The sequence below is a fragment of the Amia ocellicauda genome, chromosome 10, assembly GCF_036373705.1.
Source record: "Amia ocellicauda isolate fAmiCal2 chromosome 10, fAmiCal2.hap1, whole genome shotgun sequence".
Classification (NCBI taxonomy): Eukaryota; Metazoa; Chordata; class Actinopteri; order Amiiformes; family Amiidae; genus Amia; species Amia ocellicauda.
This window is the reverse complement of record NC_089859.1, coordinates 41,032,340-41,098,514: the sequence shown is the minus strand read 5'-3', so window position 1 is coordinate 41,098,514 and position 66,175 is coordinate 41,032,340. Positions and strand designations below refer to the sequence as shown.

The window sequence follows — 66,175 nt, the reverse complement described above, 5'->3', positions numbered from 1 at the left end:
GTCCAAGGATGTCAGGGACAAGATTGTAGACCTACACAAGGCTGGAATGGGCTACAAGACCATCACCAAGCAGCTTGGTGAGAAGGTGACAACAGTTGGTGCGATTATTCGCAAATGGAAGAAACACAAAATAACTTTCAGTCTCCCTCAGTCTGGGGCTCCATGCAAGATCTCACCTCGTGGAGTTTCAATGATCATGAGAACGGTGAGGAATCAGCCCAGAACTACATGGGAGGATCTTGTTAATGATCTCAAGGTAGCTGGGACCATAGTCACCAAGAAAACAATTGGTAACACACTACGCCATGAAGGACTGAAATCCTGCAGCGCCCGCAAGGTCCCCCTGCTCAAGAAAGCACATGTACAGGCCCGTCTGAAGTTTGCCAATGAACATCTGAATGATTCAGAGGAGAACTGGGTGAAAGTGGTCTCAGATGAGACCAAAATCAAGCTCTTTGCCATCAACTCAACTCGCCGTGTTTGGAGGAGGAGGAATGACCCCAAGAACACCATTCCCACCATCAAACAAGGAGGTGGAAACATTATGCTTTGGGGCTGTTTTTCTGCTAAGGGGACAGGACAACTGCACCGCATCAAAGGGACGATGGACGGGGCCATGTACCGTCAAATCATGGGTGAGAACCTCCTTCCCTAAGCCAGGGCATTGAAAATGGGTCAAATACTTATTTCCCTCATTAACATGCAAATCAATTTATAACTTTTTTGAAATGCATTTTTCTGGATTTTGTGGCTGTTATTCTGTCTCTCACTGTTAAAATACACCTACCATTAAAATTATAGACTGATCATTTCTTTGTCAGTGGGCAAACGTACAAAATCAGCAGGGGATCAAATACTTTTTTCCCCCACTGTACATACATATATATGGAAAAGAAACATTACAAGTATAAATCACAATAAGATGTAATAAAGTACAGATAAACAAAATGTAATAAAATGTGATCTTTTTGAAAATGCAGGGACGTCACTGGAAAAGATGATGTCTGGATGGCAGCATGTGTTGCTCCAAAATGTGTACATCTCTTCTGCAAAAATGGTGCCCTCACAGATGTGCGAGTTACATGACAGACAGACAGACAGACACTCACACCCACACACACACACTTTCACAGACAGACATACACACACACACACACATACATACATACATACATATGGAAAAGAAACAATACATTTATAAATCACAATAAGATGTAATAAAGTACAGAAAAACTAAATGTAAGAAAATGTGATCTTTAATACACACAAATATGTATGGCTGGTCGGATGCGTCTTGGACTCGGGTTCCTCTTCATTACGTATAACGCTTTTGCCTTTTGCTAAAGCTTTCCGTGGAGGGGATCGTGGGTGAGTTTGTACCATTTTTGGGAGGATCTGCCTTGTTGGGGCGGAGCTGTGATCCAGGTGAACAGCAGATCGGGCATAGGTGGGCATGTGGACAGAGGAGTAGGAAGGCCGGTCAAGCAAATAAGCTTGCTAAGGTACGCAGCAGCAGCAAGCAGCCCCCCCATCCAGCCAGCCAGCCAGTCTGGCTGGCAGTGACTGAGTGGTTGACAGACGGCAAGCAACGGAATGTACGTGCTCTGTGATGTCATAGCAGTCAGCTGAGAGAGGCTCGTGATGTCATCGCTGAGCTGGCTGGCTGGCTGGCTCTGTGTGTGTGTGTGTGTGTGTGTGTGTGTGTCTATGTCTGTCTGTTTTTCTGTTTGTCAGTCTGTCTGTCTGTCTCTCTCTCTCTCTCTCTCCCTCTCAATTCTATTCATTTGTATTGTCAAAGCAATTGGACATACATACATACATACATATATATATATATATATATATATATATATATATGTATGTAGCGTAAGGTACACTTTTAAATTTCAATTAAAGAAGTGAATTCATAGTATCACCTTATCACGAATCCTGGAGTCTTGTAGAACTCAATTTCTGTAATCATTGGACGCAGACACCAATTCCAAAGATATAAATTGTCAAATTTATTTAAAAACAAAGACTAAATGTAGCACTACACTAATTATACAAAAGGGAAAAACTAATTAAAATTCAACTCTAGATCAACAAATCAAAGACAAATCACTTCCGTGACCAAATCAAAGACCATGGGATCACATAGGATGACACACAAATCGTTAAACAAAAAAGGTTATAAACACATTGACTACAATACCGGTTAGTAATTCTAGGAATCACTAAGAAACAGTTGAAAGTGCTAAATTGCAGTTTCAGAAGATGAAAAAAAACTGTAACTGATGGGATATGTAGTACTTTATACTCGAATGGTCTATGCGATTACACCCTGTTGGTGTTATTAAGAACGCCAAGTACCAGAATGCAGAGCGGGACTGTTTTTTGTGCCGTGACTTGTTGGGGGAAAAAGGCGCAGAAAAAACGGACGAGAAGGTGAAGGTAGTATGGCGGTGATGCACGCGTTGGTGAAGTGGGAAAGCGGGGTCGACAAAGACTCTTACAGCGTGATTCCCACTGCTTGCTTTCGCAATTTTGATTTATTCAGCATTGCTGATGATGACGAAGAGACGACTCGAAACTTCAGAGCAGAGTGGAGAGACACGAACAAACCTCCAAAAGGTGGATGGCCTGTCCATGAAGCGCAGATCATTATGACTGGTAACAATGTTTATTTAAAAAAAAAAAACATTAAAGTCTTTACATGCTATTTGATATATACAATCACAGTATATTTGAAATGAATGTTTAAGTTATTAATGTGTTGTACTTCTAACATACTCTTATAACATGGTAGATGGTGGTGAGGGCGCTAAAACTCGTCATACTTGACTGGCATTTGTAAGAACGATTTATTGTGTGTTGTGCTTTACAATAAAATCCCCCAAATCACAAAATAAATTAAACCAGATATAATTTAACTTCAGTTTTGATTCAGTGTTGGCTGTTCATCTTAATTTGTATGGTCAAAGCACAGTATTTTTATGACAAATAAATATAATCCCCAAATATCTGTGGACATAATGCAGGGTTTTATTTATTTTATTTTTATTTTAGGAAAAGAAGGCGAACTAAGAAGAAAACTTAATGACCTAACAAAAATGCCCTGTCCTAAAATGAAGAGAGTACCTAAACCAAACAAAAAACTTCAAATTTCAGATGATAGTGACCTTGATGAACCACAGTTACCGGTGAGATAATTACTGCAAATATTAAATAAATGTATTGCAGGATTGTTTTTTTTTAAATCATTTTCATATATATATATATATATATATATATATATATATATATATATATATATATATATTCATTTTAAACTCTTTTTCTCTCTGAATACAGCACAAAATAAGAAAGAAAACCGATGGAGCTTCAAGAATTAGATCCCGTCATATTCTACAGACATTTAAAGAGTCCAGTGAAGTTGAGCTACAGCAAAACGTTAAGCAGCTCGAAAAGGAAAACACAAGACTTAAAAATGAAAACCAATGTCTTCGAAACCGTATGGTTGATGGTAAGTTTTTTTATTTATAGCAAATAATTCCTTACCTTGATAAATGTTATTCTTCAGTAATTTAGATTCCAGAGTAATGTATTATAGTTGATCATACTGAAGTAATCTAGAACCACAATACAGACTCTTAATGTGCACTGTCTAATAGTTTAATAATACTGATTATTAAATAAAGTTTTTCAACATAACTTCATAATCCTACATTAATGACTATATGCATTACATTAGACCTGGAAATTCTTGTATTTTATCTTTTTTATTTTTTTCGTAGCTAATGTTAATGACCCACAAAAAGGTCAGTTTGCCAATAACATAGAGCAAGTCTCTCAAGTATAATTGCAGGCATTGATGGTTTTGTTTTCACTTTGCATTAAATATATTACTAGAAATGATTATCATTTAATACTAAGGTTTTTTTCTCCAGAGATTCCAGACCTTTTGGACAATCTGAAAAAAATTGTAACAAAAGCCACATTTATCAGCAATGAAGACAAAAGTGTGTCACCATCAAGTGGTTCTGACAGCCCCACAGCAAATTGTTCTGAATCTGACAAAGAATCACCAAAACAGGTATAACACTCTTGGTCTACAATATTACAAAGACAAGGTAAAAATATATATATTGAAAACAAATATTGGTTGTAAACAATCTAATGATGCTACATTATCAGTTATATTCATAGTTATAGTTGATAATAAGAATGTAATTGAATTATGGGTGTCACAGATTCACTGACTTTATTATGTCTGTAAATTAATAAACTTAGAATTGAGACATACTGTGGTCTTTAATAACACATTTCTGTAACAAAATCACAGCCTTACTGATAATGTATTCCACTTAACATAATATAAGAATAGTTTGGGGATAAACTTGTTTTTTATTTACCATTGTCTTTTAGGTGGAAAAGTTCCCAGGCACTGGAGTTTACATTGACAAACTGTCCTGGATCCTTGCAGAGAGGTGCAGCACGAATACGTCATATGCAAGAACCCTGACGGTTGCTGTCTTTGACTTTCCAACATTACTAAAGAGCAATCTTCGTGGTGGTGGCAGCAAGAGAGATCCAACTTCGGAGACATTAAGATCCTCATTGATGTTATTGAGGATCATATACAGCTGCCTTCGGAAGGACACGACGTGTTTCAGTTGCGGGGCTTTGCAGCCCAGCGGGACCCTCTTAATGCCGGACATCAGCTGCCCGAGCCGGTGCGGATGAACGGAGGGACGTTAGACAGCGTTACCTTCCGGGCAGGAGCAGCGAGCGGCAACACCGGGGTGAAAGTGTCGTCTAACACTGTGCCATTAGCCACTAGCTGATTGAGCAGATCAGTGGTTTTTAAGAAGATAACAATGGCAGCAGACTTGATATTTTCACACCCTGCTACCTCCCCAACCGCTAACACACACTGCTCTAGGGGGCAGAACTGCACCGGAGCGATCTTGACTCCATGGCGTCGGGTCAGTTTTTCAAAAGACGCATTCAGGGGGTCCGACCCCCCGACCCGGGAAGAACTACCGGTACTCCCCCCTCCCCTCCCCTGTTCCCCCACAATAAGAAAAGCACTGAAAACAGAAGACAAAATAAACAAACTGAAAAAAGTAAAGCAACAAAAAAACGCAGCCAAAGGACAGAGCTCTCAGCAGCACTCCCGCTCACTGCAGACCCCTCCCACACACTCCCAGCTGAGAGAGAGAGAGAGAGAGAGAGAGAGAGAGAGAGAGAGAGAGTTAGTGTCTGTCTGTCTCTCTCTCTCTCTGTAGATGCATCATAGGGAACATATGTAACAATCTCTCTTTTTGTTTACCAAAAATGAGAATGAACGTATTTCAAGTGGGTGTTGCCTTGGTTGGAAACGTTTTAAGATTATTTATGAAGTGTAAAGTGGATTTGTCTCAGTTCTCCGTAGTTTTCAATGTATGTGCCATTCAGTAGCGTTCATGTTACAGATGTGCCCTATGCAGTGGTAGGGTCAATAAAATGTCAGTAAAACTTTATTTTAGCAATTATGGAGGGGAAGAACTGCAAATAGCGGGTCCCCACTAATTATCTAACTTACCAACAACGTTTAAAATTAGGTCTTGCGAAGCTGCCAAATAATGCTGTATAATCGTATGTGTCTTCATACACCGGCTGCTATAGTCTGATAGCTTTGATTATATATACATATTTTCTCGTGAACCACAAATGCTATTTGCTTGATTTTTACAGAGTATGTTATAAATACCATTGTTATGAAGCCTGACAAATTGTATGCTGTAATTATGAATATTTTCAAATCATTTGTTTGTTTTTCCTAACATGTTACAAATGTTCCCTATGTGAAAGATGCATTATATCTTAATGACGTCTAAACAATTAAAGATATACAGATTATTATTTTTGGTAAAGTTATAATACATTGCTATTAACTATGTGTGTCAGTAAAAGTTTAAATTTCCTAAAGGATTTTTATTGATCTTGCAAAATAAGTGTTTAGGGAACATTTGTAACATAGAGGTGGGTTAGCCACCGGCTAAGGGCAGCGGCTCCGGCTCCAGCACCGTCACCATGTCGCTGGAAAAGCGCTAAGTGAGCTCACAGTGAGCTCAGTGTAATGTCTGCTCTGGTGAGCTCACAGTGTGACCTAGTCGTGAGTTCACGTCTTCACTGGGTAGTCCTTGACAACTTAATTGACTCAAATCTTGGGCTTAATTGGTCAAAATGACCATTGGTTGAAGGTACTCAGGGACTGATGTGTAGAGAGACTTATTAAACCTGCAGGATTGTGGTTTTCCCAGATCAGAATTAACCAGATCACCACAAAGGAACATGGTAGGTGCTATTGCAACACAGATTACACAAATACATTGAAATCCAAGTTTGCAGTGGTCCTTGGGCCATTGTGTGGTGATCCAGATCACTTCAGCAGGAATTTTGCAGTGGTCTGGACTACAACTCTCTCTCTCTCTCTCAATTCAGTGCATTTGAATTGTCAAAGCAATTGGACATGCATACATACACTCACCTAAAGGATTATTAGGAACACCTGTTCAATTTCTCATTAATGCAATTATCTAACCAACCAATCACATGGCAGTTGCTTCAATGCATTTAGGGGTTTGGTCCTGGTCAAGACAATCTCCTGAACTCCAAACTGAATGTCTGAATGGGAATGAAAGGTGATTTAAGCAATTTTGAGCGTGGCATGGTTGTTGGTGCCAGACGGGCCGGTCTGAGTATTTCACAATCTGCTCAATTACTGGGATTTTCACGCACAACCATTTCTAGGGTTTACAAAGAATGGTGTGAAAAGGGAAAAACATCCAGTATGCGGCAGTCCTGTGGGCGAAAATGCCTTGTTGATGCTAGAGCTCAGAGGAGAATGGGCCGACTCGATTCAAGCTGATAGAAGAGCAACTTTGACTGAAATAACCACTCGCTACAACCGAGGTATGCAGCAAGGCATTTGTGATGCCACAACACGTACAACCTTGAGGCGGATGGGCTACAACAGCAGAAGACCCCACTGGGTACCACTCATCTCCACTACAAATAGGAAAAAGAGGCTACAATTTGCACAAGCTCACCAAAATTGGACAGTTGAAGACTGGAAAAATGTTGCCTGGTCTGATGAGTCTCGATTTCAGAGTCAGAATTTGGCGTAAACAGAATGAGAACATGGATCCATCATGCCTTGTTACCACTGTGCAGGCTGGTGGTGGTGGTGTAATGGTGTGGGGGATGTTTTCTTGGCACACTTTAGGCCCCTTAGTGCCAATTGGGCATCGTTTAAATGCCACGGCCCGTTGTTTCTGACCATGTCCATCCCTTTATGACCACCATGTACCCATCCTCTGATGGCTACTTCCAGCAGGATAATGCACCATGTCACAAAGGTCGAATCATTTCAAATTGGTTTCTTGAACATGACAATGAGTTCACTGTACTAAACTGGCCCCCACAGTCACCAGATCTCAACCCAATAGAGCATCTTTGGGATGTGGTGTGTAACGTTATGTTGGGTGTATTTGGATAAGAGTATTTGGGCTCTGAGCTGAAGCACGGATCTAAAGACCTCTCCCCCCCAAAGTTATCAGATTTCCTTAGCTCATCAGCTTGGAACTGGTTTGCATCAAAGTGACAGTTTTGGGGAGGATGGCACCGAGAAGAGGCCAAATAGTTTGTTATTCTGCTATGAGATGTCTGGAGAAAGGGGCCTGTGGGTGATAAAAACTCTTTGAAGTGGATGAGAGCCGAAATCCCGACATAGAGCTACGAACCCAGGCCAACCGGCATTTCCAAAAGATGGCATGGATTGACATCAGTCATAAATCCAAAGTCACAAAAGATTAAGTCTGTTTTAGTTACTTGTGATAAATTGTTGATATCCTAAGCGTTGGCATTAGAGTCATTAGGTGATTAATCGAGTACTGTTCTGTTGGGTTGTTACTGAATAGCCAAAACAATGATTACCCAAATGTCCCCATGTGAAGCATTGATTGTTAAGGTACCAGGAACAGAGATTCCTGAATTCCTTGGACGCCTAGGCAGTTTGGACTTTGAAGTAGAGTCGCGTCGAACTCAGTTGGTAAACGACACTACGACGCAACTCGAAAAAGAGTCGATAGAGGTGATGAAAGTTATGGCTAGCTTAGCACTTGCGAGCTCAAGGGTAGTGAACTGGATCATAAGCAAGTTTGAAAAACTGAAAAAGCTAGGAGAAAAGTATGCTAAAGCGAAAGAAGAAAGAGCCAAACGGCATGGAATGGTTTTAGAATTTGAAGGAAAGCTAGATACTTGTGGAAAACAAGTCATTGTGTTGAATGCTGAAAAAGAGGACTTAATTGAACAGAGAGAGCAATTAGGAAATGATTTAAGACAATGTCAAGTTGAATTGGAAACAACTCTGATCCAAGTAAAAGGTCTGCAAAATGACAGATGTAAAGCGGTTGAAAATTAAAGAATAGTTTTGAAAGACCGGGATGTTTTGGAAATGCGTCTTTGCAAAACAGTCAGGGAGAAAGATTTGGGCACTGTACAAATGGAGATACTCGAAGGCGAGGTCATACATTTAAAAAGGGACAGTGAAGAAATGAGGAGAGTAAATCAGGTGCTTAGGGGAGAACTCAAATCAACTGAAGTTGAAAATGAGCGTCTCAAGCAACAAATAGGGGCCCTGAAAGCTGCCTCTTGGTGGGCTGCAAAGCTGACACCTGACAGCATAAAGGAACAGCCGGAACCGGCCAATGCACGGAGTCGCACACCGTCTCCACATTTAGGCCCCGGGTTGCCTCGTCCTGATCGTACCCCTCCCTGTAGTCTTTCTCCACCCAGGGTAAGAAGCTCGTCGCACAGACGAACTTCCTCTCCCGAGAGTCCAGACCGAAAGGTTAACATGCGCCAGTTGAGAGAACTGGCTAAAGATTGTGAAACCTTTAACCCAGCAGACAAGGAAGGAAATGTGGAAGCGTATATTAAGGACATTAAGTATGCTTTGAGTTTCTATCCTGAGGCTACGGAGAAGGAAAAGGTTCTCCTAATCCGCAAAACTACCTCTCGCCAAGTCCATTCTTGGATGGAGAGGCAAGGGTCCATGGTCTGCGATAGGTTTCAACGCTTGTGCAGAGCATTAGTTAGGGACTATTCCAGGTTCATTGATCCAGTGGCAGCAGTGACTGCCGCACACCAGATCAAACAGGGTAAGCATGAGTCCCCCCGTGATTACTATGAAAAGCTTAGGAAAACCTATTTTGCGGGTCAAGATCGACCCGGGGCCGAGGAAGAGGTGAGCTTTAAAGGGTTGTTTGTTGCTAATTTGTTCCCAACGATTAAGGAAATGATCATATTACATGCAGACGCAATGTATATGAACATAGCTGAAATTCGAAAAAATGGCACAGAAAGCTTGGGAAAGCAAGTACAATAGCACTTCTGATCGTAAAGATTCAAGCACCCAAGTACTGGCAAGGCGCTCTGAGAGCCCTATTTCTCCACTGGAGTTAGAGGGGACAGAGATTCAAAGAAGGAAAGAACCTCCCAAGGATGGAATCCAAGACACCCAGGCTTACAATAAAAAAAAGAAATCTGCTCCTAGCCTAGGTGGGTTAACTCAGTCTCTGAGCAATGTTGCAGTTTCTGAGCTACTGCTACGCTTAGCTCTGCTCCCTTTGCCCCCTCTTCCCAAACTGGAAGTTAGTAGCCAGGGTAAAGGGCCGGACTCGCCACCTAAGGAATGACTAGCTCTGGAACCACCCCCTGTCCCCGCCTCTGTGTTTTTGATTGGATGTGAGGAACAGCAGGGGGGTTTCTCTGACACATCAGCCCACTGGGACCTCCCAGTGGGGGAAGTTGCCTGCAGGCAAGCTGAACCTTTGGTGATGTTACTGGGTGATCTGACACAGAGAGGCAGAGCCAAGCAAGTTTACATAGAAGTGACCATTGAGAATGTGTGGGAGTGAGGAGCCTTGTTGGACACTGGGGCTGAAATTTGTTTAATGTCTGCCACCACAATGGGCAACCTGAAACAAATTATGGAAACCTCAGACCAATGACTGAAAGTGGAAGCTTGTAGTGTGAACATTACAAGTTACACAGAGACTAAGGCACAGCTCACTCAAAAGGCATTGTTAGAGTTCACCTTTGGGAAGATTAAGTTGGTTCATCCAGTTTATATTTCCAAATTTGAAACAGAGAAGTTGATCATTGGTCAGGATCTATTGAACAGGTTGTGGGCTCAAGTTGAATCACCAAAGCCGGTGGAATTGAATGACAGATATGATACAGCCACCAAGGTACAACTTCCCAATGAGACCATTTTTTGTGCATGTCCCTAAAGGGGGCACCGGCTTACCATGTAAGCCAACCATTCGAACCCAGGTCCCTACCAACTATTATAGACATAGTGAAGGTCAGGTGCCTGAATAACACCTGAATTCCCAGTCACCTCCCTCTGTTAATCAACTTCCACCTATTGGTTACTGTCAGTAACCATACTCAATACTGAGTAATACCAATTGTTTTTTTGTTTTAATGTACTTGTGTTATAATATGTAACCTGTATATGTGCTAGTATAGGATTGTCAATTTGATTGGAATACATTCTGCTTAAATAATGAACTATTAGTTTGTTTTCTTTGATTTCTCGGGGTCATGAATGGTGAAGTCCACTGTTGAATTCTGTTACATAACTTTGAGATAAATGCTTAACGTCTTATTTTGTCTTGAAGGGGATAACGTCCTAGTCGACCTCAGTCCCATTCAAGAAAGGGGGTATGTAGCGTTATGTTGGGTGTATTTGGATAAGAGTATTTGGGCTCTGAGCTGAAGCACGGATCTAAAGAAGACCTCTCCCCCCCAAAGTTATCAGATTTCCTTAGCTCATCAGCTTGGAACTGGTTTGCATCAAAGTGACAGTTTTGGGGAGGATGGCACCGAGAAGAGGCCAAATAGTTTGTTATTCTGCTATGAGATGTCTGGAGAAAGGGGCCTGTAGGTGATAAAAACTCTTTGAAGTGGATGAGAGCCGAAATCCCGACATAGAGCTACGAACCCAGGCCAACCGGCATTTCCAAAAGATGGCATGGATTGACATCAGTCATAAATCAAGCCCCCCTCCAATAGGACACTGGGGGCTGAAACCGAAATCCAATCTCAAGAACTCAGGAACCAATCACCTATTGATCTGACAGACTATAAAGGACAAACACGGCCTTTCTTTCTCTCTCTCTCTCACCTGAACCAGTAACTCGCTGCCACAGCTCAACCTGTAGCTCTGTTGCCCGAACCGGAACCAGAAACCAACCAAGTCTTTGCCGGCAACAGAAGAGTTAAACTGGGAGAAGGAGATTGAGCCGTACAAAGAATTCTTTTAAAGGACTTTATTAAATAAAGAACTTTACAGACTGCGCTGCCCGCCTGTGCCCACCTGATCAGTGGAGTTTTACAGCTGGACAAATGACTAAGTCGACTGAATACGAAAGTGTCAGTCATTTAAATAGCTATTTGAGTTTTAAGAAACTTGACCCTTGGAACAAACAGGGCCCTGCTTTCCTCAAAGACTTTGTCTTCAAGTAACTACGGTGGAAACCTGCTTACAAAGAAGATTTTGTGCACAACCTTGGAGCCTTCAAACCAGTGGAAAATCTGTTTGGAAACGACTCTACTTTCGCGAAACCCCAACTTCCAGGTGCATCGACTGAGTGGAAGTTCTTGGACAAAGCCGAACCGGACTGCCTTTGTTCCAAACCACACGGACCTCGTGCCGTGTGCTGTTATCTGAGCCCGAAGGCAGAGAGGCCTCTCTGTGACGAAGTTCAGATAAGTTTAACAGTTTGGAGTTCATGATTCATGACATTTGAGAAATCAATTAGAAATGTTAATCTGTGATTCATAACTCTAGAATGTGTAATATCATTTAGTTTTCTTAAATATAAATGTGTGTTGCATTAAACTGTTTTGTTGATAATTTTAGAAATAAAATCTGTCAACGCCGAGAAATATCTTCTCATTCCTGTTTAACTGTTTAGTCTGAAATTGACACAAGTTAATAGACACCAGATTATAGGTGGCCCTGCCTATCCTTAATCATTGAATAATAATCAGTTAATGGAAATTGTGGTAACAAGTAATGATAGGATCTTTCTCGGCACCTAAACGTAAATGAGACTGATATATATATAACGAGAAGTTACCTGACATAAATACTAACCTGCGTAGTTATTTAATGTCTGACTAATAATACTAACGAGAGACTCACCTTCGTCTTACTAACCGGTATTGTAGTCAATGTGTTTATAACCTTTTTTGTTTAACGATTTGTTAAACGGAATGTACGTGCTCTGTGCTGTCATAGCAGTAAGCTGAGAGAGGCTCGTCATGTCATCACTGAGCTGGCTGGCTGGCTGGCTGGCTCTCTGTGTGTGTGTGTGTGTGTATGTGTGTCTCTCTGTCTGTCTGTCTGTCTGTCTCTCTCTCTCTCTCTCTCCCTCTCAATTCAATTCATTTGTATTGTCAAAGCAATTGGACATGCATACATACATACATACATATATATGGAAAATAAACAATATGTGTACATCTCTTTCGGCATTAGTGGTGCCCTCACAGATGTGCAAGTTACATGACAGACAGACAGACAGACACACACACACTTTCACACACAGACAGACAGACAGACACAGACACACACAGACACACACACACATACTTTGACAGACAGACAGACAGACAGACACACGCATATGATGGGTCTTTGTTGGGTAGTGAAATGGGTAGCATCAGTCGCAGTGTGGGTAATGTCAGGGAGCCAATCATAGTCCCCGTTATTTGCATATCGCAAAGCATTCTGGGAAAAGCAACTAAACACGTTTAGTCATGTATTTGTCCATAGTTTACACATGAGATGAAAGAGACAGTATGACGTATTGAGCACCTGGGATTCCTCATGTGTATGTGAGGGGCAGAGGAACCGGATCCCAAGTGTGCGTCCCAGGTGCTATAGGTTTCAAAGCATGCAGGGGAATAGGCACCCCACCCTGACACCTATAGAAGACTGGATAGGGAGATATAAATAGCAATGGGGAGACTCTTGTACTTGGTGTGGCTCTATCCATATAGTGGGGCCAGCAGCCACTTAGCAGGTGTAGCAATAGAAGCTCAGCCTGGGGAGACTGGATTTAGCATTTCCTCTCCATTTTGATAACTATCCATAATCATTTCTGCAAAATACTTCTATGATACCTATGTATGTTTTTTACTTGTACTATATTATACTATCAAGTATCAGTGTACACATACAATGTGACCTGTTACATTAATACAGAGGCCACGGAAGGCCAGATCACTAATAGCCACTGTCCCCTGATATTACACTTTTTTACAATCACTTTGGCACTCATTTCAGAACCTTGATGTCATTTTTCAAAACTCTAGACACTAAACTCACACCCGATGATCAAAATGCACATTTTTCAAAACTCTAACACTTTTTTACAATTGCTTGGATACAATACACATCAACCTCAGATCATTTGTTCATTGAACTAAAATGACACAACTTACATCAAAGTATTACCATTTCAAAATGCAATTCACACATTACATCTGAGATCACTGTCTATTCATTTCATTACAAAGATCTAACTATCAATTGATACAGCTGCTCAAAATGATAAGTGACTGTTGCATTACTCTTAATGCATAGTTTTATGGAAACTGACAAACAGTATTCCATGTTTCGATCATGAAAGTTTCAGGATAATGAGATCCATTGACACCAATAACCGAGGAGCATGGTTTCTTAGGGTTACCATAGACTTGACTGTGTCTTCTTGTTTGTGAAGGAACAGGACTGTGTTTTCCTGTCTGGGTTCCCGCAGGCTTAAGTGTGTTTGTAAACTGCAGCGTAGGTTTGACCTACTATTAGAAAAAAAAAAAAAAAGGAGCGCTAATTAATTGTTCAATATCTGATACGCCGGTGATAATATAAAATAACGTGTTTATAGTTTATAGAAGTTTATAGTGTTTATGGTAAATGAAGAAAAGTCATTAAGTTATATACAAGTTCTATAAATGCAAACATTGAAAAGCATGTTTGTTGTTATTCCTATATAGGATTTAGTATTATTTGTGTTTTCTTGTTTTTTGCTATGTTTTCTCCCCTGTCGTTTATTGTTATTTTGCGGGCTTGCACGCCTTGGTTGTTGTGTACAAAACGATACATAGAAAATGGGAAAACGTGTTACTGTGTGGGAACAGCTCTAGTAAGACGGGCGACCCGCCACTTAAAGGTACACATGTAAGGTACATGTATGATAACTATGGAGTGAAGCGGTGCGTTTGACTGGACAATAGGTGACAGAAAATTAAGGTTTCCAGAAGATGGGACTTTTGATTCAGATAGACTTGAGCACCTAAAAACGGTTTTGCAAAATAGGAATACAAAGCATTAAGAAATGAGAAACCAAAGCTAGCTATCTTAAAACATTTGTTAGAGAAAAGAAAGAAAAGACAACAGGCATAATTCAATCTGAATGCCCCGAAGACAAATTAAAAATATATATATATGTTTTTCAGTATAAATGACAGTCCTCAAGATACTGAAGGAAAATTACTAGATAAGTAATAAATAAGGGTAGTTTGAGACACTGCAGGTCAATATAACATGCCAACCAAAACCATGGTATCTGAATTTACTATGGATATAAATTAATATGTGTCTCTTTGTATGTTTGTACGTTTTCAGTTTGCGCAAGGTAAATGTCCATATTTTGACTTTTTCATGTACTGTATAGTCCAGAATATGACTAAGAGAGTCATAAGTCACAAATAGTTACAGAATGATAGCTAAAAAACGCCAGTTAAATATGTTGTAATAACAGACCTACAAGAAAGTCAGCATTTAACTGTACACAGAATGCTATTGCAAACAGAAATAATAATACAAAATTAAGTTATTTAAATAGGTCTTACGAATACAGAAGTTAAAAGTAACATGTTAGAAATGGAATTAGAGCCAAATTTAGAAATAGGAATCCGAGGCAACCACAAACATTCGGTGAAGGTTTCTTACATATTGATAAATAGATAACCAGATACTCCAGGAAATTAACGATGTGCTCATTTGGAAGCTATGAGTTCCACAATGAAGAGTTTTTAAATCCCTAGAAATAGATCCCTAAATACAATGTGTAGGTAAGAAATTAACTATTGATCAGTTCAATCTGGATTCGGGAACAGTTCTTCTGAACCTGTACTGGTGTAGATTGGACTTCAATAGGAGGAAGTGACACAATAAAGACATGAGCCGCGCAGGAGGACAGTCTTAGTGCCCACGCAGGTTCTTAGTTGGGGAAATCATTGACTGGACACATTTTTTGAAAATGTGCTTTCCTGAAGTACCTGGACATCATTATTGAGATCAATGAAAAGGCTTATTTTCCAAAGATTAAATACATTCATTAACTACAATAATGTAGTGAAATGTATATAAATAGTAATAATACAAATCGATCAAATATAACTTGCATTTTCTTGTAAGAAATTAGGAATAGGAGAAAGAACAGCTGTTGGGATGCAGTGCGATGTTATCCAAAATTGAAAGCGGTTGAGAAAGGAGAGTTTGTTCTGTGTGAGACAAATGTACTGCCACGAGAGACTCTGATGGTGATTGACTGGAATATGAGGGAAAATAATGAAGTTACTACAGGTATAACTAAAGGTGTAACATAACTAATTTAATGAAACATAGTCATGGCAAGTTATAAAACTGTTTGGAAATAGTCCTTTCACAAACAGAAATACCCTATCAATTAGGAAGAGGGGGGCAGGGGGCAAGGGCCGTATGTGCTCCTCTGCTCCCCCTGTTCGCCTGAGCAGACAAGCAGCCTGAGATGAGAGAGAGAGAGAGAGAGAGAGAGAGAGAGAGAGAAGTCAGAGACAAGGCAGAGACTGTAAGTACGTGTAAGGGTTCATAACTTATTACAAACAGAGCAAGAGTGTAATGAATGGTAATTTACACTGCTTGTATTAATAATGATAATAATATTGATGTTGATACAGACGAATACATCACATACTAGATGACAACCGCATAAAACTAATAATAATGAAAATAGGAATAATAGGAGTATGGAAATAATTTCAAATTATGGTTTATTGGTAAAAAATGAATTGAGAAACAAAGATTAATAACTGCCATCATTTACCCAACTACTATTAACTATGGTGTTGAAGGAGCTGCTGTAATAGTTATTGTAATGTTCTCAGGTATTTAAGTTAGATAAAAGGACAAAGATAAGCACATTGTTTTGAAACTTTGACAACTCCACACAAAAAGAGTATCTACACTAGGAAGTAAAGCTGATTCAATAAACACAGGAGATATGATGCTGCTGACGACAGCTGAGTGCTGTACTGAAATAATTTGATAAATGAGATAAATTGGAATCAAGATTATTATTATTTTGAATTGTCCCTTTACTAGAAACCTTATAGATTGTGCGAATGTCAACTAATGTGATAGAGATGCCTTTTATAAGGACGATCTCTGATGTTGTGTGAACCACACATTGTGTCTTCAGACTGATTTATTCCACATGGCAGATATGCATATTATGAATCGTGTCCTGAAGGAACCGATGTCTGACCCATATGGAGAAGATGCTGGTGTTCTTGTTGAGACACAGTAGGCCGAGGGCGCGGCTTTAAAGACAGCCTCACAGCAACTTGAACAGACCAATGCTGAGGTCCACTACGCTGAAGTGATGCTTGACTCAGTGGAGAAATAAGTTAAAATACTATAATTAAAGGTTTTCCAGATTATAGGAATCTACAATATATTGTGAAACTGCTCAGATGACGTCCACAGTAGCACATATTCTTCTATTGATAGTTTAATTTATAATGTACTATTAGTGGAGATGTCACATTATTCAAATGAATAGAATGACAGCCATGAAGTCAGAATCAGTCCATTGCCCTTCACTTAAGATTTGTACAATGTATAATGTTTATAAATCAAAACGCAACAAATATATGTACAATACAGTTTACAAACTGAATTTGTAAAAAAGAATGTTTTGCTGACTTTTGTATTCTCTTTGAAGCAACAAAATGTATGTGTTATGTATGTCGTAACTAGGGTTTGACTTTTATGACCTGGGGCTGGATGAAATTTAATTTGAGATGCACTGTAAAAGCTCCAGGAAATTGCAACTGGCCACTGCACCTTCCATAAGAGAGCTCAAACATTTGCTAATGCATTGGTTGCCTCACAGGCACTCTTTCCCTGGTTTGCCCATGTGGCGCATGGTGTTGGCCACACGGGCAAAGGGGGGATGTGTGCATCAGTCTTTTAAATTGGTTTGCCCCAGGTTTTATAGTAACAGCTTAGCAATATTGTAGAACTTGCCACATTTGTCAAGCTCATAATCCTGCAATATGCAAATAGATTGTGTTCAAAAGCTTAAATGTTGTGGATATGAATATATACTTGTAATAATATATAGGTGTTCTAAATGGGTTGAAGCCTATCCCGTAGGAAGGCTGAAGTAGTAAAAGTAGCAAAAATACAGTTAAGGGATGTTATATGTAGATTTCGCATTCCAGGGAAATTTCCAGTGATAGGAACACTCACTTCACTGGGACAATAGTGCAGGAACTATGCAAAGCCCTGCGAGGTAAACAACATTTTCACTGCCCCATCAGGCTCAGTCAGCTGGAGCAGTGGAGAAACAAAATGGGATATTAAAGAATAAGCTGTCTAATATATGCAAACAAACAGGACTCAAACGTCCAGATCCCCTTCCTATAGTCCTAATGACAATGAAATCGTCAGCAAATTGAGAAAAACAGGTCTTTCTCCGTGTGAGATTATTATGGGATGACTTATGAGACTCTCCATCACTCCTCCATTGTCTGTAAGGGAAATGGACATCCACTTGATGGATGATGCTATGTTGTCTTTTTGTATGGGACTAACACGTGCTTTCGAAGCTGTCCATTCACAGATGAAAGCCGCCCAGACTGAACCATCCCAGCAGGTTTACCACCCCTTCCAGCAAGATGACTGTGTATATCAAAGCACACAAGAGAAAGTCCTCCCAACAGCCCAGGTGGACAGGGCCCTACCAGGTGCTCCTGACCACCCACACAGCTGTGAAGTGCCTAGGAACGACGACATGGATCCACTCCTCACACTGCAAACTTGCCAATCGAGGCGAACAGCACAACCCTGGTGGAGAACAGAGGGATAAAGGAATTGTTCTTCCACATCAGATTTGACATTACTGTATGTATGCAGGCCCTTGTAATTGCTTTTCCAATACTGCCAACTGGTTATTGATGATTGATTTCACATTGTGGTACGAGTATCGAGTGAAATGAGTGCTATCCACCTCAACAACACAGCGATAACATGGAGCCGGCAGGTGATCCAGGTCACAATAGAGGTCAAGCAGTGGGAGGAGGAAGACGTGGTGGTCAAAGGTGTAGCGTAAGGTACACTTATAAAATTCAATTAAAGAAGTGAATTTATAGTATCACCTTATCACGAATCCTGGAATCTTGTAGAACTCAATTTCTGTAATAATTGGACGCAGACACCAATTCCAAAGATATAAATTGTCAAATTTATTCAAAAACAAAGACTAAATGTAGCACTACACTAATTATACAAAAGGGAAAAACTAATTAAAATTCAACTCTAGATCAACAAATCAAAGACAAATCACTTCCGTGACCAAATCAAAGACCATGGGATCGCATATGATAACACACAAATCATTAAACAAAAAAGGTTATAAACACATTGACTACAATACCGGTTAGTAAGACGAAGGTGAGTCTCTCATTAGTATTGTTAGTCAGACATTCAATAACTATGCAGGTTAGTATTTATGTCAGGTAACTTCTCGTTATATATATATCAGTCTCATTAACGTTTAGGTGGAGAGAAAGATCCTATCATTACTTGTTACCACAATTTCCCTTAACTGATTATTATTCAATGATTAAGGATAGCCAGGGCCACCTATAATCTGGTGTCTATTAACTTGTGTCAATTTCAGACTAAACAGTTAAACAGGAATGAGAAGATATTTCTCGGCGTTGACAGATTTTATTTCTAAAATTATCAACAAAACAGTTGAATGCAACACACATTTATATTTAAGAAAACTAAATGATATTACACATTCTAGAGTTATGAATCACAGATTAACATTTCTAATTGATTTCTCAAATGTCATGAATCACAAACTCCAAACTGTTAAACTTATGTGAACTTCGTCGCAGAGAGGCCTCTCTGGCTTCGGGCTCAGATAACAGCACACGGCACGAGGTCCGTGTGGTTTGGAACAAAGGCAGTCCGGTTCGGCTTTGTCCAAGAACTTCCACTCAGTCGATGCACCTGGAAGTTGGGGTTTCGCGAATGTAGAGTCTTTTCCAAACAGATTTTCCACTGGTTTGAAGGCTCCAAGGTTGTGCACAAAATCTTCTTTGTAAGCAGGGTTCCACCGTAGTTACTTGAAGACAAAGTCTTTGAGGAAAGCAGGGCCCTGTTCGTTCCAAGGGTCAAGTTTCTTAAGACTCAAATAGCTATTTAAATGACTTTTGTATTCAGTCGACTTAGTCAATTGTCCAGCTGGATGGCTGGGCACAGGCGGGCAGCGCAGTCTGTAAAGTTCTTTATTTAATAAAGTCCTTTAAAAGAATTCTTCGTACGGCTCAATCTCCTTCTCCCAGTTTAACCCTTCTGTTGCTGGTAAAGACTTAGTTGGTTTCTGGTTCCGGTTCTGGCAACAGAGATACAAGTTGAGCTGTGGCAGCGAGTTACTGGTTTAGGTGAGAGAGAGAGAGAGATGCCGTGCGTTACCCTTTATACGCCTGTCAGATCAATAGGTGATTGGTTCTTTAGTTTGTGAGATTGGATTTCGGCTTCAGCCCCCAGTGTCCTATTGGAGGGGGGCTTGATGTATGACTGATGTCAATCCATGCCATCTTTTGGAAATGCCGGTTGGCACGGGTTCGTAGCTCTGTGTCGGGATTTCGGCTCTCGTCCATTTCAAAGAGTTTTTATTTCCTACAGGCCCCCTTCCCCAGACATCTCACAGCAGGGATTCCAAGCTATTTGGCCTATTCTCGGTGCCATCCTCCCAAGACTGTCACTTTGATGTAAACCAGTTCACATGCTGATGAGTTAAGGAAATCTGATAAATTTGGGGGGGAGAGGTCTTCTTTAGATCAGTGCTTCAGCTCAGAGCTAAAATGCTCTTATCAGAATACACCCAACATAACGCTACACTGGTTAATTCTGTTCTGGGAAAACCACAATCCTGCAGGTTTAATAAGTCTCTCTACACATCAGTCCCTGAGTACCTTCAACCAATGGTCATTTTGACCAATTAAGCCCAAGAATTGAGTCAATTAAGTTGTCAAGGACTACCCAGTGAAGACGTGAACTCACGACTAGGTCACACTGTGAGCTCACCAGAGCAGACATTACACTGAGCTCACTGTGAGCTCACTTAGCGCTTTTCCAGCGACATGGTGCCGGTGCTGGAGCCGGAGCTGCTGCTCGGCCTGGGATCCAGCTGATCTTTTTTGAACCGGCCCGCTTTTCCACCGGTTTTGACGTCACTGGATGTGGGCGTTCCCAAGCATGGAGTAGAAGTGGAGAAACACAGCAATAGTAATCAGCACCGAGGCGACTGCGTCTTTAAACCCCATTTAACATCACAATCAAACTCATTCCGCGTCTATGGCAAATCGTAACCCTAATGTTACAAATGTTCCCTAAACACCTATTTTGCAGGATCAATAAAAAATTATTAGGATTTTTTAAACTTTTACTGACACACATAGTTAATAGCAATGTGTTATAACTTTACCGAAAATAATAATCTGTATATCTTTAATTGTTTAGACGTTATTAAGATATAATGCATCTTTCACATAGGGAACATTTGTAACATGTTAGGAAAAACAAACAAATGATTTGAAAATATTCATAATTACAGCATACAATTTGTCAGGCTTCATAACAATGGTATTTATAACATACTCTGTAAAAATCAAGCAAATAGCATTTGTGGTTCACGAGAAAATATGTATATATAATCAAAGCTATCAGACTATAGCAGCCGGTGTATGAAGACACATACGATTATACAGCATTATTTGGCAGCTTCGCAAGACCTAATTTTAAACGTTGTTGGTAAGTTAGATAATTAGTGGGGACCCGCTATTTGCAGTTCTTCCCCTCCATAATTGCTAAAATAAAGTTTTACTGACATTTTATTGACCCTACCACTGCATAGGGCACATCTGTAACATGAACGCTACTGAATGGCACATACATTGAAAACTACGGAGAACTGAGACAAATCCACTTTACACTTCATAAATAATCTTAAAACGTTTCCAACCAAGGCAACACCCACTTGAAATACGTTCATTCTCATTTTTGGTAAACAAAAAGAGAGATTGTTACATATGTTCCCTATGATGCATCTACAGAGAGAGAGAGAGACAGACAGACACTAACTCTCTCTCTCTCTCAGCTGGGAGTGTGTGGGAGGGGTCTGCAGTGAGCGGGAGTGCTGCTGAGAGCTCTGTCCTTTGGCTGCGTTTTTTTGTTGCTTTACTTTTTTCAGTTTGTTTATTTTGTCTTCTGTTTTCAGTGCTTTTCTTATTGTGGGGGAACAGGGGAGGGGAGGGGGGAGTACCGGTAGTTCTTCCCGGGTCGGGGGGTCGGACCCCCTGAATGCGTCTTTTGAAAAACTGACCCGACGCCATGGAGTCAAGATCGCTCCGGTGCAGTTCTGCCCCCTAGAGCAGTGTGTGTTAGCGGTTGGGGAGGTAGCAGGGTGTGAAAATATCAAGTCTGCTGCCATTGTTATCTTCTTAAAAACCACTGATCTGCTCAATCAGCTAGTGGCTAATGGCACAGTGTTAGACGACACTTTCACCCCGGTGTTGCCGCTCGCTGCTCCTGCCCGGAAGGTAACGCTGTCTAACGTCCCTCCGTTCATCCGCACCGGCTCGGGCAGCTGATGTCCGGCATTAAGAGGGTCCCGCTGGGCTGCAAAGCCCCGCAACTGAAACACGTCGTGTCCTTCCGAAGGCAGCTGTATATGATCCTCAATAACATCAATGAGGATCTTATTGTCTCCGAAGTTGGATCTCTCTTGCTGCCACCACCACGAAGATTGCTCTTTAGTAATGTTGGAAAGTCAAAGACAGCAACCGTCAGGGTTCTTGCATATGACGTATTCGTGCTGCACCTCTCTGCAAGGATCCAGGACAGTTTGTCAATGTAAACTCCAGTGCCTGGGAACTTTTCCACCTAAAAGACAATGGTAAATAAAAAACAAGTTTATCCCCAAACTATTCTTATATTATGTTAAGTGGAATACATTATCAGTAAGGCTGTGATTTTGTTACAGAAATGTGTTATTAAAGACCACAGTATGTCTCAATTCTAAGTTTATTAATTTACAGACATAATAAAGTCAGTGAATCTGTGACACCCATAATTCAATTACATTCTTATTATCAACTATAACTATGAATATAACTGATAATGTAGCATCATTAGATTGTTTACAACCAATATTTGTTTTCAATATATATATTTTTACCTTGTCTTTGTAATATTGTAGACCAAGAGTGTTATACCTGTTTTGGTGATTCTTTGTCAGATTCAGAACAATTTGCTGTGGGGCTGTCAGAACCACTTGATGGTGACACACTTTTGTCTTCATTGCTGATAAATGTGGCTTTTGTTACAATTTTTTTCAGATTGTCCAAAAGGTCTGGAATCTCTGGAGAAAAAAACCTTAGTATTAAATGATAATCATTTCTAGTAATATATTTAATGCAAAGTGAAAACAAAACCATCAATGCCTGCAATTATACTTGAGAGACTTGCTCTATGTTATTGGCAAACTGACCTTTTTGTGGGTCATTAACATTAGCTACGAAAAAAATAAAAAAGATAAAATACAAGAATTTCCAGGTCTAATGTAATGCATATAGTCATTAATGTAGGATTATGAAGTTATGTTGAAAAACTTTATTTAATAATCAGTATTATTAAACTATTAGACAGTGCACATTAAGAGTCTGTATTGTGGTTCTAGATTACTTCAGTATGATCAACTATAATACATTACTCTGGAATCTAAATTACTGAAGAATAACATTTATCAAGGTAAGGAATTATTTGCTATAAATAAAAAAACTTACCATCAACCATACGGTTTCGAAGACATTGGTTTTCATTTTTAAGTCTTGTGTTTTCCTTTTCGAGCTGCTTAACGTTTTGCTGTAGCTCAGCTTCACTGGACTCTTTAAATGTCTGTAGAATATGACGGGATCTAATTCTTGAAGCTCCATCGGTTTTCTTTCTTATTTTGTGCTGTATTCAGAGAGGAAAAGAGTTTAAAATGAAAATATATATATATATATATATATATATATATGAATATGATTAAAAAAAAACAATCCTGCAATACATTTATTTAATATTTGCAGTAATTATCTCACCGGTAACTGTGGTTCATCAAGGTCACTATCATCTGAAATTTGAAGTTTTTTGTTTGGTTTAGGTACTCTCTTCATTTTAGGACAGGGCATTTTTGTTAGGTCATTAAGTTTTCTTCTTAGTTCGCCTTCTTTTCCTAAAATAAAAATAAAATAAATAAAACCCTGCATTATGTCCACAGATATTTGGGGATTATATTTATTTGTCATAAAAATACTGTGCTTTGACCATACAAATTAAGATGAACAGCCAACACTGAATCAAAACTGAAGTTAAATTATATCTGGTTTAATTTATTTTGTGATTTGGGGGATTTTATTGTAAAGCACAACACACAATAAATCGTTCTTACAAATGCCAGTCAAGTATGACGAGTTTTAGCGCCCTCACCACCACCTACCATGTTATAAGAGTATGTTAGACGTACAACACATTAATAACTTAAACATTCATTTCAAATATACTGTGATTGTATATATCAAATAGCATGTAAAGACTTTAATGTTTTTTTTTTTAAATAAACATTGTTACCAGTCATAATGATCTGCGCTTCATGGACAGGCCATCCACCTTTTGGAGGTTTGTTCGTGTCTCTCCACTCTGCTCTGAAGTTTCGAGTCGTCTCTTCGTCATCATCAGCAATGCTGAATAAATCAAAATTGCGAAAGCAAGCAGTGGGAATCACGCTGTAAGAGTCTTTGTCGACCCCGCTTTCCCACTTCACCAACGCGTGCATCACCGCCATACTACCTTCACCTTCTCGTCCGTTTTTTCTGCGCCTTTTTCCCCCGACAAGTCACGGCACAAAAAACAGTCCCGCTCTGCATTCTGGTACTTGGCGTTCTTAATAACACCAACAGGGTGTAATCGCATAGACCACTCGAGTATAAAGTACTACATATCCCATCTGTTACAGTTTTTTTTCTTCTTCTGAAACTGCAAGCGCACTACATAAAGTTTGGCAAATGAAGAAATTTGGATGATGAGTTTACAATCTTATAAACAGTATTTAAGTAAACCTAGATATGCAATTCCAAAAAGAACAGCATCGAGATGGTGAAACAGGATACAAAAATAATAATACAATGTTTATACTTTTTGTATTTTAATTACAGTATGTAATTATTGCCTTTTGATTTACATTTACAGAAAAAGAACGGCGGCAAACGTGGACTACCCAACAAGAAGCAACAAAGTTACTAAAATATCAGATTCTCAGGTAAGCTTCATGCAGCCATACATGTATAATTATAAAATCAATCCAAAAAATAGACCTTGTTTACCCTACAACTGATTTGAGTGTTAATTCTATTTAAGATATAAAAAAATATTTTATTTTCTGAACTAATAATCTGTGAACATTCTATTATCTCTATAATTTTAATTAATACATTTATTTTATTATTGGTGGAACATTATATTTTTCAGCTCAGATGATTTCACGTACCATCAATTTTTCTGTTAATAAATGTGCAAAAACAAATCAGATGGATAGGCCCCTACATATGAACATTAAGTTAAAGGCCTAGAGTGAGTGTTCTTCACTTCCAGTCATGGCGGGCCACAATCCAGCTCTTTGTAACTCATCAACAACCAAAGACCTGGGAAAAGGGTTAAATGGCTTCAGTTAAGCCAATTAGGTAATTAAGAGCTCAACTGGAAAAAAAACAGCAGGCATAGGGGTACTTTAGGACCACAGTCACTGATATAACCTACAATGTTGTTGTAATGAAAATCAGCAGACAGTGGGCCTCCTCCAGGACTAAGGTTGAGAAGCACTGGTCTTGAAGACCACAATAACAATCGACCTCAAGGGCTAGGGATATTCGAGGTGATGCTAAACCAGTCCTGAATGTTTAAATATAATGTTATTTTCTTGTAGTGTGCCGTTGCTGTTAATGCAACCAGTTATATTGAGCCATCAAATACAGAAGCTGACGAAAGACATCAACATGTAAATTTAGTTGTAAATTTAAAGTGTGTGTGAAAAGTATTTTGTATATGGAGATTAACCCATAGTTTCACAGATAAATTGTGGACCAGTGATATTCAGGATCTTCAAAACAAGTCCTGAATGCTCAAACTTAACACTTCTTTTTTTAGAGTGTCGTTGCTGTCAATCCAGCCAGTGATGTGGAGCCATCAGATACAGAAGCTGATGAAAAACAACATGTAAATTTCCTAAATTAATATGGTGCATCAAAATACTTATTTAGCACTTTCAACTGTTTCTTTGTGATTCCTAAAATTACTTTACAGGCTGGGGCTGGGGGAAGACACTGCGCCCGCCTGGAGAAGCCTGTACAAGCCCCCCTCAATAAGAGAGCTGGCAATCTGCAGTGGAGGGTGTTACACACCATTATTGCTGTCAATTCTTTTATTACTGTTCTTAACCCTGCTGTGTCCGACGCCTGCCCATTCTGTGCTCAGAGAGAGACCGTGTTTCACTGTTTCAGCACTTGCTCTCGGTTGTCACCCATTTTTAGTCTTTTAACTCGTCTTTTTACTGATCTTAACCTGATTTTTAACACAAAGGTTTTTATTTTAGGGGCGCGATACACCAGAAAGACCAAACATGTGGACCAGCTGGTAAACTTCTTGCTGGGCCAGGCTAAAATGGCCGTCTATAAGACTAGGAAGAACAGAGTGTGTGGGGAGGGCAGTGAGGATGCAGTGAGAGTGTTTGCCATGCTGGTCAAGTGCAGAGTCAGACTAGAGTTTAACTATTACAGGCTGATGAATGATTTGGAGAGTTTTGAACAGGTCTGGTGTATTAATGATGCCCTTTGTGAATTGTATGACGGGGAGTTGGTTTTTATTATGTAATTCATTTATAGGGTTTAGTATTTGATGGTTGTTTTGTTGTGTGTATTGGGTTGCTTTCTTTAAAAGTGTACAGATCAGTGGCGGAGTTAATGCTTGTTGGGGGGAGACAAACAAAGGGGAACACTATTTTTTATTTATTTATTTATTTTCTTTTGTATGAATTATTGCGTGTTGCAAACAGGCAATGAAGTCTGATAAAAGTCAAAAAGTCTCTCTCTCTCTCACACACACACACACAGCCAGCAAGACACACAGAGCCAGCCAGCTCAGCGATGACATCACAAACATCTCTCTCAGGTGACTCCTATGACATCACAGAGCACGTACATTCCGTTGCTTGCCGTCTGTCAACCACTCAGTCACTGCCAGCCAGACTGGCTGGCTGACTGGATGGTGGGGCTGCTTGCTGCTGCTGCGTACCTTAGCAAGCTTATTTGCTTGACCGGCCTTCCTCCTCCGCCCACATGCCCACCTATGTCCGATCTGCTGTTCACCTGGATCACAGCTCCGCCCCAACAAGGCAGAGCCTCCCAAGAATGGTACAAACTCACCCACGATCCCCTCCACGGAAAGCTATAGCAAAAGGCAAAAGCATTATACGTAATGAAGAGGAACCCGAGTCCAAGACGCATCCGACCAGCCATACATATTTGTGTGTATTAAAGATCACATTTTATTACATTTAGATTTTCTGTACTTTATTACATCTTTTTGTGATTTTTAAATGTATTGTTTCTTTTCCTTATATATGTATGTATGTATGTATGTATGTGTGTGTGTGTCTGTGTGAAAGTGTATGTGTTTGTGTGTCTCTGTGTGAAAGTGAGTGTGTGTGTGTCTGTCTCTGTGTTTGTGTGTCTGTCTCTGTGTGAAAGTGAGTGTGTGTGCGTGTGTCTGTCTGTGAAAGTGTGTGTGTGTGTGTGGGTGTGACAGTGTGTATGAGTGTCTGTCTGTCATGTAACTCGCACATCTGTGAGGGCACCATTTTTGCAGAAAGAGATGTACACATTTTGGAGCAACATATGCTGCCATCCAGACATCGTCTTTTCCAGGGACGTCCCTGCATTTTTCAGCAGGATAACGCCAAACCACATTCTGCCCAGATTACAAGCACATGGTTGCGTAGGCAGAGAGTGCGGGTGCTAGCATGGCCTGCCTGCAGTCCTGACCTGTCTCCGAATTGAGAATGTGTGGCGCACTATGAAGTGCAAATTAAGACAACGAAGGCCCTGTGCAGTTGCGCAGCTGAGGAAATGCATAATGGATGAATGGGGGGAAATCCCACTTGCTAAACTTAACCAAGTGGTGTCTTCAGTGCCCAAGTGCTTAATAAGTGTTATTAAAAGAAAAGGTGATGTTACATAGTGGTAAACAGTCGACTGTCCCAACTTTCTTGGTTTCTTTTCACTGCTAATGAGATGCTGTAGAGTGAGTTAGTTATATTGCTTTCAGGAGCTCTAATCGTATTGATGAGTTCATGCAGCATTTGTAATTGAATTTCAAAAAGAAATCCTTGCTGTCTGGCCTGTGTGTATGAGATGTACTCTGTCAATCTTTGGCTAACAACTGAAACATTGGTAGAACAGAAATGGCAACATAAAAAAGAAAAGTACATTTTAAAAGAGCACATTAAATAGGATGAATATACAGTTTTTTACAATCACTTTGTCACTAATTTCAGAACCTTGATGTCATTTTTCAAAACTCTAGACACAAAACTCAAAACGGTCATCACTTGTAACACAGGCTGTCCAATGTTCAAAACATTGCATTGTGCATTCATATCTTTAAAGAAACCTTGCACTTGCAGACTTGTTGGTTCAAATAATTCATTTATCATGAAATACCATAGTAACATTTATTTAGATCACCCACACAGAAGATACCGATAGTTTCACTGTGTAGTTGTTCGTACAATCATTAAATATTGTATTACAAAATATGTGATACATGTTTCATTATGGTACTACACATAAATACATCACTGTAAAAGGACTAGTAGAGAGAATACTACAGACACAGTGGAATCATTGAACAAAATCTGAAATGTATTGATGCAATACAATCAAATCACACCATAGGTTTCTTTGAAGCCATGCAACAATAATTAGCTACAAAAAAGAACAAAACTACAGTAAAATGTCAACTGCAGTGTTCCTCACCTGGCTTAGTGTAAAACAAAGGATTGATTACTGTACTTCTGAATTTCCATCAGCCCTGTGTTCAGGTTCAGGTTCTCACAACCATTTTTCACAAGAGGCATCTTGAAACTGAACATACCTGAACATACTCAGTCATCAGCTGCTTCACTCTGTCTGCATTTCTTTCAAAAGGCACACTATACTCTGTGCTACACATTGGTATGCAGTATACAGTCATTTGACAATTGAGAGTAGCCTAATGTTTAGTGCATGCTGAAGACTTGCCGCTTCTCAGTACGGAAATTTCTGATGATTGAGGCCACAGTTGATCCTGAGTTGATTCTGAGGTTTGATTGAATCATTGTAGCTGCCTCAGTCATGGTCATGCCATGATTTACAACATGCTCTACAACTATTTCTCGGATTTCACTGGACACTATTTGCTGTTGCTGCCGCTGTCTGGTCCGTGGCCTTGTCCTCTACCACGTTCCCCCAACACCTCTCAAATGAGGCCCATGGCTGCCTCTCTGGTGAGGCCTAAGCCCTCCTCTATGACGAGGCCCACGACCACCTCTCAGAAGGGGTGCATGTCCCCTTCCATTCCTTTGACCACCACGTCTTCCTCCTCCCACTGCTTGACCTCTATTGTGACCTGGATGACTTGCCGGCTCCATGTTATCACTGTGTTGCTGGGGTGGATAGCACTCATTTCACTCGATACTCGTACCACAATGTGAAATCAATCATCAATAACCAGTTGGCAGTATTGGAAAAGCAATTACAAGGGCCTGCATACATACAGTAATGTCAAATCTGATGTGGAAGAACAATCATCTTCAACCAGGTTGGAGCGTTAGTTGCAATGCCTTTAATACACGCAGCGTGGAGAGGAACAGTGACTCAAGTAGATCCCAAAGTCGCTCTGCCTTCATTTTAACAGTCAGAGCTTTTATACACAAAAATCAAAGAGCTGGTTATAATCAGAAAGTCATTACTATGTTATCTTAAAAGTTAGCTAAGCAAAATTTATATCATTATAGGACAGAGTTCATAGATCAACACATGGATTAGGGAGCAGGCATTTCAATCATACTGTTTGACATTGTCTCCTAGATTCTCATCGTAAATAACAAACAGAAATCAAACTACCTTCTGGCCTGACCTTCTAGCTTGACCTTATCTTTCTTAAGTATACAAGAGAGAAAAACAGGTATTAGAGAAAAAATTTCTAACTTTCCTTCCACACTGCAAACATGGTGTGGAAAAGTGCTACATGATGATGAATGATGATGAAATATTACATCCATAGATAATGTAGTCCAACTGGTTCATGCTCCTCGTTTATTGATGTCAATGGATCTCATTATCCTGAAACTTTCATGATCGAAACATGGAATATTGTTTGTCAGTTTCCATAAAATTATGCATTAAGAGTAATGCAACAGTCACTTATCATTTTGAGCAGCTGTATCAATTGATAGTTAGATCTTTGTAATGAAATGAATAGACAGTGATCTCAGATGTAATGTGTGAATTGCATTTTGAAATGGTAATACTTTGATGTTAAGTTGTGTCATTTTAGTTCAATGAACAAATGATCTGAGGTTGATGTGTATTGTATCCAAGCAATTGTAAAAAAGTGTTAGAGTTTTGAAAAATGTGCATTTTGATCATCGGGTGTGAGTTTAGTGTCTAGAGTTTTGAAAAATGACATCAAGGTTCTGAAATGAGTGCCAAAGTGATTGTAAAAAAGTGTAATATCAGGGGACAGTGGCTATTAGTGATCTGGCCTTCCGTGGCCTCTGTATTAATGTAACAGGTCACATTGTATGTGTACACTGATACTTGATAGTATAATATAGTACAAGTAAAAAACATACATAGGTATCATAGAAGTATTTTGCAGAAATGATTATGGATAGTTATCAAAATGGAGAGGAAATGCTAAATCCAGTCTCCCCAGGCTGAGCTTCTATTGCTACACCTGCTAAGTGGCTGCTGGCCCCACTATATGGATAGAGCCACACCAAGTACAAGAGTCTCCCCATTGCTATTTATATCTCCCTATCCAGTCTTCTATAAGTGTCAGGGTGGGGTGCCTATTCCCCTGCATGCTTTGAAACCTATAGCACCTGGGACGCACACTTGGGATCCGGTTCCTCTGCCCCTCACATACACATGAGGAATCCCAGGTGCTCAATACGTCATACTGTCTCTTTCATCTCATGTGTAAACTATGGACAAATACATGACTAAACGTGTTTAGTTGCTTTTCCCAGAATGCTTTGCGATATGCAAATAACGGGGACTATGATTGGCTCCCTGACATTACCCACACTGCAACTGATGCTACCCATTTCACTACCCAACAAAGACCCATAATATGCGTGTGTCTGTCTGTCTGTCTGTCAAAGTATGTGTGTGTGTGTCTGTGTGTGTCTGTGTCTGTCTGTCTGTGTGTGAAAGTGTGTGTGTGTCTGTCTGTCTGTCTGTCATGTAACTTGCACATCTGTGAGGGCACCACTAATGCAGAAAGAGATGTACACATATTGTTTATTTTCCATATATATGTATGTATGTATGTATGCATGTCCAATTGCTTTGACAATACAAATGAATTGAATTGAGAGGGAGAGAGAGAGAGTAAGAGAGAGAGAGAGAGACAGACAGACAGACAGACGGAGACACACACACACACACACACACACACAGAGAGCCAGCCAGCCAGCTCAGCGATGACATGACGAGCCTCTCTCAGCTTACTGCTATGACAGCACAGAGCACGTACATTCCGTTTAACAAATCGTTAAACAAAAAAGGTTATAAACACATTGACTACAATACCGGTTAGTAAGACGAAGGTGAGTCTCTCGTTAGTATTATTAGTCAGACATTAAATAACTACGCAGGTTAGTATTTATGTCAGGTAACTTCTCGTTATATATATATCAGTCTCATTTACGTTTAGGTGCCGAGAAAGATCCTATTTGTTACCACAATTTCCCTTAACTGATTATTATTTAATGATTAAGGATAGGCAGGGCCACCTATAATCTGGTGTCTATTAACTTGTGTCAATTTCAGACTAAACAGTTAAACAGGAATGAGAAGATATTTCTCGGCGTTGACAGATTTTATTTCTAAAATTATCAACAAAACAGTTTAATGCAACACACATTTATATTTAAGAAAACTAAATGATATTACACATTCTAGAGTTATGAATCACAGATTAACATTTCTAATTGATTTCTCAAATGTCATGAATCACAAACTCCAAACTGTTAAACTTATGTGAACTTCGTCGCAGAGAGGCCTGTCTGGCTTCGGGCTCAGATAACAGCACACGGCACGAGGTCCGTGTGGTTTGGAACAAAGGCAGTCCGGTTCGGCTTTGTCCAAGAACTTCCACTCAGTCGATGCACCTGGAAGTTGGGGTTTCGCGAATGTAGAGTCTTTTCCAAACAGATTTTCCATTGGTTTGAAGGCTCCAAGGTTGTGCACAAAATCTTCTTTGTAAGCATGGTTCCACCGTAGTTACTTGAAGACGAAGTCTTTGAGGAAAGCAGGGCCCTGTTTGTTCCAAGGGTCAAGTTTCTTAAGACTCAAATAGCTATTTAAGTGACTGACACTTTCGTATTCAGTCGACTTAGTCAATTGTCCAGCTGTAAAACTCCACTGATCAGGTGGGTCTGTGAAGTTATTTATTTAATAAAGTCCTTTAAAAGAATTCTTCGTACGGCTCAATCTCCTTCTCCCAGTTTAACTCTTCTGTTGCCGGCAAAGACTTGGTTGGTTTCTGATTCCGGTTCTGGCAACAGAGCTACAGGTTGAGCTGTGGCAGCGAGTTTCTGGTTCAGGTGAGAGAGAGAGAGAGAGAAAGACTGTCCGCTGTTCCTTATAGTCTGTCAGATCAGTAGGTGATTGGTCCCTGAGTTCTTGAGATTGGATTTCAGTTTCAGCCCCCAGTGTCCTATTGGAGGGAGGCTTTATTTATGACTGATGTCAATCCATGCCATCTTTTGGAAATGACGGTTGGCCTGGGTTCGTAGCTCTATGTCGGGATTTCGGCTCTCATCCACTTCAAAGAGTTTTTATCACCTACAGGCCCCTTTCTCCAGACATCTCATAGCAGAATTCCAAACTATTTGGCCTCTTCTCGGTGCCATCCTCCCCAAAACTGTCACTTTGATGCAAACCAGTTCCAAGCTGATGAGCTAAGGAAATCTGATAACTTTGGGGGGGGAGAGGTCTTCTTTAGATCAGTGCTTCAGCTCAGAGCCCAAATGCTCTTATCCAAATACACCCAACATAACGCTACATATGTATGTATGTATGTATATATGTGTAGAAGGAAAATTAGAAATTATTTTCTTACACCTGTTTTTCTCTCTTGTATACTTAAGAAAGATACGGTCAAGCTAGAAGGTCAGCCCAGAAGATAGTTTGATTTCTGTTTGTTATTTACGATGAGAACCTTGGAGACATTGTCAAACGGTATGACCTACGTGCCTGTTCCCTAAAACCATGTGTTGACCTATGAACTCTGTTCTATAATGATATATGTTCTGCTAAGTTAGCCTTTAAGATAACATAGTAATGACTTTCTAGCATGTATGGATGTATGTATGTATGTATATATATATATATATATATATATGTATGTATGTATGTCCAATTGCTTTGACAATACAAATGAATTGAATTGAGAGGAAGAGAGAGAGAGAGAGAGAGAGAGAGAAAGAGAGAGAGACAGACAGACAGACAGACAGCTCAGCGATGACATCACGAGCCTCTCTCAGCTGACTGCTATGACATCACAGAGCACGTACATTCCGTTGCTTGTCGTCTGTCAACCACTCAGTCACTGCTAGCCAGACTGTCCCTAAGACAAAGTGTACAATACTTCAATTATATCTCCTCCAGACAGATAAGGAGTATTAAGAGCTACGATGAAGTTACCCAGGAGACGTAAAAAGCTTGCATCACCTGGTATTTCCTGGAGGTCACCCATCCAAGTACTAACCAGGCCCTGGCCCGTTTAGTTTCCAAGGTCTGACGAGATCGGGCACGTTCAGGACGGTGTGGCCGCAAGCCGAGATGCCAGGCTGCATGATGTCTCTTAAAGGCTGGCGGGTATTGACGGAATTTCCAGCAAAAAATAAAAAATAAAAAAATAAAAAAATGGAGGGAAAAATAACAGTGCAGGAAAGGGTGTTGAAAGTAGCCGGGAACGTGTACAATTCTTCAATTATATCTCCTCCAGACAGAAAGAGAGTATTAACATCTACGATGATGTTACCCAGGAGACGTATAAAGCTTGCAGCACCTGGTATTTCCAGGAGGTCACCCATCCAAGTACTGACCAGGCCCTGCCCTGTTTAGCTTCCGAGATCTGATGAGATCGGTCGCGTTCAGGACGGCGTGGCCGCAAGCCGAGACGCCTGGCAGCATGATGTCTCTTAAAGGCGGGCGGGTTTTGACGGACCTTCCAGCAAAAAAAAAAAGAAAAAAGAAAACTGGAGGGAAAAATATCAGTGCAGCAAAGGGTGTTGAAAGTTGCCGGGTACGTGTACATTTCTTCAATTGTATCTTCTCCTGACAGAAAGAGAGTATTAAGAGCTACGATGAAGTTACCCAGGAGACGTAAAAAGCTTGCAGTACCTAGTTTTTCCAGGAGGTCACCAATCCAAATACTGACCAGGTCCTGCCGCGTTTTGCTTCCTAGATCTGACAAGATCGGGCGCGTTCAGGACGGTGTGGCCGCAAGCCAAAAAGCCTGGCTGCATGATGTCTCTTAAAGGCTGGCGGGTATTGACGGAACTTCCAGCAAAAAAAAGAAAAATGGAGGGAAAAATACCAGTGCAGCAAATGGTGTTGAAAGTAGCCGGGTACGTGTACAAATCCTCAATTATAACACCTCCAGACAGAAAGAGAGTATTACGAGCTACGATGAAGTTACCCAGGAGACTAAAAAGCTTGCAGCACCAGGTATTTCCAGGAGGTCTCCCATCCAAGTACTGACCAGGCCCTGCCCCGTTTAGCTTCCGAGATCTGACAAGATCAGGCACGTTCAGGTCAGTGTGGCTGCAAGCCTAGAGAGCTGGCTGCATGATGTCTCTTAAAGGCTGGAGGGTATTGACGGAACTTCCGGCAAAAAAAAAAAGAAAAAAGAAAAATGGAGGGAAAAATATCAGTGCAGCAAAGGGTGTTGAAAGTAGCCGGGTACGTGTACAATTCTTCAATTATATCTCCTCCAGACTGAAAGAGTATTACGAGCTACGATGAAGTTACCCAGGAGACGTATAAAGCTTGCAGCACCTGGTATTTCCAGGAGGTCACCCATCCAAGTACTGACCAGGACCTGCCCCGTTCAGCTTACGCGATCTGACGAGATCGAGCGCGTTCAGGACGGTGTGGACACAAGCCGAGAGGCCTGGCTGCATGATGTCTCTTAATGGTTGGCGGGTATTGACGGAACTTCCAGCAAAAAAAAAAAAAAAGAAAAACGGAGGGAAAAATATCAGTGCAGCAAAGGATGTTGACAGTAGCTGGGTACGTGTACAATACTTCAATTATATCTCCTCCAGACAGATAGAGAGTATTAAGACCTACGATAAAGTTATCCAGGAGACGTAAAAGCTTGCAGCACTAGGTATTTCCAGGAGGTCTCACATTCAAGTACTGACCAGGTCCTGCCCCGTTTAGCTTCCGGGATCTGATGAGATCGGTCGCGCTCAGGACGGTGTGGTCGCAAGCAAGAGGCCTGGCTGCATGATGTCTCTTAAAGGCTGGAGGGTATTGACGGAACTTCCAGCAAAATAAAAAAGAAAAAAGAAAAATGGAGGGAAAAATATCAGTGCAGCAAAGGATGTTGAAAGTAGCCAGGTACGTGTACAATTCTTCAATTATATCTCCTCCAGACTGAATGAGAGTATTAAGAGCTACAATGAAGTTACCCAGGAGACGTAAAAAGCTTGCAACACCTGGTATTTCCAGGAGGTCACCCATCCAAGTACTGACCAGGCCTTGCCCCGTTTAGCTTCCAAGATCTGTTGAGATCGGGCGCGTTCAAGACGGTGTGGCCGCAAACCAAGAGGCCTGGCTGCATGATGTATCTTAAAGGCTGGCGGGTATTGACGGAACTTCCAGCAAAAAAAAAAAAAAAATAGAAAAATGGAGGGAAAAATATCAGTGCAGCAACGGGTGTTGACAGTAGCTGGGTACGTGTACAATACTTCAATTATATCTCCTCCAGACAGATAGAGAGTATTAAGAGCTACGATAAAGTTATCCAGGAGACGTAAAAGCTTGCAGCACTAGGTATTTCCAGGAGGTCTCACATTCAAGTACTGACCAGGTCCTGCCCCGTTTAGCTTCCGGGATCTGATGAGATCGGTCGCGCTCAGGACGGTGTGGTCGCAAGCAAGAGGCCTGGCTGCATGATGTCTCTTAAAGGCTGGAGGGTATTGACGGAACTTCCAGCAAAATAAAAAAGAAAAAAGAAAAATGGAGGGAAAAATATCAGTGCAGCAAAGGATGTTGAAAGTAGCCGGGTACGTGTACAATTCTTCAATTATATCTCCTCCAGACTGAATGAGAGTATTAAGAGCTACAATGAAGTTACCCAGGAGACGTAAAAAGCTTGCAGCACCTGGTATTTCCAGGAGGTCACCCATCCAAGTACTGACCAGGCCTTGCCCCGTTTAGCTTCCGAGATCTGACGAGATCGGGCGTGTTCAGGATGGTGTGGCCGCAAGCCGAGATGTCTGGCTGCATGATGTCTCTTAAAGGCTGGCGGGTATTGACGGAATTTCCAGCAAAAAAAAAAAAAAAAAAAGAAAAATGGAGGGAAAAATATCAGTGTAGGAAAGGGTGTTGAAAGTAGCCGGGTACGTGTACAATTCTTCAATTATATCTCCTGCAGACTGAAAGAGAGTATTAAGAGCTACGATGAAGTTACCCAGGAGACGTAAAGAGCTTGCAGCACCTGGTATTTCTAGGAGGTCTCCCATCCAAGTACTGACCAGGCCCTGCCCCGTTTAGCTTCCGAGATCTGACGAGATCGGGCGCGTTAAGGACGGTGTGGCCGCAAGCCAAGAGGCCTGGCTGCATAATGTCTCTTAAAGGCTGGCGGGTATTGACGGAACTGCCAGCAAACAAAAAAATTAAAAATGGAGGGAAAAATACCAGTGCAGCAAAGGGTGTTGAAAGTAGCCGGGTACGTGTACAATTCTTCAATTATATCTCCTCCAGACAGAAAGAGAGTATTAAGAGCTACGATGAAGTTCCCCAGGAGACGTAAAAAGCTGGCAGCACCTAGTTTTTCCAGGAGGTCTCACATTCAAGTACTGACCAGGTCCTGCCCCGTTTAGCTTCCAAGATCTGTTGAGATCGGGCGCGTTCAAGACGGTGTGGCCGCAAACCAAGAGGCCTGGCTGCATGATGTATCTTAAAGGCTGGCGGGTATTGACGGAACTTCCAGCAAAAAAAAAAAAAAAATAGAAAAATGGAGGGAAAAATATCAGTGCAGCAACGGGTGTTGAAAGTAGCCGGGTACGTGTACAATTCTTCAATTATATCTCCTCCAGACTGAAAGAGAGTATTAAGAGCTACGATGAAGTTACACAGGATACGTAAAAGCTTGCATCACCTGGTATTTCCAGGAGGTCACCCATCCAAGTACTAACCAGGCCCTGGCCCGTTTAGTTTCCAAGGTCTGACGAGATCGGGCGCGTTCAGGACGGTGTGGCCGCAAGCCAAGAGGCCTGGCTGCATGATGTCTCTAAATGGCTGGAGGGTATTGACAGAACTTCCAGCAAAAAAAAATGAAAAAAGAAAAATGGAGGGAAAAATATCTGTGCAGTAAAGGGTGTTGAAAGTAGCCGGGTACGTGTACAATTCTTCAATTAAATCTCCTCCAGACAGAAAGAGAGTATTAAAAGCAACGACGAAGTTCCCCAGGTGACGTAAACAGCTTGCAGCACCTGGTACTTCCAGGAGGTCTCCCATCCAAGTACTGACCAGGTCCTGCCCCGTTTAGTTTCCGAGATCTGACGAGATTGGGGGCGTTTAGGACGGTGTGGCCGCAAGCCGAGAGGCCTGGCTGCATGATGTCTCTTAAAGGCTGGCGGGTATTGACGGAACTTCTAGCAAAAAAAAAAAAAAAAAAAAAAGAAAAACGGAGGCAAAAATATCAGTGCAGCAAAGGGTGTTGAAAGTAGCCGGGTACGTGTACAATTCTTCAATTAAATCTCCTCCAGACTGAAAGAGAGTATTAAGAGCTACGATGAAGTTACCCAGGAGACGTAAAAAGCTTGCAGCACCTGGTATTTCCAGGATGTCAACAATCCAAGTACTGACCAGGCCCTGCCCCGTTTAGCTTCCGAGATCTGACGAGATTGGGGGCGTTTAGGACGGTGTGGTCGCAAGCAAGAGGCCTGACTGCATGATGTCTCTTAAAGGCTTGAGGGTATTGACGGAACTTCCAGCAAAAAATAAATAAAAACAAAATAGAAAAATTGAGGGAAAAATATCAGTGCAGCAAAGGGTGTTGAAAGTAGCCGGGTACGTGTACAATTCTTCAATTAAATCTCCTCCAGACAGAAAGAGAGTATTAAAAGCAACGACGAAGTTCCCCAGGTGACGTAAACAGCTTGCAGCACCTGGTACTTCCAGGAGGTCTCCCATCCAAGTACTGACCAGGTCCTGCCCCGTTTAGTTTCCGAGATCTGACGAGATTGGGGGCGTTTAGGACGGTGTGGCCGCAAGCCGAGAGGCCTGGCTGCATGATGTCTCTTAAAGGCTGGCGGGTATTGACGGAACTTCTAGCAAAAAAAAAAAAAAAGAAAAACGGAGGCAAAAATATCAGTGCAGCAAAGGGTGTTGAAAGTAGCCGGGTACGTGTACAATTCTTCAATTATATCTCCTCCAGACTGAAAGAGAGTATTAAGAGCTACGATGAAGTTACCCAGGAGACGTAAAAAGCTTGCAGCACCTGGTATTTCCAGGATGTCAACAATCCAAGTACTGACCAGGCCCTGCCCCGTTTAGCTTCCGAGATCTGACGAGATTGGGGGCGTTTAGGACGGTGTGGTCGCAAGCAAGAGGCCTGACTGCATGATGTCTCTTAAAGGCTTGAGGGTATTGACGGAACTTCCAGCAAAAAAAAAATAAAAACAAAATAGAAAAATTGAGGGAAAAATATCAGTGCAGCAAAGGGTGTTGAAAGTAGCCGGGTACGTGTACAATTCTTCAATTATATCTCCTCCAGAATGAAAGAGAGTATTAAGAGCTACGATGAAGTTACCCAGGAGACGTAAAAAGCTTGCAGCACCTGGTATTTCCAGGAGGTCACCCATCCAATTACTGACCAGGCCCTGCCCAGTTTTTCTTCCGAGATCTGACGAGATCTTTCGTATTCAGGACGGTGTGGCCTCAAGCCAAGAGGCCTGGCTGCATGATGTCTCTTAAAGGCTGGCGGGTATTGACGGAACTTCAAGCAAAAAAAAATAATAAAAAAAATAGAAAAATGGAGGGAAAAATATCAGTGCAGGAAAGGGTGTTGAAAGTAGCCGGGTACGTGTACAATTCTTCAATTATATCTCCTCCAGACAGAAAGAGAGTATTAAGAGCTACGATGAAGTTCCCCAGGAGACGTAAAAAGCTTGCAACACCTGGTATTTCCAGGAGGTCTCCCATCCAAGTACAGACCAGGCCCTGCCCCGTTTAGGTTCCGAGATCTGACGAAATCGGGCACGTTCAGGACGGTGTGGCCGCAAACAAAGAGGCCTGGCTGCATGATGTCTCTTAAAGGCTGGCGGGTATTGATGGAACTTCCAGCAAAAAAAATAAGAAAAAAGAAAAATGGAGAGAAACAAATCAGTGCAGCAAAGGGTTTTGAAAGTAGCCGGATACGTGTACAATATTTCAATTATATCTCCTCCAGACAGAAAGAGAGTATTAAGAGCTACGATAAAGTTACCCAGGAGACGTAAAAGCTTGCAGCACCTGGTATTTCCAGGAGGTCTCACATTCAAGTACTGACCAGGCCCTGCCCAGTTTTTCTTCCGAGATCTGACGAGATCTTGCGTCTTCAGGACGGTGTGGCCTCAAGCCAAGAGGCCTGGCTGCATGATGTCTCTTAAAGGCTGGAGGGTATTGATGGAACTTCCAGCAAAAAACAAAAGAAAAAAGAAAAATGGAGGGAAAAATATCAGTGCAGCATAGCGTGTTGAAGGTAGCCGGGTACGTGTACAATTCTTCAATTATATCTCCTCCAGACAGATAGAGAGTATTAAGAGCTACGATAAAGTTACCCAGGAGACGTAAAAGCTTGCAGCACCTGGTATTTCCAGGAGGTCTCACATTCAAGTACTGACCAGGTCCTGCCCCGTTTAGCTTCCGAGATCTGACAAGATCGGGCGCGTTCTGGACGGTGTGGCCGCAAGCCGAGATGTCTGGCTGCATGATGTCTCTTAAAGGCTGGCGGGTATTGACGGAACTGCCAGCAAAAAAAAAAAGAAAAATAGAGGGAAATTTACCAGTGCAGCAAAGGGTGTTGAAAGTAGCCGGGTACGTGTACAATTCTTCAATTATATCTCCTGGATTTAGAAAGAGAGTATTAAGAGCTACGATAAAGTTACCCAGGAGACGTAAAAGCTTGCAGCACCTGGTATTTCCAGGAGGTCTCACATTCAAGTACTGACCAGGTCCTGCCCCGTTTAGTTTCCGAGATCTGACGATATCATGCGCGTTCAGGACGGTGTGCCCGAAAGCCGAGAGGCCCGGCTGCATGATGTCTCTTTAAGGCTGGCGGGTATTGATGGAACTTCCAGCAAAAAAAAAAAGAAAAAAGAAAAATGGAGGGAAAAATATCAGTGCAGCAAAGGGTTTTGAAAGTAGCCGGGTACGTGTACAATTCTTCAATAATATCTCCTACAGACTGAAAGAGAGTATTAAGAGCTATGATGAAGTTACCCAGGAGACGTAAAAAGCTTGCAGCACCTGGTATTTCCAGGAGGTCACCCATCCAAGTACTGACCAGGCCCTGCCCCGTTAGCTTCCGAGATCTGATGAGATCGGGCGCGTTCAGGACGGTGTGGCCGCAAGCCAAGAGGCCTGGCAGCATGATGTCTCTTAAAGGCTGGCGGGTATTGACGGAACTTCCAGCAAAAAAAAAAAAAAAAAAAAAGAAAAATGGAAGGAAAAATATCAGTGCAGCAAAGGCTGTTGAAAGTAGCCGGGTACGTGTACAATTCTTCAATTATATCTCCTCCAGACAGATAGAGAGTATTAAGAGCTACGATGAAGTTTCCCAGGAGACGTAAAAAGCTTGCAGCACCAGGTATTTCCAGGAGGTCTCCCATCCAAGTACTGATGAGGCCCTGCCCCGTTTAGCTTCCGAGATCTAACGAGATCGGGCGTGTTCAGGACGGTGTGGCCGCAAGCCAAGAGGCCGGGCTGCATGATGTCTCTTAAAGGCTGGCGGGTATTGACGGAACTTCCAGCAAAAAATAAAAAATAAATAAATAGAAAAATGGAGGGAAAAATATCAGTGTAGGACAGGGTGTTGAAAGTAGCCGTGTACATGTACAATTCTTCAATTATATCTCCTCCAGACTGAATGAGAGTATTAAGAGCTACGCTGAAGTTACCCAGGAGATGTAAAAAGCCTTCAGCACCTGGTATTTCCAGGAGGTCACCCATCCAATTACTGACCAGGCCCTGCCCAGTTTTTCTTCCGAGATCTGACGAGATCTTGCGTCTTCAGGACGGTGTGGCCTCAAGCCAAGAGGCCTGGCTGCATGATGTCTCTTAAAGGCTGGAGGGTATTGATGGAACTTCCAGCAAAAAACAAAAGAAAAAAGAAAAATGGAGGGAAAAATATCAGTGCAGCATAGCGTGTTGAAGGTAGCCGGGTACGTGTACAATTCTTCAATTATATCTCCTCCAGACAGATAGAGAGTATTAAGAGCTACGATAAAGTTACCCAGGAGACGTAAAAGCTTGCAGCACCAGGTATTTCCAGGAGGTCTCACATTCAAGTACTGACCAGGTCCTGCCCCGTTTAGCTTCCGAGATCTGACGAGATCGGGCGCGTTCAGGACAGTGTGGCCGCAAGCCGAGATGTCTGGCTGCATGATGTCTCTTAAAGGCTGGCGGGTATTGACGGAACTGCCAGCAAAAAAAAAAAAGAAAAATAGAGGGAAATATACCAGTGCAGCAAAGGCTGATGAAAGTAGCCGGGTACGTGTACAATTTCTCAATTATAACACCTCCAGACAGATAGAGAGTATTAAGAGCTACGATGAAGTTTCCCAGGAGATGTAAAAAGCTTGCAGCACCAGGTATTTCCTGGAGGTCTCCCATCCAAGTACTGACCAGGCCCTGCCCCGTTTAGTTTCCGAGATCTGACGAGATCGGGCGCGTTCAGGACGGTGTGGCCACAAGCCAAGAGGCCTGGCTGCATGATGTCTCTTAAAGACTGACGGGTATTGACGGAACTTCCAGCAAAAAAAAAATGGATAAAGAAAAATGGAGGGAAAAATATCAGTGCAGCAATGGGTGTTGAAAGTAGCCGGGTATGTGTACAATACTTCAATTATATCTCCTCCAGACAGAAAGAGAGTATTAAGAGCTACGATGAACTCACCTAAAGGATTATTAGGAACACCATTCTAATACTGTGTTTGACCCCCTTTCGCCTTCAGAACTGCTTTAATTCTACGTGGCATTGCTTCAACAAGGTGCTGAAAGCATTCTTTAGAAATGTTGGCCCATATTGATAGGATAGCATCTTGCAGTTGATGGAGATTTGTGGGATGCACATCCAGGGCACGAAGCTCCCGTTCCACCACATCCCAAAGATGCTCTATTGGGTTGAGATCTGGTGACTGTGGGGGCCAGTTTAGTACAGTGAACTCATTGTCATGTTCAAGAAACCAATTTGAAATGATTCGACCTTTGTGACATGGTGCATTATCCTGCTGGAAGTAGCCATCAGAGGATGGGTACATGGTGGTCAAAAAGGGATGGACATGGTCAGAAACAATGCTCAGGTAGGCCGTAGCATTTAAACGATGCCCAATTGGCACTAAGGGGCCTAAAGTGTGCCAAGAAGACATCCCCCACACCATTACACCACCACCACCAGCCTGCACAGTGGTAACAAGACATGATGGATCCATGTTCTCATTCTGTTTACGCCAAATTCTGACTCTACCATCTGAATGTCTCACCTCTTTTTCCTATTTGTAGTGGAGATGAGTGGTACCCGGTGGGGTCTTCTGCTGTTGTAGCCCATCTGCCTCAAGGTTGTACGTGTTGTGGCTTCACAAATGCTTTGCTGCATACCTTGTTTGTAACGAGTGGTTATTTCAGTCAAAGTTGCTCTTCTATCAGCTTGAATCAGTCGGCCCATTCTCCTCTGACCTCTAGCATCAACAAGGCATTTTCGCCCACAGGACTGCCGCATACTGGATGTTTTTCCCTTTTCACACCATTCTTTGTAAACCCTAGAAATGGTTGTGCGTGAAAATCCCAGTAACTGAGCAGATTGTGAAATACTCAGACCGGCCCGTCTGGCACCAACAACCATGCCACGCTCAAAATTGCTTAAATCACCTTTCATTCCCATTCAGACATTCAGTTTGGAGTTCAGGAGATTGTCTTGACCAGGACCACACCCCTAAATGCATTGAAGCAACTGCCATGTGATTGGTTGATTAGATAATTGCATTAATGAGAAATTGAACAGGTGTTCCTAATAATCCTTTAGGTGAGTGTATATGTATGTATGTGTATGTATGTCCAATTGCTTTGACAATACAAATGAAATGAATTGAGAGAGAGAGAGAGAGAGAGAGAGAGAGAGGAATATGAGCTCCTTAAAAACATTTGTTTTTATACATAAGCGGATTTAATTTGTGATTTACAAATGAATATATAGCACTATAAACATACACAGAAGACATGGAATAGAAATTCAGAAGAAAAAGTATTCAAAAAATAATAATTTTAAGAGAAACACAAAAAGAAGAAAGCAGAGAGACAGTTCAGGAAGAAAAGTCAGAAAAGAAAAGCTGAAGACAAGAATTGGAGGTAAGAGACAAATAATTAAACAAAAAAATATGTATTAATAAAATAAATAAGCATTCTCAGTAGTTGACTCAGCCAATGAAAATGCAGAGCTCCGATTTGAATAGAGTGACAGTAGGAGAGAGCCCAACTGCCACTGAGACTGATAGAAATCTATCGAACAGCAGTCTGACTGCAGAGCTGCCTTTTGAAATCCGATACCCTGAAGACATTCGCTCTGCACAGGCTAAGAAGGACTACAAACAAGCTGTGATGAGAGCATCTCCTGAGACCCTCATCCTAGACTACACCGGTAAAGGAGAAAACAGGGTCAAGAACAATCTACTGTTCTACAGCGCCTTTCACAAAACCCTGTGCCAGACATACCCCAATAACAACAAGAGGGGCATTAGCAGAGGCAGGCAGATCTCAGTGCTGGTAGAGAAAGACACAGACAGTGTGATGCTCACTTTTAATGTATACCACAACGGGACCATCATGGTGCAGGGCAGCGAGAGCAGCCTGGACCAATTAGCTCTCGGCTTCCACACCTCAAAGCAGCAGACTGAGGTAGAGAAACAAGAGCCAGAGCCGGCCACCCTGCAGTCTGCCCCCAGCCACACGGAGCCAGACAGTGCCCCATCTCCCACAGACTGCCCCCCTGTCTCCCCAAAACTCTCCAGCAACATTAAAACACTAAAGGAATGCCTATCAGTGCTGGAGCTGGAGTTTGCGGAGTTCAGGGAGCAGACCTTGAGCACCCTGGCCCAGACCTCCTTGTGTGATCAGCTCCGGGATGAGATGCACAGACTAAAGATGCAGCACAAGGCTGAGATCCATGAGCTGAGAGCAGCAGTGAGAGACCTGGAGGAGCAGAGCCAAACCCTGAGGACGGAGCTGCGCAGAGCGAGGGAGGAGCTGACCTGGACACCCCAGCACAGCTAGCTGAGGAGCCTGCAGAGCCAGCTGGAGGAGCTAAGAGAGGAGCTACACATCACTGGAGCACAGAGACTGCACTGCACTGACCCCACAACACCTCCAACCCCTGACGCACCCACTGATCCACCCACACTCCCCACCACTCCTGACACCCCCACTATCACCAGACCTGCCACTAATACACAAACCCCTGAAACACCACTCCCTCAAAACACACCCGCTGCCCCCACCACTCCCGACGCAAACCCGGAGTGGCAGGTCAACACAGAGGTGGTCATTCTGAGCGACTCCAATGGGAAGTTCCTGGATGAGAGGTGCCTCTTCCCTGGGCGAAAAGTGGAAAAGCTTTGGTGCCCGACAGCACAGAGAGCCCTGGAGCTGCTCTCCAAGAGGAGGCTGTGCCAGGTCAAACACATCCTCATCCACACCGGCACTAACGACCTGAGTGCCCGCAGGGGCGATGTGGCCTCAGCCCTGAGACAGGTGGCAACGAAAGCCACAGAGGAATTCCCAACTGCCAAAATCACCATCTCCACACTGCTGCCCCGCACAGACGTGCCCCTGCACATCATCCAGGCCATCAACGCAGAAGTGTCCCGAAGATGTGCCCTCCTCCCCAACGTACACCTGGCACACCACTGAGACATCCAGCCACATCACCTGTATGACCACGTCCACCTCAACAAGACGGGTGTGAGGATCTTCGCAAAGGTCCTCAAGGACACAACCCTGGGCCGAAACCCCACACACCCCCACCCCATATCTTGTTCATTTTCCAAAATACTTCAATTTTTGCCCTCTATCTGTTTCACTTCATCCTTTATTGACCTCTTGCTGTTGTAGTATTGAAAAAAGCTCTTTGCATTCGTTATAGAGCTATGTTTCTTTCTATTTCCCTCTTTGCTTTCCTGATCCCTTTCTTAAGATCTATTTGCAGTTCACCATATTCTTTGTATTTTGTTTAGTCTCTATCCCTTTTGTATGCGCTATACCACATTTTCTCTCTCTTCAAATTTTTTTGCATACTTCCATTAAACCATTTTGGCCAATGTTTTTTGGTCCTCAATTTGCTAAGTTTTGGTATAAATTTCTCCTGAGCCTCAAGTAGTATATTCTTAAATATACCCATCCATTTTCAACTGAATCTGATCCAGTGTGCTCCAGTCTACCTCTTCCAAGTGTCGCCTCATACCTTCAAGGTTTGCTTTTCTAAAATTGTAGACCATTGCTTTAGACTTGGGCCTTGTTTCTAGAAAGAATGCCTCAAAGATGACCATATTGTGATCACAGTTTGCTATTGATTCTATAACTAATGTCCCTCTGACTCTATCTAACATCTCGGTTATTTGAAGGGAAATCTGTCAAGGTCACTGTTAAGGTACAACGCTTCAGTTGAAGCAGCCCTTCGGATCCCAGTGAATCGGGCAGTCAGGCCAGTCAGCGTTTCAGCTACAGGGGAGACTTTTCAGCAGGAGACGAGCGCTCGGGAAGAAAAATGCACAGACACAGAAGTAGTCCGTTCGTTTATCTTCAGTTTATTTAAAGTTTCACACAGCCTTTATACAGTCTAACAAACATCTTCAGTGATAGTTACGGGGCAGTCCCGATATGTAGTTACACACCATAATAGTACTGATTTTGCAGTGTTCCCACAAGCAGGTACACATGTCATGCCTCGTGGGAATGTTATTGTCCGAGGATGTGTGTAACCCATAATATATTTGTGTTTCGGGAAGGGGAAAATGTAGCACATACTGTACGAACAACATGTTTTGTGTCTGCCACAGCTGCTTAGATTACAAGCAGTTCTGCAAGCTATTTCAGCAGTGTGCATAAGACATAGATAATAAGTAAAGTTATGAATAACTCACAGTTCCTAACTAGTAACTTACTGGAAAGTTTCCTATATTTTCTAACAGTTATACAGTGGGTATATACAATACATAGGAGGCAATTTTACCCCAAGAGTCACCGTTGACAATTGGAAACAGCTCCTCAGTGGAATATGCCAGTAATGAGGACATAAGTGTACAAACATAAAGAAAGTCCTGCTATTACAAACTGCCAGCAAATGCATGCAATGCATTACTCATCTATTCAAAATACCTAGTTTACTGCATTACTATGATTATTATTATCCAATATAGAAATATATTAACACATTAGTCTCAGTAATGTGCATTTTTCACCTTTAATTGTGTGTAATTTCCAGGAAAATAGTGTTGATACATTTTGAATAGTCAGTGAAACATATCAATTTTCAAAGACTTCATGTCCCTCTTAACAGCCCTAGCAAACAATGCATTTACAGCATATTAATAAATAAAGAATACTTTAAGGGGGATGGTGTAAAACATCCATAGGAACAGCAGAGAAACTGTAAGTTAAACATGAACCTGAGATATTTCCACAATGTTTCTGGGTTAAAAAATAGGATCACCAAATAAATAAGCAAGTAAATCTTAAAGTACAGCTATAGATAATTCATTTTTGTAAGGATATTATACATTATTGACAATGTTTTCTGTACCAGTTGTTAAAACCCCTAAAAAGAGCACATTATAAATGGTCAATGTGATATATTTCCAGCACACAATCCCCAAAGAAATGACAGGAATTTAGGACTGAGTTGTGGAAATACCATTTTAACTTGTATAAAAGGAAAGCTTTAAAGTTAATCTCTACTTTCTTTGGGTCTCAAATATTTAATTCTTAATTCCCCTAACTGGTCTTGGTTTGTATCGTTGAAATGCAATTTGATCACAGAATTTATCTATTTAACATGTCAAACAGTAGGTGGCAGAGTTTACATTACATTATTTGTCATTTAGCAGACGCTCTTATCCAGGGCGACTTACATTTGTACCCATTTATTATTATTATTATTATTATTATTATTATTATTATTATTAATATTTTTATTTCTTGGCAGACGCCCTTATCCAGGGCGACTTACAACATAACTGCAAAAATACAGTGAAGTACAATCAATCAATCAATCCATTTTTATTTGTATAGCGCCCTTCGCAGGGTAGCCACAGAGTGCTATACAGACTGGTAAACATACAACAAACATACAGCAAAATAAAAAACATAAATACAATAAAATCAAATATAGACCTGTAAACATTTTACATGATCTAGAATAAAGTGAGTGAACATTTAAGTAAATAAAGCATTTAGGAACGGAGGAGAGAAAAACAAGAAAACTCCTAAGGATGGCATGTAGGAGAAAATGAATCTCTGGGGGTCCACGGCCTAGGGCCTAGGCCTAATGGTTGCCTCCCCTCCAGGCAGTATACTTATTACAGCAGCAAGGAGATCAGAAAGTTCTTTATCGGTGCTGCTGGCTGTGGTCTTCCCTGTGGAGGAGGCCTCTCGCTGGCCATCGGGGGTGGAGGGTTTGGACCATCAATAGGCTTTGGGTTGTGATGGCTCATCAAACCTTGGGTGTGGATGCCCCGTTGACCCTCCATTGTGAGGTGCTTCTGGGATGGGTTGTGCCTCATCAGACGGGTAGGGAGGTGCCAGTCCCTTTAGTGCTTTAAATGTTAATAAGAGCACTTTAAAGTCTATCCTGTAGTGCACGGGCAGCCAGTGAAGAGAAGCCAATACTGGAGTGATGTGTTCATGTTTTTATGTTTTTGTTAGGATTCTTGCAGCAGCATTTTGGACTGAAGTGCACAAATAGCTCTGTTTGTGCTGCCTGACAGAATGGCATTACAGTAGTCCAATCTAGATGTAACAAATGCGTGTATCAATTTCTCAGTGTCCTGTAACGAGAGGAATTGTCTTAGTCTAGCAATGTTTCTAAGCTGGAGGAAGGAAGATCTCGACACATTCTGAATGTGTGATTCAAAAGATAGATTATGATCACAGATGACACCCAGGTTTCATGCCATCCCCTTAGGGGAGAAATTAAAGTTATCATTACTCAGTTTTGTTAGTGAATGATGAAAAATTATGAAATTATGACTTCTGTTTTGTCAGAATTAAGCATAAGAATTTTTTTTCTCATCCATGTTTTAATCTCAGACAGACAGCAGATTCGTTTTTCTAGGTCTATGGTGTTGTTAGGATTTACTGACAGATATAATTGTGTGTCGTCTGCGTAACTGTGAAAGTTAATATTATGTCGTCGAATGATATCACCTAAAGGGAGCATGTACAATGAAAAAAGTATAGGTCCGAGGACTGAGCCCTGTGGGACTCCGTACTTAACCTCAGTTAAATTTGAGTGGTTCTCGTTAATCTGTGCATATTGGAGTCTGTTTGACAGATATGATTTAAACCATGAAAGCACATTGCGAGATAGGCCAATACGGTTTTCTAAGCGGTGTATCAAGATTTTGTGGTCGATTGTGTCAAAAGCCGCACTTAAGTCTAATAAAATAATAACACTGGTGTGCCCTACATTGGAGGACTGAAACACGTCATTCAATACTTTTAACAGGGCCGTTTCTGTACTAAGGCCGGAACGGAAGCCTGATTGAAATTCTTCATAAAGATGATTATCGGTTAAAAAAGCTTGCAGTTGGTTTTCAACTACTTTCTCTAGAACCTTAGAAAGGAAGGGAAGGTTTGAGATAGGTCGATAGTGTTTAAGTTGGTTAGGGTCGACACTGGGTTTCTTAAGAAGTGGTTTAATTACAGCTATTTTAAATGATTCAGGAACAGATCCTGAGAATAAAGAGACATTGATAATATTGTGTATTCTGTGAATAATTCATGGCAGAGATTGTTTTAGCAGTTTAGTGCGTATAGGGTCTAGTGCGCAGGTTGTTGTTTTCATTTTAGTAATTAAGGAGACCAATTCCTGGTGATTTACTACGTTAAACGAGTCCAAGGTAGGCAGGGGCTGTGAAGGACTGCATGTGTCAGCTATAGTATCTGTGTATGTTTCCTGTTCTATCTGTTTTCTAATGCTGTTAACTTTGCTATTGAAATGATCCATGAAGTCACTACAGGTGAAATTGGGGGGGATGACCTCTGAAGGCTTTACCTTCTGGTTAGTAAGTGTCGCTATTGTATTAGAAAGAAAACGCGGGTTATTCTTATGCGTCTCTATTAAATTGGAGTAGTAGGCAGACCTAGCAGAGGACAGGGCCTGCTTGTATCTTATTATACTGTCATTCCATGCCATGTGAAGACCTCTAGTTTTGATTCTCTCCATTTACGCTCACATCTACGGCATTCTGTTTTAAGTGAGCGAGTGTGTTCGTCAAACCACGGTGAGTGTTTTGTTGGTTTTTATTTGTCGTGTCCTTAATGGGGCTACTAAAGCAGTGCTTAGTGTATTGTTGAAATTATTTAATAATTCATCTGCAGATCCTTCTTTTGATAAAGCTAGCATTTGGCAACAGGGTAGTGAATTTATGAATAGCAGTGGGATTTAGGCAGCGAGTTTCTATGTTCCTTTCCGTGTGTCTAATTCTACTCCTCCTACAAGGCAATCAATCATTACAAATTAAATTTAGCTAAAACAGCAATTCAAAATAATACATTTTACAATTTTCAATTTACAATTTACACAAGTACAGTAAGTGACATCCTACATCCTTGACAGTGAAAGCTAAGTGCTGTCAAGATGTAGGGTCACAGTCAAGGGCTACGGGAAAGGGAGCAAGGAGGAAAATAATCAAGAACGCGAGAAGCATAATACAACTGTGAAGTGCTATCTAGCAGGGATAGAGGACTAATATTACAAGTGCTGTCGGAAGAGATGCGTCTTGAGTAAGTGCCGGAATGAGGTCAAGGACTCTGCTGTTTTGACTTCGGTGGGCAGGTCGTTCCACCATTTAGGTGCCAGGGATGAGAAGGAGCGGTTCTGGAGGAGGCAGAGTTGGTCTATACAACTGGGTATTTTACTGGAGCAATCTAAGTGAAGTACCTTGCTCAAGGGTACAACAGCACTGCCCCACCTGGGATTTGAACCCAAAACCCACAATATGAGTCCAGAGCCCTAAGCACTACTCCACAGTGTTGCATTAATCACAGACTGTACCAAGGCTCCATGTGATTCTTTATTGCACTTATACTGTTATTATTGTTTATTTGATTTAATTTTAATTATTCACTGATTGAGTCGTGTTCTCAAATTGTTTGTTTTCATTGATTGTATTCACTGATTGATTGACTTTAATTGATATTCACTATTATTGAACAGGCAGAAGCTTTGATCCCCGATGCGGCGCACCTGCATCACTGAGCAGCGGCCGCCTTCCCTCATGGCCACTACACCTGTGGACACTCAGCTGGAGATAAAGGCTGCCCTGCCAGAACAAAGGGGCACGGCGGAGCACCAGCAGGGACAGTGACTGCGGGACGGGTTACAGAGGAGAGGATATCGGCTGTGAGGGTGCCAGCCGGTAGGCACTAACTCCTCGCAGGGTCGGAGCGGGTCCCTGCAGATCGGGAGCTGCCTGGAGAAACATTAGCCGCTGGACGCAGTGACTCGACAGCGACAAGAGGATCTAAGGGACTATTACTGGCCAGAGACATTGACTTGGCTTCTACAAGACTGTATTCCTGGACTTGCCTTCTTGGCTCTGCGGTTTCCAGCTTCTCGGCGATAGACGGCACTTTGGGGCTCCGGACCAGCAGCCGGAGGGAGAAGCACATAGCGGACGGGTGAGAGGGACGCGCTCAATATCCCTGTGAGCTTGTGATCGCAGCACTTGCCAGTGAGCGAGCGTGTCCTCCTCCTGAGACTGCTCTTTGTCCTGGATTGGGGCTGCTTGTGCGGACGAGCTGCTCGTTTGTGAGGATCTCTAGCCTGGGACGGAACCGGAGGCCGAGCCGGGTTGGGACTGTGTAATTGAGACCATTCTCTCGCCATTCTCCATCGTTTCATACATACGTTTTTTGATTGTGAATATAGGGGGTATTGTCTGGGCTTAGTTTTATTTGGGAATTTAGTATAGTTTATTATATTTTCAGCTTTTGTATAGGTTTCTGTATTTTTATTTTTGCCCAGGTGATTAAAGGCAATTTTAATTGTAAAAAAAACATTGAGAGAACGGTCAGATTTCGTGCCCTGCTAGTTGCCCCTGTTGTATTGTACATGGTGAATTTTATTTAATGGACTAGAATAAGACCTTTCTTATTTACTGGTGACGTCTGTCCTGGGACCTTACCTGCAGGGGGAAATAAGTGAGTGGGAGCGAGTCCCCACCTCGCGTAACTCAGTTGGGATGGCGTAGCGAGACTTCATGCGACCCAGTCAGAGGTGATTCTAGGGTATGTGGGGGCCCCAGGCAAAATAAATCCTGATGGTGAAGCCAGGGAGAGCATGGTGGGGTTTCCCATTTGCGACACCCCTGGACCCACTGTTCACTGCCACGCGTGACAATTTTCAGGTTTTTCTGAATGCTTAAACACTAACAGTGATTCTTGAAGTACTATCTCTGAAATAATTAACACTTTTAGGCAATGTATTTAACAAGTGAGCAATGGGTTCAATCAAATATGAGCTGTTATACTGTTGCAGGTATAATTGGGATATTTTGAGATGGAAACCGGTAAGTGCTGTAGTCTTACTGGTACAGTAATATGTACTGTACTTTCATAATGAGAAGGATCTCTCACTACAGTTTCTCAGTCGTTTATACACTGTGACCGAAAGCATGCACAGAGTGATCCGAGGTTCAAGCTAACATCCCAGAACCACTTCTGCAGGACTATGCACACCTTCACCTTGCTTCAACTCAATTGGTGAGTCCAGTTCACTCATGTTGCAAAACATTACTCGCAACTCTCAATGTGTTGGCACAATTGTCATTGAGAAAACACCTGTACCTTTTGTGCAATACATGAGTCATCAGACAAAACTCAAAGTGCTAATGTACTACAACACACTTCACGTCTGCAAACCCATCCATCCATTTTCAAAACACACAATTCCTGTGAGGGTCGCAGGGCAGCCAGAGCCGATCCCGGCAGTGATAGGGCACAAGGCAGGAATACAACCAGGACAGGATGCCAGGCCATCGCTGGGCAACATATACACAGCAATTTAACATAACCTAAACTGCATGTCTTTGGACAGTGGGAGGAAACTGCAGAGCCTGGAGAAAACCCACACGGCACATGGCAAATAATGCGATTAGACTCAGAGAAATCCAAACGTGTATAATAGAGGATAATGGGATGTTTCAGAACATAGACCATGTTTCAATATCCACTATTGATCGTTTGCTGAGAAGGCACAGGATGAGCATGAAGCAAATATATCGTGTACCATTTGAGAGGAACTCTGATCGTGTGAAAGAGATGTGCTACTTTTACATGCAAGTGAGTATGAAACTGTTTCCAGTACTATTGTGCACTTAGAAGAGACAGAGGTCCAGGAAGTGCAGTAATGCACCATGTTCTAATCACTGTTCCTACATGGTCAGAGAATACTCAAGCTTGATGCCAGCGATGACCACATTGAGTTCATCTATGTGGACGAGGTAGGATTCAAGAGGCGGTGCTGGGGAAGGAACATCATTGGCCAGCAAGCAGGTCCCTGGCCAAAGGGGTGGAAACATAACCATGTGGGCTGCTATCAGTCATTGCATTTTGTTGCTTGTTATATATAAATACATTGATAATTTTTGGGTAGGCAGGATCATCCATGCATCCATCCATTTTCAAAACCACTTAGGGTCGCAGGGAAGCTGGAGCTGATCCTAGCACGCATAGGGTGCAAGGCAGGAACACACCCAGGGCAGGATGCCAGGCCAGCACTGGGCAACACACACACACACATACAGGGCAATTTAGTATGGCCAATTAAGCTAACCCACATGTCGTTGGACGGTGGGAGGAAACCCACATGTACCCGGGGAAAACATGCAAACTCCATACAGACAGGCAACCCAAGCTGGGTCTTGAACCTGGGACCCCTAGAGCTGTAAGGCAACACACCACTGTGCCACGACTGGCCAGGATCAAACATTGTATAATATAAAGTTCTTTACTGTCTGTGTTGATGGATTCTTTTTGTTTTCCTACATGAATCTTCCATTTTGAGGAGAGAGTTTTATTTTTCTAAACACAGTGTATTCTTAATGCTCAGTGTGAGAAACAGATATGATGTATGTGTGTGTGATTCTGACCCAATTCTTTGATTTTGAGGGCTGTGTATATAGTTTTTAGGCCAGAATTTTCCCCTGTGTGTGTTTAGCAGATGTGACTTTTTATTATGGGCATTGTGTTAACAGTTTAGGAGTATTGTGGTATAATAGTGTGTATGCAATTGGGAAAAACTATAAAACCATTGAAATGTTTTTAGAGAACTGCAAGAAAACCAGTATCTGGTCGAATGTTCACCCCAGAGCAGGAAACGCACATTGTAAATATAAAATAACTGCATCACACTCAGAGAACTGCAGGACCACATAATGGCAGATAACACACATTCCACAACATCAACAGAGTGAGTCTCTCGGCACTCTCTCGTCTACTGAAACTTAATAGAATTGGGATGAAGCAGCTATACAGAGTTCCTTTCGAACAAAACTCAGACCGTGTAAAACAACTGAGATATGAATATCTGCACGTAAGCTATACTATCCTATCATTGGTACTGGATCTGGAAGTGCACGGTGCTACATCATATTGACTGATCCCTGTCTTTTCATACTGTGCTACATTGTTTTGTCATGGAGCTAGAAGCAGATTCAGTGCATCGTGAGCTAATATATGTGGACGAGGCAGGTTTCAATCTTGCAAAAACAAGCGGCCACGGCAGAAATATCATCGGACACCGTGCAATCATCAACATCCCAGGACAACGTGGTGGCAACGTAACAATGTGTGCGGTCCTTCACCATCATGCAATCCTTGGCCCATACAACACTGCACACATCATCACATTTCTGGACACCCTCCACAAACAGACTAATCCCTAATGACTGGGTGCCAGAAAAGCCCAGGTACGTTATCATCTGGGACAATGTTAGTTTCCACCGGGCTGCTGTGGTCCGCAATTGGTTCACAGGTCACCCACTTTTCATCAAACTCAATCGCCCCCATAATCTGCGTTCTTGAATCCTATTGAAGAATTCTTCTCTGTATGACGTTGGAAGGTGTATGATCGCCAGCCCCACCAACGCATACCCCTTCTACAGGCAATGGAGGAGGCTTGTGGAGACATCGATCAGGGGTCATGCCAGGCCTGGATATGGCACTCCAAGCGATACTTTCCATGCTGCCTGGCTCAAGACAACATCGCATGTGATGTGGATGAAGTCTTATGGCCAGACCCACAAAGAAGGTGAGATGTAGCCTAATTTTTTCTGTTCTTTTTCCTAGCACAAATGTCTTTTCTTCTACTGCATTTTTGTTGTTTGAGGAGTGTTAGAACATTGAGAGAAAGAAAAAAAAACATTCCCCTTATTTGTATTGATAATGGGTTACAGTGAGGGAAAAAAGTATTTGATTCCCTGCTGATTTTGTACGTTTAAGAGAGTGCTCCCTTTAAGAGAGTGCTCCTAACCTCAGCTCATTACCTGTATTAAAGACACCTGGGAGCCAGAAATCTTGCTGATTGATAGGGGATCAAATACTTATTTCCCTCATTAACATGCAAATCAATTTATAACTTTTTTGAAATGCGTTTTTCTGGATTTTTTTGTTGTTATTCTGTCTCTCACTGTTAAAATACACCTACCATTAAAATTATAGACTGATCATTTTTTTGTCAGTGGGCAAACGTACAAAATCAGCAGGGGATCAAATACTTTTTTCCCCTCACTGTATGTTCGGGAATACACATTATTAGTATTATTTTTATTTCTTGGCAGACGCTCTTATCCAGGGCGACTTACAAAATAGAAGCGCAATACAAAGTGCAAGAATACAATTCAGTACAAGGCATCAAACATTACAAATTCAAATTTACATTATACAAGGCAATTCAAAACATAATACATTTTACAACTTCCAATTTACACAAGTAAATACAATAAGTAAAGTCATACATCCTGGAAAGTGAAAGCTAAGTGCTGTCAAGATGTTAGGTCCCAGTCAAGGGCTACGGGAAAGGGAGCAAGGGGGAAATCAATAATACAAGTATTAGTAATACAAGGCAAGAAGCATGGTAAAATGTTGTGAAGTGCTACCTTACAGGAGAGTAAAGGGACTAATATTACAACTAATATATCCTTCCGGCGCTAACTCAAGACATCTTTTCAGACAGTACTTGTAATATTAGTCCCTTTAATCCCCGTTAGATAGCACTTCATAGCATTTTGTCATGCTTCTTGGATTATTGATTGATTTTCCTCCTTGCTCCCTTTCCTGTAACCCTTGACTGTACCTTACATCTTGACAGCACTTAGCTTTACTTTCCAGGATGTATGTCCGCACTTACTGCACTTAACTGTATAAATTGGAAGTTGTAAAATGTATTATATCTTGAATTGCTTTGTTTAATGTAAATTTGAATCTGTAATGTTTGATGCCTTGTATTTAACTGTATTCTTGCACTTTGTATTGCACTTATTTTATAAGTCGCCCTGGATAAGGGCGTCTGCCAAGAAATAAAAAAAAATAATAATATTGTGTCGGTATCGGGAGCCAGTGGCGGGAGCGGAGCAGTGGAGTAGTGTGTGCGAGGGAAAGAGATTACCAGGCGAGCCGCAGAGTTCTGGATGAGCTGGAGTGGCGGGTAGTAGTTGCAGGCAGGCCGGCCAGGAGGGAGTTGCAGTAGTCCAGGCGGGAGAGGACCAGTGACTGGACGAGCAGCTGAGTCAAGAAGTTGGTGCGGAAGGGACGGATTCGGCGTATGTTGCTCAGGAAGAATCTGCAGGTGCCTTTCAGTGTGGTGATGTGCTGGGTGTAGGAGAGCGCAGGATCAAGAATGACTCCTAGATTTTTAGCGGAAGAAGCAGGAGAAAGTGTGGTGGATTCCAAGGGGATTGAGATGGGGAGATCAGCAGAAGGTGAGGAAGAGTGGGGGAAAAAAAGGAGATCCGATTTAGAGAGGTTGAGCTTGAGGTGGTGTGACTGCATCCAGGCGGAGATAGCAGACAAACAGGAAGAGATGCGAGAAGGGATGAGAGGGTCAGAAGAGGGAAAAGACAGGAAGATCTGGGCATCATCTGCATAGAAGTGGTAGGAGAAACCATGGGATGCGATGAGGGGGCCCAGGGAGCGAGTGTAGAGAGAGAACAGGAGCGGGCCCAGGATGGAGCCTTGGGGTACGTCTATGAGGAGAGGTTGGGGGGTGGATGAGGAACCTTGCCATGTCACTTGGTAGGTCCAGTCGTTGAGGTAGGAGGAGATCCAGGTGAGAGCAGTTCCAGAGATACCGAGGTCAGCGAGGTAGGAGAGGAGGATGGAGTGATCGACAGTGTCAAATGCTGCAGAGAGATCAAGGAGGATGAGGACTGAGGAGAGGGAGGCCGCCCGAGCACACCGGGGGGAGTCAGTGACTGCCAGGAGAGCCGTCTCGGTGGTGATTCTGAGTCTGAGATGTCCAGGGGTGTCACGAAGAGTTGCGAAGGGGAACAGCCTCTAGACAAGATGAGGTCTAACTGGCAGCCTGCACTGTGAGTGGGTGGAGACGGAGAGAGAGAAGTTAAAGGAGTAAAAGAGAGGAAGAAATCCGGCAGAGTGGGAGGGTTTGGAGAGGATGGTAGGTGAGGACAGCGAGGGGAGGGAGGAGAGAAGAAAGTCGAGTTCATCCAGGAAGGTGGTGAGTGGACCAGGAGGACAGTAGAGAACTAGAAGAAAGAGGTGAGAGGGAATTCAAAGCTGTTGGAGGCGATAGAGGAGAGAGAGGGGGGTGGCACAGAGAATAGCAGAGAAGGGGAGAGCAGGAGCCCTATTCCCCCCCCACCCAGTAAGACAGGGGGAGTGGGACAGGACAAACACAGAGGATAAGGCAGCAGGGGTGGATGAGTTCTCCGGGGAGATCCATGTCTCAGTGAGAGCGAGGAAATCCAGAGAGTGGTGGGAGGCGAAGGCGGAGATGAAGTCGGCCTTGTTGGAAGCATACGTTACACATTTGGATGCCTGTGTGTATGTGTGTTTACTACATGTATGAATAAACTTTATTGCAAACTGCTATGCCCTGTACATGAAAAAGCAAAAGCCACAAGTGTTTTTCATTTATACTATCATTCATGCTTAGTTGGCGCTTTGTGTGCCTATTCAAATAATGGTTTGTGTGTACTGTATTGCATACGCAACCTATCGTTATCTTTCAAGTCGGAAGCACTGCCCAAGGGGGAGGGGTTGCTGTATAACAAAGCCGTCGCAGGGGCGGAGGCAGCGAGCTGATAAGGGAGCCTGCCACGAGGTGCACCGCAAGGGTGCCTAGGCAACACAACTCCAGACAGTTACCTCAGGGATCCCGTAGGGCCGCACCTGAGCCGTCCAGGAGCGAGGACCATAGTCACGCTCTACCGGGAGCTGTCTGCTATCTGCATATACAAAGCAGGGCTACAGAGGTTAACTCTTATGCCCTCCACTTACAAGAACAAGGCCGGCTGCTCTACTAGTGCAGCTAGGAGCGAGGCCGTAATCTACTTGCACAATGTCTGGTGTAGGCAATCAAGCACTTGTGCGGCCTCCGCGCAATATCATGGCAGTGGACCCCTGATCCAATAGGAGCGGGTCACAGACCCAATGAGAAAAATACAATATAATACATAGCTGGCTAATCAGAAAGAGTAGCCGAGCTGAACAATATACAATATAAACATATCGCATGACAGGAAGACAGGACAGGAAAACTTCGGAGGTTTCAGGAGAAGCATGCAATCTGACTTAATGTTTCAAAATAGCCCTATTGTAAATATAAACCAAAGATATTAAATGTTGTAATTTCCAAAACAGGGCAGTTGCCATAATATCAGGTACTGTCAAATGTTCTCTAGCCGAAAACTGTTTTTTTCAGTTTGTTACGCCATGGCGTCCAACTCGTAACACCTTTTTTCACTATGTCACCATAGAGACATTTCAAGCCAGGCAGTTTATTAGGTTTACAAATAATAATAAATAATCTAACTGCTGTTTGACGTCTCCCATGTCAGCTTCTCCTTGTACTGCTTCGAGACAGGACAGAAGATTGCTTTAGTTTCTATGTCGCCACAGTTTCAATGAAGGCACTGTTCCTCGGAAGATGTCACAGAAAATATACAGTATCCTCTTGGACTGGGGCTGGTATTGCGAGACCATGACCGTGCAGGCCCCACACCCCCATCTCCACAGCCATACTTCGTCCCAGTCAGCCTCACTGCGGAGACAAAGGAGTCAAGGAAAAACATCCTTGGCAAGAATTCATGAGCTCGGCAGGATGACGCAAAGAAGGAAATACTACAGAGTAACGAAACAATCACCAATCTAGATGTACACGTAATGTCACTTAAGGAAATATTGAAAGTTTAAAGTTTTTAAATACTGATTATCCCCCAGTCCATTATACTGTGGGTGCAAATATTATATTTCCTCATAGTTTACATTTGCTTACTATAGTATGTTTTTCCAAGGTTTTGCATGTAAACAATACATTAGCTGGTCTTCTCTTATAATATTATTATTGTTATACTGTTTAAAGTTATTGTATCCTATAGGGTATAAAGTTAAAAGTCACACATAAAAGAAAACAACAACATGCCAAAAAATGCAACGAAGTATCCCATAACCACAATATGTAATCTTTACATGCAAAAGTTAATAGAAACAAGAATATCGAAGTTGCCATGGTAAGAATACATAATGTCTCCGTATAGAATAGTATTCAAAGTTATACAGTATATCTAACCTTTAATTAGTTATTTTAAATCAAACTTATGTGTAATGATTGTAGGCTATTCATATTGCAGATATTAAACAACTAAAAACATGATCCTAAGTCAAACTCACTAACAAGCCATTCAGCGGTGGTTCTAGCCCCTTTCATCTCGGGGGGCATGGCTGGGGCCAGTTGTAATCGTAGCGGGGCCATCATCGGGGGGGTGTATTGTCCATGATGTTAGTGGTGGGGGGGGTGCTGACAGTGTTTTGTCCACGGTGCCAGTTAGGGGGGCCACAGGGGGTATGTGCCAAATTTGAGGTATGTGCCTATCCTGCGTTTTCTTTTCTTTCTTATTTCTTTTTTTTTTTACATACCAAAGTAAAGCTGTGACCTTATTTGGCAAAGTAGGGTTCAGGATTTAAATTCACAGTGGCTACCTGAACTAACAGTAATGGGGCACACAACAAGTAAACAGAGAAAATAACTACACTATTCCTACCCTCCCAAATCTTACAGGACAGGTGAGATGCCCCTACTCCAAGATACTTATACAATAGAAAAACTATGGTAATAATAATATAGCCCAAGACAAAAAATATTAATCTTTCTAGACTGTATTAAAGTTCAGCACTTCGGAAAAATAGAATTATTTTGTATTTCAATAAAACAAAAATAATTACTGGTATCCACACACCCAACCAATGTAAATGTCACGGACGGTGTTAATTAGCTCCTTAATCACCATTACTTATTATATTTATATTTCACTTCACTTTATGCAATATGGCTTGTGTATTTTGTTTGGTTCTATATTGCCATTATTTTGTGTGTTGATTATCTTTCACTTTATTGTTTAATTTGTTATTCACTTAGTATTATTTTGATTGTTTGCACGCGTGCCTTATTATTTGTGTTTCTTTGAGCCAATCACCACCGCACAACTCACCTGGGTCCACCTGCACTCTTCACACGCGTCCCCACTTAATCACCCTGCCCTGGGAGAGGAGAGGAGGGAGCGTCTGATACGAGCCGCAGAGACCTCCCACATTGGAAAGTGGACTTCAGCAGACAGGAGGGGAGGTGGCAGACCTGGGAGCAGGACCCAGATCAACACGGCGCACAGGGACAGAATAGTGATGTCGTTCGCGAATGTGCCGGGTCCCGTCTGAGAAAGGATGTCTGTTCTTATGTTTTTATTTCTTATAAATTAATACAAGACAGAATAAAAGTATGAATGTTGTGTTGATGTGCTGCGTATGATGACATTGTCCCGGTGCTCCCGTTTGGTGCAGCACACACACCTCAACACAACATTCAGTCAGTGCGAGTGGTGCGGCCGAGCAGTGTGGCGAAAAGTTCATCTTTAATTACGGGTCAGAAAACAAGATGAGTGACAGGCACAAACGAAGTAGCATTTGGATGCATTTTGATAATATAAACAACAAAGGCAGAATGTAAAAATTGTAAAGTATCATATCAAGCAGGGTCTACTAACAACCTTCACAGACACATTAGAATTATAAATCCATCAATGCAGTTGGAAGAAAACAGGCAAGCTAGCATGCCTGCTACTGAAAATGAAAATACCTGTGCGATTACTGGAACCATTGCTGCTGCAGTGCTCACAGCCACCCCTCAGGCATCAGGTACTGCGACCTATTGCAACCCATAGTTCTATATTCCAATTTATGCCAAAGGCCATGACCCCAGCAAGACCAAACACAATTGATGAGGTATTGGCTAAAATTATTGCAAGGGAATTCCAACCATTCTCAGTCGTGGAGGACAAGGGATTTAGAAGCTACACCCATGCTCTCAATCCAATGTATGTTCTTCCAAGCAGGAAAACACTCTCCCAAACAACTATTCCAAGACTGTATGACAGACAATGTGCTTCACTGCAAGAAAGGGTTAAAAAGGCTACAGCAGTTTGCCTGACAACTGACTGCTGGACATCCAGAGCCACCACTTCCTTCATGTCTGCTACATGTCACTTCATTGAAAATTATAAAAAATGGTGTCCAATCTTCTGGACTGTTTTGAGTTTAGTGGCAGACACACTTCAGATAACTTGGCAGAGGGACTGCTAAGAGTGCAAAAAAAGGGTGGCAAGTAGAAAACAAAGTGGATTGCTGTGTTACTGACAACGCAGCTAACATCACCAAAGCTTTTTAACATCTTGAAATGGACCCACCACCCATGTCTCGTGCACACAATCAACCTGGTTGTAAGAGATGCCCTGAAGGTGATGAAGCCCACTGTGAACAAAGTGAAGGCGATGCGGGAATTCTTCCATAAGAGCACACGAGCCACAGAGAAGCTGAAGTCTTCTCAACGCCAGATGGGTATGCCTGAGCTGAGGTCCAAACAAGAAGGTGGAATTCAACATTTCATATGCTGAAACGGGTTCTGGAGTCCAAGGATGCAATCATCTCTACCTTGGCCATTATCAATGCACCTGTTGATGCTCTGAGCCAAGAAGAGTGGGAGGAAGTGCGAGAGACATGCACTGTTCAGGAACCCTTTGAGCAGTCACTGTGGAGATCAGTGCAGACAGGTACAATGGACAACTGTTTTTACATTAGTATTACATAATTGCATATTTGAGGTGCATATTAGAGGGGAATGGCAGTAATAATAGACAAGAATAAACTGAACAAAGTCCATATACCACATAATAAAACAAAGCATAATTCTGAGTTTTCTCTTTTTTTTCAGCTACGTGACAGCCTCCAAAATGCTACTCCTGTGCAAGGGTCTGCAGAGAATAACAGCCCACCACCAGACAGGAGGAACAGTAACCAAAGGGAAAGAGAGAGAGTTGGTGACTGCTCTCTGTGCATCTATGGAAAGAAAGTTCCACAGAATGGAATACAATACCGTTCTCTCAGAAACCACCATAATGGACCCAAGGTTCAAACAGCTGTCCTTCAATGACAACAGAGCTGTTGATGAGGCACCTCAAAGAGTAACAGCAGCAGCAAGATGCAGCCCCAGCAGCCAGCAGGCTACACCACTAGGAGGCCAAGAGGGAGAAGAGGGAGCAGGGGCACTAGAAGTGGAGCCACAAACGTCTGCTGTTTGGAGGTTCTTTGATGAAAGAGCAACAGGAGACACTGCAAGAAGGAATCCCACAGCAGATGCTATACTGGAAGTAAGATCCTATCTTGAAGAGCCCCTTATCCAAAGAGCCACAGACCCGCTGAGCTGGTGGGAGACCGAGGCTTCAGTCTACCCACGACTGGTCAAGGTGATGGCAGGGAGACTCTGCATCGTAGCAACATCAGTCCCTTCAGAAAGAATCTTCTCCAAAACAGGGCAGATAATAACAGAAACCGGATCAGCCCCTGTAAGCTGAGGCACTTAGACTTTCTTAATGCCAGTCTGCACTAAAGACAAGGTCACTGGTAATATATACATCTAGAACTGTTGGATGCTGCCGTTATGCGCATTGTAATTCATTTTTTATTTGTTATATGGTTCCATTTTGAGTGTGGTTTGCTTGGAATGGTTTGTGTTTTGGATAGTTCAATATAAATAAAACGTTCAATACACATGTGTAATAGTGTTTGATGTTTTCACATGATTTACGTTTTTTTTTTAATACAAAACATGTAAATTATGGTATTCTGGAAATTATAAGATTAAGTATAATTACATTGAATAAGTGATGTATGTGCACACATACCAATCATAGGTCCAAACATTGCTAAATTTGCCTGAATTATAAAAGCCAGAAGTGGTACTAAATGAAGAGCCATTTGGGAGCCGAAAGAGCCGGCTCTTATTGCTGAATTGAGCCAAATGGTCTGGCTCACTGAAACCAGCCGGAATTCCCATCACTAGGACAGAAGCAGAGAGAGATGGATTCCTCTGGAGGCTACAGTGAGTGCACCTTTGGTTTCGCTGATTTCCATGGAGTGTGGAAACGTAGAGAAGTTTAAGACGCCAAGCTGCGAGTGATTTCCTGCTGTGCCCACCCCTCTCCCCTCCTTGGATTATAAGCGATCGAGGAAAGACATTGAACATTACAGTGTCTGTTTACATACTGGACCTACTAACCTGGGCGCTGTGTTGCTTGGGTATTCCTCCATGCAGTGGGCAGGGCAGCTGGAAACCGGCAAACAGGGAAACCGGCAAACAGAGAAAGCGAGAAGAGGGTTAACATTAACGTTAACGAGGCTGACCCGGCAGTCCACTGTCCAGATTCCGCCCTGCAGTGAGATGGTGCTGTGGGCACAGGTGCCAGAGTTCCCCCACATAGCGGAATACTGTGTCCTGATCGAGGCTTGGGATGAGGAGCGAGAGCGGCATGTGGCACGGACCATCACGTGGGTATGCCAGGGTAGGGTCCCGTTGCCAGTGTTAAATCTTTTCCCCTACCCTGTAGATGTGCCCCAGCGCTGCCCACTGGCTAGACTCTCCCGTATAGACCAGCAGGACATTATCACTGAGGATGAGGCGACATTCCAGTTCCGATATCCAGACATGGTAGAAGTGGGGGTCCGTCCGGTCCAGACACAGGGGGTGACAGGGACCGTGGACTGGACAGGGGGAGCCACCGACTTGTCCAGGGAGCAGTGAGGATGGTTAGGCCCTGTTGCAAAAGTGGTGTTGCGTCTAGTAATGTAACCATTCCTTATATCCCAGGACATTAGTTTATAGACACTGTTGCACCGTTTGTAGTAGAACACTTGCATTTACTCATAAGGCAGTTCCCTAATCTCAATCCCTTACACTGGTTTATTTATGGACTTCCTGCCTAATTGATAGGGTATTACTGTTTGTGAAAGAACTATTTACATACAGTCAAAGTTTCATGACATTAGACTTTAAACTAACTCATATCTCATTCAATTATTTATTCATTTATTCTACATCAAGTTATATCTTCAGTAACGTCCGTATTTTCCCACGTTTCATTCAATCACCATCAGAAGCTCTCTGTGCTAAAAGTGGCAGCACATTTGTCTCACACACATCAAACTCGCCTTTTCCTGCTTCCCAAGCCTTATCAACTTACTCAGACCCTCGTCAACTTACTCAAACCCTCTTCAACTTTGGTCAACATTGCTCTGCATTCTAACAGCTATTCTTTCTCCTATTCTTAATTTCTTACAAGAAATGTATTCAGGTTTTTTTATCAATATGTTTTATTTATATTTATACAGATGTCACTCCATTATTCGTTTATTGAAGTCATATATGTACCTAACAAAATATTAGCCAATAGGCCATTGATCTCAATAATGATTCCCATAATCCTAGGACACCTTCTCTTTTACTCTTCCTTTCCATTCTTACTTTTCTCCTGTAAAGCATTTTATATTACTTGAGCTTACTTATTCTATAGTTGTAATCTTATACTTCTGCGGTATCTTACCCTTTTCCTACATCACTCATCTTAAAACCATGGTCTACTTTGACTTTCATTTCAGGTATTATATGCTAGGCACCAATAACCAAACATTTTCTGAAAGACTGTAACATGTCACCAGACTGTTTACATTCTCCTGCTTTCACAGGCTGTCAGGGCTGCACCAGGCTCTCTTCTAGCCTTTCGTTTCCTTGAATTTGACTTTTGACAGAGCTTGTCCATAACATGATGTTTAACAAACAAATTCTGGTTCTTCTTGTGGAGACACCATGACTATTTATGTATTACTATTATTATCCATCTGTTTATTCAATGTATATTTTGGATTACTTTTCTTATAATAGTCTTTCTTTCTGATTTCTGATGCTTGAGGCACTCTGTATAGAGCCAAAGATCCTCATGAATATGATAAATCTGTTGTTACATTTTTAAATATAATTCTAAAATGATTGCCAAAACATAGACATTTACCTTATATCACCTTCAAACTATACATATTCATAAACACACAAAGCACATACACATTGATATCTAAAGATAATTCAGATATCCGATCTGTGGCATGTTTTATTGACCCTGCAGTGTCTCAAACAGCCCTTATAACTTATTATTTAAGCTTATGATTATTTAGAATAAAATGTCAAATAATCCCACTCGATTATTTCATTATTTCACTATCTCAGTTTTCTTGATCCATTGTGAAAAAGTTCTGTTATTTCCTCCTCATCTGTAGAGGCTACATTAGCCCACTCCCCGGTCTGATATTCTCATAGTAACTGTATCCAAATGTTGGGCGGACATTTAGCCTTCACGATGATGTGTACATCGTGCGGGTGAAGGAGGTGAATAACCATCTTTTCATCTAGAATATCCCAAAAAGTTGTGTTACCCTGGTTTGGTTTTAATTTTGGGAGGGACGCCCATATCATTTCTTTTTCTCCTGGGGAGAAGGGGACATGGGTTTTAGTCGTATAGACTATTGATTGACCTTCCTCTTTACTCTGTCTAGTTTTGACTTGCATGGGTGCAGCTGGGACCGTTTTCAGAGCGGTCAGATCTGGATACAATGTATTATTATAACCAAAATCAGTGATTGATTTATATTCCGGATTATATGGGGGAGGAGCGCTAGCAAAACCTCCTTTTTCATATTCCCATGCTTTGCGATCTAAATCATCCCAATCGGGCCTGTCGTCCTCGGAGTGATCTGTGTCGCGACGCGCTCCTAACACGGCAGCACATCGCGCACCTACACCTTCACCTTTTCTGACCACTTTTCTTGCCCTTCTAATTTGCCTTGTAGTTCTATTAATTCTATCGTATTTTTCACAACTTCTGCTCTCAATTCACATTACTGTTTATGATGATCTTCCATTTCTGTTATTTTATTTTCTTGATTCTCACCAACCTGACACAATATCACAATTCCTTTCTCTGTCTTATCTGGTTGTTGTTGCTTCCACCAGTCCCGGTGCTCCTTCGAAGACCAGTCTTTCTCCCAACTTCCTTCCAACATTTTCTTCTCTACATTCTGTTTTTTTATTTCTCAA

General features: G+C 42.0%; 7 non-coding genes and 20 pseudogenes across 7 annotated transcripts; 1 reads left to right on the top strand and 26 right to left on the bottom strand.

Moving 5' to 3' along the window:
* The first annotated feature begins 1,296 nt into the window (after positions 1–1,296).
* On the top strand, positions 1,297–1,411 carry LOC136762283 (U5 spliceosomal RNA). The gene has a single exon (XR_010820489.1). It is a non-coding gene; the product is annotated as a U5 spliceosomal RNA (small nuclear RNA).
* A 25,456-nt stretch (positions 1,412–26,867) lies between these two features.
* On the bottom strand, positions 26,868–26,982 carry LOC136762308 (U5 spliceosomal RNA). The gene has a single exon (XR_010820512.1). It is a non-coding gene; the product is annotated as a U5 spliceosomal RNA (small nuclear RNA).
* A 6,495-nt stretch (positions 26,983–33,477) lies between these two features.
* LOC136761079 (uncharacterized) lies at positions 33,478–33,596 on the bottom strand (annotated as a pseudogene).
* Positions 33,597–33,817: 221 nt separating this feature from the next.
* On the bottom strand, positions 33,818–33,936 carry LOC136761667 (5S ribosomal RNA). The gene has a single exon (XR_010820379.1). It is a non-coding gene; the product is annotated as a 5S ribosomal RNA (ribosomal RNA).
* Positions 33,937–34,152: 216 nt separating this feature from the next.
* On the bottom strand, positions 34,153–34,271 carry LOC136762120 (uncharacterized; annotated as a pseudogene).
* A 205-nt stretch (positions 34,272–34,476) lies between these two features.
* On the bottom strand, positions 34,477–34,595 carry LOC136761233 (uncharacterized; annotated as a pseudogene).
* Positions 34,596–34,809: 214 nt separating this feature from the next.
* LOC136761939 (uncharacterized) lies at positions 34,810–34,928 on the bottom strand (annotated as a pseudogene).
* Positions 34,929–35,140: 212 nt separating this feature from the next.
* On the bottom strand, positions 35,141–35,259 carry LOC136762134 (uncharacterized; annotated as a pseudogene).
* Positions 35,260–35,474: 215 nt separating this feature from the next.
* LOC136761303 (uncharacterized) lies at positions 35,475–35,593 on the bottom strand (annotated as a pseudogene).
* A 215-nt stretch (positions 35,594–35,808) lies between these two features.
* On the bottom strand, positions 35,809–35,927 carry LOC136762133 (uncharacterized; annotated as a pseudogene).
* A 215-nt stretch (positions 35,928–36,142) lies between these two features.
* Positions 36,143–36,261, bottom strand: LOC136762298 (5S ribosomal RNA). The gene has a single exon (XR_010820503.1). It is a non-coding gene; the product is annotated as a 5S ribosomal RNA (ribosomal RNA).
* A 217-nt stretch (positions 36,262–36,478) lies between these two features.
* Positions 36,479–36,597, bottom strand: LOC136762423 (5S ribosomal RNA). The gene has a single exon (XR_010820622.1). It is a non-coding gene; the product is annotated as a 5S ribosomal RNA (ribosomal RNA).
* A 210-nt stretch (positions 36,598–36,807) lies between these two features.
* On the bottom strand, positions 36,808–36,926 carry LOC136762069 (uncharacterized; annotated as a pseudogene).
* A 215-nt stretch (positions 36,927–37,141) lies between these two features.
* LOC136761142 (uncharacterized) lies at positions 37,142–37,260 on the bottom strand (annotated as a pseudogene).
* A 215-nt stretch (positions 37,261–37,475) lies between these two features.
* Positions 37,476–37,594, bottom strand: LOC136761613 (uncharacterized; annotated as a pseudogene).
* A 220-nt stretch (positions 37,595–37,814) lies between these two features.
* On the bottom strand, positions 37,815–37,933 carry LOC136761635 (uncharacterized; annotated as a pseudogene).
* Positions 37,934–38,153: 220 nt separating this feature from the next.
* LOC136761612 (uncharacterized) lies at positions 38,154–38,272 on the bottom strand (annotated as a pseudogene).
* Positions 38,273–38,485: 213 nt separating this feature from the next.
* Positions 38,486–38,604, bottom strand: LOC136761634 (uncharacterized; annotated as a pseudogene).
* Positions 38,605–38,824: 220 nt separating this feature from the next.
* LOC136762024 (uncharacterized) lies at positions 38,825–38,943 on the bottom strand (annotated as a pseudogene).
* Positions 38,944–39,164: 221 nt separating this feature from the next.
* On the bottom strand, positions 39,165–39,283 carry LOC136761279 (uncharacterized; annotated as a pseudogene).
* Positions 39,284–39,498: 215 nt separating this feature from the next.
* LOC136762154 (uncharacterized) lies at positions 39,499–39,617 on the bottom strand (annotated as a pseudogene).
* A 215-nt stretch (positions 39,618–39,832) lies between these two features.
* LOC136761475 (uncharacterized) lies at positions 39,833–39,951 on the bottom strand (annotated as a pseudogene).
* Positions 39,952–40,494: 543 nt separating this feature from the next.
* Positions 40,495–40,612, bottom strand: LOC136762374 (5S ribosomal RNA). The gene has a single exon (XR_010820575.1). It is a non-coding gene; the product is annotated as a 5S ribosomal RNA (ribosomal RNA).
* Positions 40,613–40,831: 219 nt separating this feature from the next.
* LOC136760765 (uncharacterized) lies at positions 40,832–40,950 on the bottom strand (annotated as a pseudogene).
* Positions 40,951–41,171: 221 nt separating this feature from the next.
* Positions 41,172–41,290, bottom strand: LOC136762186 (uncharacterized; annotated as a pseudogene).
* A 215-nt stretch (positions 41,291–41,505) lies between these two features.
* LOC136761107 (uncharacterized) lies at positions 41,506–41,624 on the bottom strand (annotated as a pseudogene).
* A 210-nt stretch (positions 41,625–41,834) lies between these two features.
* On the bottom strand, positions 41,835–41,953 carry LOC136760646 (5S ribosomal RNA). The gene has a single exon (XR_010820265.1). It is a non-coding gene; the product is annotated as a 5S ribosomal RNA (ribosomal RNA).
* Between the last annotated feature and the right edge of the window lie 24,222 nt (positions 41,954–66,175).